Raw genomic sequence first — 70,393 nt, forward strand, 5'->3', positions numbered from 1 at the left:
TGACAAAATGTTTCTAATAGAATCAATGTCTTTTTTGGTTTAATTTTTTAGTTTAAGTTTTTGTATATTGATCTTTTTTTGGTAAAATGCTTGACTAAGTTGCATTTCTGTGTTTCGTTTGAACAGGATTTTATTAAGCTTGAAGGACCCGAGAAGTTTTTTCACAATAGTTTCTTTCAGACTTCACACTGGTTTGTTTCAAACATGGAATTTATTTTTACCTAAAAAAGTCATTGGTTCACATAGATGTTCCTTTTCTTTGCTTGCTTATGATTTTGGGTGTTTATACATCGGTTTGGTTATATTTTTTTTTTGTTTAACAACAAAAACCCTTTTCCTGTCAAAGTTTTTCTTTTTTTTCTTTTGTATGATGAAATGCACTAGCTTGTTGATTTGTTGTGTTTCATTTTTTTGTGTCTTTTTCTGTTCTTATTTTAGTTGATGTTTCATGAAACATTTAAATATTTCTTTTTTTAAGGTTTAACAAAATGTCATATGGTATTATAATGTTCAGTTTAGTGGCATAACAAAATGTCACATGATATTACAATGCTCAGTTTAGTGGCATATGATATACTTAATACTAAGTTTTGAGCTTTGTTTCTATTTCATCCTTTCCATTTATATTCTTATTCTTTTTCATTGTTTATAAGACTAGGAACCTGCATTTCAGAATTAAGATTGAACATATGTGAAAATAAACTAACTAATATACTTTTATTGTCCAGGATAATGGATAAAGAGAACAATTCCAAGAACAATGATGCAGCTCAAGCACAACTGAAAAAGAATATTATATTACGTGACAAACGTGTTTGTAAACCTTCAACTAGAGAAAAAAGTAAAAAGCTATGTGATGAGACACATTATAGAAGAAAGACACCACTAGGTGATATAATACCAAACATAATCAGCCAGCGGTCTAAAATTAATAATCATATTAATCAAGTGTGCACTCAACCAAGTCACACTTATAATTATTTTCAAAGTCATCGATGCACAACTATAATGCACTTGGCAGGGGTCAATTTAATGCCAAGGTTTGATTCTTCCAATGTGAATAACTCCACTACTAATTACACTGAGAAAACCTGCAATCTGGTGGAAGATTTGTCAAATTTGAACTATTCAACATCAACATTGCGATCTTCTGAATGAACAACAAATACCATTTTTTTTAGATGAAAACACTGGTCTTGATGCAGATAACAATGCAAAATATATCAGATCTTCTCCTCGGTTGGAACAAATACAAGGTACAAGATTATAAATAATTAAGAGTTTTGGTATGCTTTTTGTCACGTGATTAGTTTATCCATGTTACAAACAATTTTTTTTCTTCATAATGCAGAATTAATTTCTAAAAATAATTTTGATTCTAAGGAACATGACCTATTTACAATCCCACAATAGTTTTTGTTGATGACCTACTAGAAGGTGTTGTATATTGTATATTGGTTATCAATTTAACTTGAGTCCCAATATCTAATATCAATTTTATTCGTTGTAGGATATTTTGATATTAGGGATCCAATGTACACATTGCCAAGCATATATGTGGTATCAAGAAAGAACATGAAAACATAGACACACTACAATCCCCAAATTTTATCTTTGTTGTGGTGATGGCAAAGTTCAACTCCCTATTTTGAAAGGTCCACCTCTTATGCTCCAACATCTTCTATTTGATAACAATGCTAATGATAGCTAAAATTATCAACAACATATTATGATCTATAATATGATGTTTGTATTTACATCATCGGGGGCTAACCTTGATAGATCTATTAACAATGGTGTAGGACCACCAACCATAAGGATACAAGGTCAATCATGTCACGGAATAGGGAGTTTGTTACCTCTTCCTGGCTATGCGCCTAAGTTTGCACAACTTTACATTTATGATACAAAAAATGAGATACATAATCAGATTCAATCAATCGAGTATGTATAAACCTTTTGATAACAATAATTAAAATTTTAATGCAATTTATTCTATTATCTTAGTGTCAGATACTATACTAGCAATGTCTTAATCATACTTTAATTAATGTAGGAACCAAAAGAACATAGATACTGAAATTGTGTGTAAGTTATCAGTCATGCTAGATGAATACAATGTACATGCAAAGTCCTTTAGAATGGCGAAGGAAAGGTAAAAAACTGAACTTGTTCATGATATGAAACTGGTGTTAATTTCTAATAGAAATAAAGATGGTAGAATATATAACATACCATCTGTATTTGAAGTTGTTGTCCTAATTGTTGGGGATGTTGATACAGGTTCAAAGAGAGATATTATTATGGAGACATGAAGTGGAAAACTTCAATGAATTGATGAATTGCATACTAGCTATTTAAGTTTTCAATACCCTATATTGTTTCCTTATGGTGAAGATGGTTACAGACATGATGTTCTTCATCAATCAACACATACTTCTCAAAAAAGGATTCGACTTACAATTAGGGAGTGACTGTGTTTTAGAATCCAAACTTGAGCAAATGAGGCACAAACTCTATTTTGGTCTAGGAGACTTTTTGAGCAGTTCCTGGTAAATGGTTATGCAATACTAGAGGCATAGAGACTTAATTTCATTAGAAGGAAAGCAAAACTAAAAGTTGACAAATATTGTAACTTGATCGAATCACAGCAAGGTGTCCAAACTGAAGGTTCAAGCAGACGAAAAAGAGTGATTTTACCTTCATCATTTATAGGAGGTCGACGCTACATGGATTAACTTTATTTTGATGGAATGGCTATATGTTGCCATGTTGGATTTCCATATTTGTTTGTTACTTTTACATGTAATCCTTGCTGGCCAAAAATTGAAAGGTTGTTAAAGTCTATGGATTTGAAAGCACCTGACTGGCCTAATATAGTGTCAAGATTATTTAGAATCAAATTTAAAGAACTTTTGGCAGACTTGACAAAGAAACATATTTTGGGAAAAGTGGTTGCATGTATGTCACATTTTCTTTTTCAATACAAATTAAAAATTATTCATTGAACTTTTAACAATAGAATTATAAGTTATAAAAATATGTTTAATTTTGCTTTGTTTACCGATATATACACAATTGAATTCCAAAAAAGAGGGTTACCACATGCTCACTTGCTTATCTTCCTACATTCATAGAGCAAATACCCAACTGCTAAACCAAATCATTTTAGTTGAAATTCCAAGTGAACAAGATGAACCTAAGTTATACAATTTAGTGAAAGCTCACATGATTCGTGGTCCATGTGGTTCATCCAACAAATCATCACCATGCATGAAAGGTGGAAAGTGTTCTAGGTATTATCCTAAGAAGTTCCAGAATTCAACCATTGTTGATCAAGATGGTTATCCGGTCTACATGCAAAGAGACAATGGGCATACTATTTTGAAAAATGGTGTAATAGTTGACAATCGTACTATTGTCTCTTACAATGCCATGTTATTATTAAAGTTCCAAGCACATATTAACATGGAATGGTGTAACCAGAGTACCTCAATTAAGTACTTATTCAAGTACATCAACAAGGGTTATGATAGGATTACAGTAGCCACCATTCCAACTGAGCACCAAGTATCATGTTTTGGTGGGGTAGTAGATATACATCACCAGCATAAGCTTGCTGGAGAATTTTTTTTCCTATTTATAGCAAGAAACCAACTATTGAAAGGTTATTCTTTCACTTACCTGGTGAACAAGTAGTCTATTTTAAAGATAACAAATTGATTGATGATGTTCTTTTAAACCCAAGTGTTACCGAATCGATGTTCACCTCCTGGATGGATGCAAATAGAAAATATCCAGAGGCAAAGAATCTAACCTATACTCAGTTTGTGTCCAAGTTTGTCTATGTCAAAACTAGAAGAACTTGGAAACCACGCAAGTCAGGTTATACAATTGGAAGGTTGATGTGGGTTCCTCCAAGCACAGGCAAGTTATATTTTCTTAGATTAATGTTAATTGTTGCAAAAGGACCATGTAGTTATGAAGCAATTAAGACTGTGGGAAACATTGAATATCCAACTTTCAAGGAAGCATGTTTTGCTATGGGTTTCATTGGAGATGATGAGGAATACATTGAGGCAATTAGAGAAGCTTGCCATTGGGATTTGGTTCACTTTTTGAGGAAACTGTTTGTGACTATGTTGTTGTCAAATAGCATTAATAAACCCAGAGATGTTTGGATAAAAGTCTGACATTGGCTTTCAGATGGGATTTTGTTTCAGCAAAGAAAAATGTCAAATATTCAAGGTAAATACTGAATCAAGTATTGACAAATACGAGTCATGTTTTACTATTTGTGTTTGATTACTTATTATAATGAGTTATATGTATAGATTTGCAATTTACTGATCAAGAGTTACAAAATTTAACTTTGATTCAGATTGAGAAATTATTGGAAAAATAGAAAAATCCTAAAGGACTTTCCATCGACACCTTATCCACAACATTTTGTCACAACACATTTGGGAAATAAGTTGATTTATGCAAAGTTGGATTATGATGTTACTGGATTGAAATCTTAATTCGATAATTACTTTAAATCTCTTATAGGTAAAAGAAAACTTTTAAATGTACAAATAAAGGATGTATTGATTAAATTTTTCATTTCAAGTACTATTTTTTCTTCTCTAATATAATTTATTTTATTTAACTACTTCTATAGATGAGTAAAGAAATATATTTGACAGAATTATGACAGTTGTGGATAGACAGGAAGGTAGGATATTTTTTTATATGGCAATGGTGGTACAGGAAAAACCTTTATATGAAAAACATTAACTTCGGCATTAAGAAGTTAGCGGCAGATTGTTTTAACAATGGCTTCAAGTGGAATAACATCATTGTTGTTACCTAGAGGGCGAACTGCACACTCTAAATTCAAGATTCTTGTTCCTACTTTTGATGACTCAATTTTCAATATTCACCAAGGTAGTGAATTAGCTGAGCTTTTGAAAGTGACAAAGTTGATTATATGGGATGAAGCACCTATGGCCCATAAATTTTTCTTTGAAACATTGGATAAAAGCCTAAGAGACATCATGGGACTTGGTAATGAATCATCTACAATATTTGGAGGAAATGCCATTGTTTTTAGTGGAGATTTTCGTCAAATCTTATCGGTCGTGCCAAGAGGAAGTTGATTTGATATTGTTCATTCAATGATTAATGCATCATATATATGGGATCATTGTGAGGGTGTTGATTTTGATAAAAGAAAAACATGTGTTTGCAATCTAGTATGGACAATTTATCTGCAAGTGAATTTAACAGCTTTTCCTAATGGATACTTGATATTAGAGATGGAAAAATTTCTGAACCAAATGATGGTTATGCTATAATAGAGATCCCGCAAGAGCTTCTCATCTCAGATTTTAATGACCCTATACATGGCATTGTCAGCAGCACCTACCCCAAGTCTAATGGACCAATACAATAATGAGGAGTACTTGCAATGTAATGCTATTTTGGCTTCTACAATTGATATTGTTGATGAGATAAATGATTTTGTTCTATCATTAGTGCCAGGTAGTAACTTATTTATTATATTTTATGCATAATTCAATTAGAAATAAGTGTTGTAAACATAAAATATTTTGCATTAATCTGTCCATTTTAAAAATAAATGTAGGAGGTGAAAAAGAATATTTAAGTTTAGATATGGTAGACAAATCAGATGCAACAAACAGTCAAGCATGGGAAGCACTTACTTACTCCTGAATTTCTAAACTCTCTTAGGACATTTGGACATCCTAACCATAAAATTAAACTTAAAGTAGGAAGTCTGATCATGCTTTTAAGAAATATAGATCAATCTGAAGGTTTGTGTAATGGCACAAGACTGATTGTGACAAGATTAGCAAACCATGCCATCCAAGCAAAAATCATTGATGGAAACAAAAATGGAAATCTGATATATATTCCTAGAATGTGTATGTCTCCATCATAGTCACCATGGCCTTTTAAACTGATTAGGAAGCAATTTCCTATCATGCTATCATATGCCATGACAATAGACAAATATCAGGATTAGTCACTGGAATGTGTTGGACTTTACTTCCCTAGACCAGTTTTTAGCCATGGTCAACTATATGTGACAGTCTCAAGAGTTAAGAGTAAACACAGATTAAAGATCTTGAGATAAGGAAGGAAGACCATTGAATACTATGACAAATGTAGTCTTCAAAGAAGTGTCCCATAATCTTTAATTGGTAAAATTCTTATTATATCACACATGAAAAGCAATTTATGTTATGACTTCCAACTTTTAGTAGTTCAAACTAATATTGAGGTGTACATTCTACTTTGACTTAAGTCTTATTTCAATTCTCAAGTTCTACTTTCGGGAATGTGATCAATGATTTTCGAGATGTTTTGTCCAATTCATTAGTTTCACACTCTTCTAGAAATGTTAGTTGTTCTAAACATCTACTACAACTTCTAGTTCTACTTCATTTAATTTTAGTTTTCATCTTGAACTATCACTAAACGAATTACTCATAAGATTTTATGAATCTGATCAATACAATGATTTACTCAATTAGGTAACCGAATTTACAGGTTAGGAAATCAAAACATAAGACTACCAATGATTAATTTTTTGGGTTACTTTTTCATAATAGAACAACTATTGAGTTTGAATTTCTTATTTTGTTGTATATCTTTTCACTCATTGTTCCTAATTACTGTTTTAAAAAATGAACGACTTCAACCTCAAGAGGGTGGAGAATGTGATCAATTTCCCAAAACCTCAGTCACCTGAAGCAACCAACTAAGAAGAGATCTTATTTGAAGCAACCTTGACCAAGTACAAAGCAATAGGAAGCCAATTCATATGGTTAAATTTTTTGTCTTTCACTTATTTTATTTTCACTTTTAATTTGGAATACAATTATTTCAATTCTTTGCATACCCAAAATTTTTTGTGGTTATTATATTTCATTTTTGCTAGAACTTACCCTTCCATGTTGCAAATTTCTTAATGCAAGCTAAATCTGATTCAGTCATTCTTGAGTTCTTGGGTGAAGTTATTACTGAATGCAAAGATTTGATCCATCAACTTCACAAGAACACAATGAAGATTGGAAAAGGTTGGAAGCGTTACCGCAAATATAACAAACTATAGAAAGGAGACAAAATTCTCTTTACCTTTGATGTTACAATAGGAAAGATGGTTGGAGTGACAAAAGTTAACTAAGAGTTATTGGGCTTAATGTTTTGTTTTACAACAATAGTTTCACTTATTATAACATTTTGTGTTTATTATCGTTGTATCTCTTTTGGTTTGCCATTGCTAAAATGGTTTTTCTAAAATGCCAGCATGTCCGACTAACAATGACATACATATAATGATTATAAGTTATATAAATTATGGTATAATGTCTTCGATTTGGATGAATGATCATCAACCCTCTTATTCTTATCGTGAACTTCCTTAGTATATAATATATTTTTTCTAAATAAAAAATATAATTCCACATCTAACTTAAAAGACAATTGAATTGAGTTAAAGGCACTACACATATTATTATCAATTAATTCAATTAAATTCCTAAAATTATTACATGTATGATAATAGAAAATGTGCACATGTATAAATATAAAGGACGTCCGTTCGGATGCACGGGTAGAATACTAGTTCTAATTAAAAGGATTAAAATATTATTATTATCATTAAAAAGATAATTATTATAGTAATAATATAACATTGTATATCTAGTTTGCATAAGATATTGGTTATATTTTGATTTGATCCTTGAGAATGACTTAAATTTTATCATGTTTTATCTTAATATATCTTGAAAGAAAATAATATATTATATGTTAATGATTAGATGAATCTAGATAATAGAGTAAAAAAAGATTTTGATTAGTCAAATCTATTGAGAATATATCTCATGTGACCTAATCTTAAATCATAATACTAAAGATAAATAATTCTCTTCTCCTAGAATTTTATAGACAGCCTCTCTCAAAAAATTGAAAATTACTATATCATATAGGATTGAGAAGAAAGAAGAAACAAAGAGAATCTTATTGACCCATTAAATGGAGAAGGGGAATAAGTGAAGAACGCAAATTACTATATTTCAAGAGGTGAGTAAAACAACTTTTTTTTCTAAACTTCCATGGTATAGATTTTTTGGAAACATGATTTCTTTAGTTTACCGGTCATAAATTGGTAAATTAATACATTGATCCTTGCATGAATTAATCCCTATGATGATCGTAAAATTTAGGTTTCGTGGTATTCTTGTGTGAAATTATTTAAGTGACCGATGTAATCATACAACCATGTAACTTTATTATGTGTGGGATTTAATTTAATTTTATAAAAAGGGATCTTGCAATGTACAAAATCTTCACTAACTGCATATTGAATCTTGGAATTTATTTGAAAATTCATGAATAAACTTGCTTGAGTTTTGTGTTTAACAATCATATATATAAACTAAAATATATTTTGATACATTCTCATGTGTTTTATTTCATAGTTAATTATTAATTGACTTATATGATGAGATAATTTGGGGTATGACTTGGTGAGTTATTAGTGTGTATAGAGTTAGAGTATTTATTTGGTAGTTATCTGAAATGATGTTTTGTAATTATGTGTGAATTGATCATCATCTTTTGAGAAGAGGTGACAATGTAAATTTTATTTTGAGAATTGAATATGCATGAAATACCTTCATCTGAGATGAAAAAGAGATATGAGATACCTTTATTTATAATGAGAATGAGATAACATATACCTTCATCTAGGATGGGAAAGAGATTTCCGATACCTCCACCTATGATGGAAAAGGTAGTGGGACACCATTGCGCAGATATGAGTTCATAGACCCTTTGAAGAATATGAAATCCACACTAGTTTTGGGAACCAAATAGTTAAGTCTAGCGATTATGAAAATCACTGAGTTGTGTCTATGATTTTGTTGGTTCAAGAATTGAATGCAGTAAAGTGTTAGTGTTTATTTATTAGAGTGTCCTTTGGTTGTGTGAATAATTTGTAGTTGTTTTATAAGTCTGTATATATTATTTTTAATTTAAGTTTGCGGATACTATGCTTGGATTTTTTCGATTACCGCATCGGCTAAGAAAAAAACTATTTGTAAACTCTTTTAGAACTAGTTTTATTCACTGAGATTATCATCTCATTAAAAATGTTGTTTCTAGATTTGGAGGAAGAAGTTTTTGAGATGAAGGAGAATTGAAGACTTAGTTCATTATTAGTTAAACTTTGTAGATGTCCATATTTGAGATTAAAGTTGCTTACTTTTGTAAGGGCTTATTTATTTACAATATTTAAATTATTTCAAACTATTGTAATTTCTAAATTATTATTTTATGAACATTTTAAAATATATTTTTATTACGGGTTGTTATTGTAATAAAGGGTGTTACAGGAATGTTATGGCAAAGTTGGGTCAGGTTCAAATCCAATCTAATGAGTTTAACAAAAAATTTTTTGGTAATCATTTTCGTTGTAAGTGTCATTTGTATTCAAGGAGTGCATTGTCAGTTGGATATCTCCTTGTCTTCTAATTGTGATTTTTTTGGAGAAGTAGCTTTAGCAGCAGTATAGTCAGGTGCTAGCTTAGGAGAAGAATTTAAGGTTCCGAAGATCTAGGGAGAGTTAGATCAAGTTTGACAACATGAATACAAAATTTTTTCATGCTCAAGCAGTGATCAGATAAAGGAGAAATAGAGTTACTAATCTTAAGATTGATGAGACTTAGGTGACTGATGAAGAGGTCTTGAAGAAGGACGCTAATTTTTTTTTCAACAAACTTTTCCAAACTACTATATCTTGTATCCTCCAGTTATTAATCAAGAGGTTAGTAACTATCTTATTCAAGTTGTGACTATGGATGAGGTGAAGTATCCCTGCTTGTTGTCTATTTTTGCCCCCCTTTCAAAGTAGTTCCACACTACATAGATGTACTGTTGATAATGCTCTTATAGCCCAAGGGGTTGTTCATTTTATGCATAAGAAGAAGGGTCAACATGGGTGTCTTATGTTCAAGATTGATTTTGAGAAGGCTTATGATAAAGTTGATTGGGACTTCCTTAGACTCACTTTAATAGAATTTGGATTTCCAAATTTGATAGTGGATCTCATTATGAATTGTACTATGGCAACTTCTTTATCTCTCTCTCTCAAATAGAACAATGAGTGTTTGAATAGTTTTCAGTCCAAGAGAGGTTTGACACATGGGGATCTTCTTTCTCCTTTCCATTGAAAAGTTGGTTCTAATGATTCAAGAAAAAGTGATAACACTAGCAAATTTTATTTAACTAAAAAAGTTATGATAAAATGTGCGAAGATCCAAAAATATTATGGAAAAATATGCAACAAAAAAACATTATGGTAATGTGTGCAACAAAATAGATCTAAACCATACATTTAAAAAGTGATATATATAATGGTGAAAAAGTAGTTTTCCATGGTGAGAGGCATGTTGTAACACCCCTAATCTCAGACATGTTGTAACAAATATGACTATCTGAACCTAGATACACTCAACTCTAAAACGGATATATCTAAAAGAAAACCTAGGTCTCAGGGCAGACATCTACCTGACCTAAGATATCAAACTGTATCTAAGACGAAGGATCCTCGAAAGGATCATCCGCATCCTCCTATGAAGGTTCCAATTGCCACAACAACTATTTGTACTCCTCTATCTCTGCAGGCATGAGATCATCATGGTCTCCTCTGGCAATGGTACCTGAAAGTTGTTGATTGTAGGGGCGAGTCATCTACTCCTCAAACGTCATAAACAACACACAAAGCTACAATTTTCATAACCATGGCGTATGGTTTTTCAGGCAAACAACACTCTTGATACCCTAGAGTGCATAACTATCACACTTGACATAAATTACTATAGTACTTAACACCATCGACTATCACTCTTGACACAACGAAATGCTACACTTGACATCATTGATAATCACACTAGACACAATTGATTGTCACACTCAACACATAACAGGGTCTAGCAATGCCACCAAGGCTTACAGGTATTGGTGGTCTTACACAACCACATAGATGACAGTTGGGAGTGATCACCATATATGGGTACAACTTATACCAATCCCCAAGCTCTCAACTCCAAAAAATATAGTCTTTGAGCTTGTGAGGAGCAACAAAGAGAGGCATTTGAGTTTCCCGCACCAAATGTCAAGTAGTCATCACTCGTTAATTCCCATAGGTTCATCAAACCTATCCATCCATTATGCCCTAGTGTACCCTATAAATTATTCATTTCTCAACATAAACCTCACCATCTCACAAATGAAACACAACCACATACCTCACAATCTCACAAATGGACCATAACCACCATCTTATAGACAAAATCTAACTATAACCACACCATCTCACAGATGAATCCTAATAACAAAACATGTCATCTCACAAATGGGACAGAGCTAACGGTTCCTTAATCTTCCTTCAATCTCCTTGCATCTTTCTATTGCATTGCATGCATAACCTTCATGTCACATACATCACAAAAAAACATGCATACACACACACACACACACAGAGAGAGAGAGAGAGAGAGATGAGGCTCAAGCTTGCGTACTACTTTCAAGGAACCATTTTAGGCCCCTCAAGTGATAGAAATAACTTTTCACACAAATCTACTGAAAATTTGACAACATAACAACTATACTTATTGTCATACCCTAATTTCGTCCGGGGAGTATTACTTGATGACATGCAACCTTTGGTTGGCCGCTTTGAGATACTTGGCATCCTTTGTTGCACAATATATGAAGTCCCGAGACGTGTCAGAAATCAAAAGGAAGCAGGCTTATGCGATCCGTGAAATTCCGTAATGTGGCGGAAATAAAAAAGAGGTGTTTTTGTGCAATCCGTGAGTTTCCGTAACTTCTTCGAAAGCTAAAAAAGAGTAAATACATAATCCGTAAGGATTCGTAACCTTGCGGAAGAAAAATAAGTATCGTTACGAAATTCGTAAATTTTCGTAACATTACGGAAAAAGAATTACCAAAAAAGGTAAAGGGGGTGCATTTAGTAAAAAAAGGGGGTACAAATAGCAATCATGCCCACTTGGGCCTTCCAGTTTCTTCCTCCAGAAGGCGTTCAGAAGCAACCATGCTCGCCTGGGCAAGCTGAGCTCGCCTGGGCGAGCTGGGTGGCAAGCTCCTCCCCTATTTTGCTATAAATAGTGGAAGGAGTGAAGAGGAAAGGGGTTCAGCCTTCTTGCACTTCTTATTCTCTCGAAATTGCTGAGGAAAATTGTTTCCGTGAAGAAAATCCAAGCCGAGGCACTTCCGTAACGTTTCCGTGAGTAATTACGCGAAGATTTTCAACCGTTCTTCGACATTCATCGTTCGTTCTTCGTTTTCTTCAGTTTTCAACTGGTAAGTACCTCCAACCGAGCTTTTCAATTCATTCTATGTACCCGTGGTGGTCCACATTTTGTTTCATGTATTTTTATTCTCGTTTTCATTTACTTTTCGTACCCCCTTTTGACGTGCTTTAGTCATTTATTTAAGTCATTTATCGCCTAATCAAAAAATAAAATAAATTTCCACCGATCATTTGATTTGTAATATCCGTTAATTTCTGTTAAAATGAATTCCGACCGTTCGGTCGTGCCGTAACCACGTTGGAAATCAAAAAAGACGTAAAATAATAATATAATAATCAAAAAATACCTTTTAGTAAAATAAAGCGAAAAATCAATCGGCCGTTTTCTCTTTGGGATTTCTCATTCTTAATCGAATTGACTAATAACTAAAGTGAAACTAAGGCTAAAATCAATTCGCCTAGTCAAGCTCGTCCACAAAAAAGTCACTAAAAAGGGTTTGAAAGTTTATCATTTCAGTTTTCCTTATCAAGTAAATGGATCATTTTTAAGGTCCAACGCCTTAAAATGATCACCTTTCAAGTAAAAAGAATCGCTTGATTCACTCTTAAGAAAGAACTACGTAGGTCTGATTTCCTCTTCGATGGAGGGTATGTAGGAGCAAAAGCCCCGCTTTTATCGACCTCAAAAAATAAAAAGAAATAAAAGTTAAGGTAATACAATTTCCACAATTCTAAAAAATAGGTTGTTGTCCTTTGAGACAAACGTGAGAGGTGCTAATACCTTCCTCAAACGTAAATACAACTCCCGAACTTAGAATTTTCATTTTGACCAGTTTCCTTCGGTTTTTCCGACGTTTTCCACAAATAAACGTTGGTGGCGACTCCGCGCATCTTTCCTCCTTTGGAAAGCGCACCCGTGAGCCTCGTCTCGCTCGTCCGCAAAAGGGCATGTTGCGACACTTATAACACCCTAAAATTTATAACAAGCAATTTGTCAAGGGTCAAACACCCTTGAACTCAGACCAAAGTGCATATTGGTGAATATCAATATATTACAGAAATATAAATAATACGCCACAGATACAAATGTCAGAGTTCACACTCTCTCGGTCTTAGAAATTCATAAGCAATAATAAAAAGTTATTGTTCATTCATATCTTAGCAGTCACACTAGCAGACAATATATTAACTTAAAGCATAACAATAGTCATCAGACATGCATACAATTAATCTCAACATTGAACAGGAAATTCACCTTATATCTCAACAATCACATTAATAGTATCATAACATTTTAAGGCATAATAGTAACCATAAGAGAACAATTGCAATTAATTTCAATATTGATCATACAATCCACAAATATTACATACAACATCAAATTACAAAATTAGAGAATTGATACAAGTTGGTCCTCATGGGTTTAGTAATTTTGTTTGTCTTAGTTTACAAGTTCGCAGTGGATCCTAGTGGTTTTAAGGGCTTTGTGACAATTTCCCTTGGGGATTCTTCATTTTAAATCCATTTTTAGTCTTAGAATTACCAAATTAAGTCATCTAATGTCTAGTATCAAGTTGTTGTCTTGTTTCACAAAGATTCACTCTTAAACTTGTCTTCAAATTTCTAAGTGTTCCGAAAATCGATTTTTCATAAATTTTACATGCTTCCCTATATTTTCACGCATAAAAAACTCATTTCTGAAGTCAAATCTTTAAGAAAAATAGTTCATACAGCCATAACCACTATATTAATTTTATGACATATTTAATCCTACAAAATATCCTTAAACTGATTTTGTTCATAACTTTTGTTAGAAAACTCTGATTTAAGTGAAATTTAAGGTTAATCCTAAGTTTTAACTGTTAACTCATTGGCAAGTGTACCAAATTTGTCACAAATAGTAAAGTACTCGAAAGTTCGAGTGTCGAATCCACAGGGACTTTGTTTGTACTTAGATTAATGCAAATCAAATTTAAAAGCAATAGATAAAGAATTTAAAATAAAGATAAGAAAATATAGTAAATAAGATAAAGATTTAAAAGAAAAGATAAAAGATAAAAATAGAAGATAGTTAGATAAAATATTTAAAGTAAGATATGATAAAGATAAGAGAAAATAGAAGATAAAAGAAATAAAATCAGAATATGATAAGGTTGGGACTTAGCCTGCCTGGTTTGCCTAGGATGTATGAGTTTATGATTTTTCTTTATCAATTTAAGTGACTCTGTTCTACCCACATCTGTTCAATTACGCTTGATTCCTCACGATGACAAACCTATTTTATTTATCTATCTTCCAAATTCCTGCAAAGACTCAAGAAATAAAATGCATGAAGTATGAATTTTAGATGTTTGCAAGAATGCGTGGGCATAAAATTATCATTCTATTCCTAGCAATGATTTTCTTATGAAATTTTTTCTTTTTGTTCTATTAGAAGTTACCCTCTTCCGAGTGTCTAACCCCTAAAACGAATGCATGCATACCTTCTTTAAATCTTATTTAGAAGTTACCCTCTCCCGAGCGTCTAACCCCTAACAGAATATAAAGATGAATAATGCAAGATAAAAGCAAAAAAGATAATAGAATAGAAAACACTTTTGCATTGATAAATAGTGAGTACATCATACATCGTTTGACTTCTAGGCCTGCCAGACCCTAACTAGAAGTTTAGTCACTCATGACCATTGAAGGTTTTACAATGGATGAAGTACAAGAACTGGGGGAATAAGAGGGATGAAAGAAAGTAAATGAAACCCCTAGGAAAGGGGGTTCTGTGGTGTTTTTATGCTTGGCTTGCCTCCCTTTTTACAATTGTTGTAGTGACTTGTGCCTAATGCTAAAAATCTTCCTTTTTGATATTTTTGATATCTTTTGGATTTGTTTTGCTTGTAATCATATCTTCTTCCTGAGACTTCCTGATATTTTGGATATTTTCTTAATCTTTTTCTCCTTTAATCTCTCCTTTTCATATCTGCAAGGCATAAATAAGAAAAATATCAAATCTTAATATTTAAATCAAAGATAACTGCTAAATAAATATTTTTAAGAATATTTTCAATATATTTTTATTATCAAAATAACTCATATTTAGCAGTTATCATTAACACTCAAAGAACTTATTTTTAACCTTAAAACTTCAAAAAAAAAACAACTTATCATCCAGTTCTAGTCATCACATCAAATATGAAATTTTAAACATCACAACAACATGTAATGAAGCTTAGCTGCCAAAGACAACAAGGTTAGGGTTGAGGAAGTGAAAAGACTCCCCATACCTTAAGTGAAACTTACATGAAATGGTCAAGGGACAAAAGCTCAGATCTTGAAGTCTCAAGCTTCAAGGGATGAAAGAAATTTTTTTGGAACCAAACATAAGGGCTTTGCACATAAATGATGAAGAAATGAGTAGAAATAAAGAGATTTAAGAGCTTCTTACCAAAGCTTTTAGAGAAGGAGTCTCAAGACACTACTATGGAGCTTGGAAGAAGATGAAAATAATGGTCTCTTCCTTGTTGAAGGTCTTGTGCAAGAAGAAGAAAATGAAGGTTCAAGTTTTGGTCTTTGAAGAGGAAATAGTGAGAAATGATGAAAAGTGATGCAAAGTTATGCCTAATGCTATTGATAAGCTCACTTGACAAGTTAGAATGACCATTGGATGGCCATGTTCAACGTGTCAAAGGGTGCCATAAGTAGGTAGTTTTGCTTTTGAATTTTTAGCCAGAAATGGATAAAAACTGGTAAAAACTGTTTTAGCCAAAACTGATAAATCCTATCTTAAACATCCAGATTAATGTGCTAACTTCTTAGATTAGTGTGCTAACCTCCCTTGAGATATGTGTACTCAAAGTGAACCTTGCACATAAGCCATGTAATGCCCTTCATCACAATAATAACTCATAATAAAAATATACTTTAAAATGTTCATTAAATAAGAATTTAGAAGTTTCAATGGTTCGAAATACTTTAAATATTATAAATAAATGAGTCCTTACATGAATAAACAATTTTATTCTCAAATATAGGCATATTTGAAAACAACACTTTTAATGAGATAATAATCTCAGTACATAAAACAAGTTTTAAAAAAGTTCACAAATAATGTTGTTCTCAATTGATGGAGTAAATGGGAAATCCAACCATGGTATCCGCAAAATTAAATTAAATACACACGCATACTTATAAAACAACCACAAATTTATTCACACAACAAAAGAACATTCCAGTAAATAAACACCAACACCTTACTGCATTCAATTCTTGAGCAAACAATCATCACAAACATAACTTAGTGATTCCCATAATTACTAGACTGAACTCTTTGGTTTCCAAAATTGATGTGAATCTTAGATTCTTCAAAAGGTTTATGAGCTCAAATTCATGTAATAACGTCTCACTGTCTTCCTCGTCATAGATGGGATATCAAGGGTTTCTTTCTCATCCTAGATGGAGGTAGCTATTATCTTTTTCTCATCCCAAATAGAGGTATCTCATGCATATCCAATTCTCAAAATAAAATATACACTGCCACCACTTCCCAAAAGATGATGACCAATTCACACATAATTATAAAATCATTCCACATAACAACCAAATAAAAACTCCAATCCCATATACACTAATAACTCACAAAGTCATACCACAAATTATAGCATTATAAGTCAGTTAAAAATTAACTATGAAATAAAACACACACGTATTAAAATATATTTTAGTTGATATATATGATAGCTAAACACAAAATTCAAGCAAGTTGATTCATATATATTCAAATAAATTCCAAGATTTAAAATATATTTTGTACATTGCAACACCCTTTTTTGTACAATTAAATTAAACACATGAATAGTAAAAATTGTATGATGGTATGATTATATCAAACACTTAAATAATTTCACACAAGAACACTACGGAACCTAAATTTTGCAATCTTCACATGGATTAATTCATGCAAGGATTAATGTATCAATTTAATGATTTATGATTAGTGAACACAAAAAGACGCATTTCTAAAAATCTATACTATGTAAGTTTAGTAATTCATGCGTTCTTTGTTTATTATTCCTCTTGTCAACATGATTTTCAATGTTTCTTCTTTCTTCTTAAACTTATATAATTAGTTTTTTTTTCCGTAAATATACATTCTCTCTCCTACTTTTTTCCAATCTACACTACTTTGCAATTTAATTTCCAATATACACTACTTGGGACTTTCTCTCTATTTTTTATTTTTTTAATTTAAAATATTATAAAATATAAATATTATATTATATAATTTTTTTAATTGGTTTTAAAATTAGTTATTTATTAAATTAAATTTTATAATTGTGTTTTTAAATTTTTTAAAGAAAATGATATTATTAAATATAATTATTTTTGTTTTATTATTTAATTTACTTAACATATTTCTTAGGTGAAATTTTTATTTAAAATCTGATTTTTTTAATATAATTATTTTTAATATAATTATATTACTAAATATAATTAGTTTGTTTATATCATTAGATTTAATTAAAATGAAAAGATTTTTTGTTTAACAACTTATTTATAGAAGAACATTATATTATATTATCAATAACATACTTAAACAATATGTTAAGATAATTATTTCTGTTATGATCATGATGTCAGTCAATTCCACATTTTTTTTCTACTTTTCAGTTCATTTTCTTCTTCGTCCATCTCGGTAGGAATGCGAGTTGAAATAGAACGACCTTTTGCCGTCCTCCTTCTCCTTGGACCAGGACCCCACTTATTTAGTTCATATTCTTGCCATATTGATTCGGGTGGCAGCAAAAAATAATTATTGCTAATTAAATATCTTTAAATATATTTTCAATATATTTTTATTATAAAAAATAGCTCATATTTAGCCGTTATTAGTATCTTTTGAATATTTTAATCTTTTTTTCATATCTGCAAGCCATAAATAATAAAAATATTAATTCTTATCACTTAAGCAAAAAATAATTGCTAAATAAATATTTTTAAAGATATTTTTAATATATTTTTATTTAAATATATTTTTAAAGATATTTTCAATATAGCAGTTATTACTCTTTGAAATTTTAAGTCTATTGTATAAGATAGATGTATCAATTATTTTTTTACTGTATTTTTTAGTTTATTTTAATACTACTAACTAATTTTCTTATTTTTTTAATTAACGAACATAACAAAAAAATATCAACAACACATAAATTTAACTACAATAGTATATACAAAGTAACTAAAAAATTGTACTATATTTTATCCAATCTTTTTATTTTTCTTTATCTGTATATTTTTTCTTTAAAAAAATAAAAAACAAAATTATAAAATTTAATTTAATAATTAAGTAATTTTAAAACCAAATAACAAAATTATATAATATAATATTTATATTTTATAATATTTTAAATTATAAAAAACAAAAAGGAGAGAAAAAGTCCCAAGTAGTGTATATTGAGAATTAAATTGTAAAAAGAGTGTAGATTGAAAAAAAAAGTAGAGAGAAAAAGTGTATTTACGAAAAAAACTATATAATCTACTAATTTTTTATTACTGAGAGAGATCATCTATAGTTTCAGGAGAAGAGAATTGTTTATCCTTATTTAATAAAAGAATATATGATTTAAGATTGGATTACATGAGATATATTCTCAATAGATTTGACTAATCAAATATTTCTTTATCTTTTTTTAAAATATTGTCTAGATTTATCTAATTATTAATATTACCTGATATTTTATTTTCTTTCAAGATATATATTAAGATACAATATGATAAAATTTAAATCATTCTAAATTATCACAAATTCAAATATAAAAAATATTTTATCCAAACTAGATATACAATGTTATATTATTAATATAATAATTATCTTTACAATAATAATAATCTTTTAATCCTTTTAAATAGGATATGAATCTGTTACACTTTCTTTTATCAGTATAAAATAATTTCAATAATCTTACATTAACCACCTAATCTTTTTATTGATAAAATAATTATATAACTCGATCAATTTTAAATAAAGTAATTAAAACAAACATCATTTTGTTAGTCAGTTAATTGAACTATATTTAATATATCATAAGTTTACATCTAGGTCATTAATGAGTTGACCATTTTCTATTATTTTAATAGTCTAATTACCGATGCCACGGTCTCCCACCCTAGCTAGATCCAACTCACAAAAGATTAGTTTCATGTTAAAAAAAGATTTTTTAACACCTAGAGAGAGTGAAAAAAGAGAAAAAAAATATAAATATACTATGTGATAGAAAAAGAGATAAAAATAAATAAGAACTATTGATAAAATATTTCAATAAATGGTGTATTAAGAAGGATGTTCATTGGGTCAAAAAAAGAATTGAAAGGTCCATCACTCAATGCGTTGGACCAAAAGGGAGCAAAGTGTTTATTCAACCCGACCCGGCCCATGGTTCCTTTGTGTCGTTGAAATCAGCAACAACAACTAGAAAAGGAAGAACCCTTCTAAAAACCTGCGGCATAAAGGACCAACCATGTCGCCTAGTTTCGTCTTCGACCCGCCTAGCGACGAAGAAATCGAACACTCTGAACACGAAGAAGAAGAAGAATCCGAAGAAGAACCAGAGTCAGGATCAGGAACAGGATCAGAATCAGAGTCAGAAGGAGAAGGAGAAGAAGAAGAAGGGCACGAAGAAGCGCGGGTTCCGAAGAAGAAGAAGAAGAAAACGCAGTCTCCATGGGACTTTGCTAAATACACGGAATCAGTGGCGGAGGAACACGCTCGCAGGAGCACAACCTCGGTCGACGAGAAAATCTCCAAAGCACTCAAACAACGTTCCACGCCGCTCGTTGCTGAGCTTGACCACAGCTCCGAGTCCGAACCTGATGAACAAGTAGTTGTTGGGTTTTCGTTTTCTTTTTTCGTGCATTCGTATACCCTTTTGGGTTTTTACTCATACACGATAGGAAAAAAATGTTTTTTTTAATTATTTATTTTTTGGGATTGTTGGGAAGGGTTATAGAAGAAGTTCTTCTTTTTATTTAGGATAGAGAAAGTGTTCATTTGATTCAAAATGTTGTTTTTGTTAGTTCTATGTTGTTGGGTTTGTTTTGGGAGATCAGAGAAGGGGGCTGTTGGGTTTGTTCCAGAGGTTGTTTTTTTAGTTAAATATAAAAATAGTCTTTTTTAAATATTTTAAAAATTGCTTATGTATTTATTGGGTATGTTTAGGAAGATTATAAGGAGTGCTAGTAACACACTTATTCATGTCCTGTTTTTGGTTATTATATCACGAGTGGGGGGGTTATTAACGGAGTGAGACCTATTTAATTTTGTGTTTTCCAATAAATTTCAGCTTATAATTGTGTGTTTAAAAGAGTGTATTAGAGAGTGTTTTGCTAATATTTCTCTTGTTTCTAGATTTGCTTTATGATTCATGATAGGAAATAGTGTTTATTTGATTCAAAAATTGATTTTTTTTTAATTTTTGTTGAATTTGTTGGGTTTGTTTAGGAAGATTATAGACCAGAGGAAGAAGATGAAGAAGAGGGTAATGATGGTGATAGCAAATCCTTTTTTGCTCCTTCTGATGGAACCTCTTTCCATGCCGATTCCTTCTTGCAGCTCAATCTGTCTCGCCCTTTGCTCCGGGCTTGTGAGGCCTTGGGGTATTCTAAACCAACGCCAATTCAGGTTTTTATTTTCAGCTTTGTTTATTTTTTATTTTAATTTTAATTCTCAGCATTATTGATTGTGTAGTTCAATGCTATTTAGGACACATTAGCTCAATAATTGACTTGGCTTTATCTTTTGAGTCTTAGCATTACTAGAGTTGCTTATGTTATTTCATGTGTACTGTCCTGACAATTTAACTTTTTTTTTTTGGGATTTTGAATTTTGATAATAGGCAGCTTGTATTCCATTGGCATTGAGTGGTCGTGATATATGTGGTAGTGCCATTACTGGGTCAGGGAAGGTAATCTCTTTGTTACTTTTCTTTGGGAGTTTGTAAATTTGTGATGCCTTGTGTCTGTGGTTTGGTGCCTGAGTTTTTGTGTGATGGTGTTTCTTTTAATGCCCCTTGTTCATATCTTGCTATTGTGTTTCTTTTAATGCCCTTTGTTCATATCTTGCTATTGTGTTTCTTTTAATGCCCTTTGTTCATATCTTGCTATTGTGTTTCTTTTAATGCCCTTTGTTCATATCTTGCTATTGTGTTTCTTTTAATGCCCTTTGTTCATATCTTGCTATTGTGTTTCTTTTAATGCCCTTTGTTCATATCTTGCTATTGTGTTTCTTTTAATGCCCTTTGTTCATATCTTGCTATTGTGTTTCCATGCAGACAGCTGCATTTGCACTACCTACTTTAGAGAGGTTGTTGTTCCGTCCAAAGCGCATGCGTGCAATAAGGGTCCTCATTCTTACTCCAACCAGAGAGTTGGCAGTCCAGTAAGTATTTTTTATAATTGTTCTCATTTTTTCGTCTGGATCATTTTTTTTGTAAAAATATTCAAAATATTTAGTTGTGCTAGGAGGGCAAGTGGTCCATAGATACTGAAATGTACCATGAATGCTCTCTTCTTTTATTCAGCTGAGTATGTTGTGTGTTGTGCCTACTAGCATATATGGCTTTGCATCATTGCAATGATTCCATGCATGTTCTTCATTCCCACCTTTGCAAAAGCTTGAACTAATTCACTTCATTGAATATACATGGCTCAGTTCATGGTTGTGCATTGGATGCATCTAATTTTTGCATTACTCAATGCCTTTTTATTTATTTAAATTAATATATTTTTTTGTTGTAAATACAAGTACAAACTTGTCGATGCTCTAATTCAATTATGCTTCATTTAAATCTGTGCTATATGTATGTATATATAATTGTATTCATGTATATACATTACTTCTAGTGAAAAAGGTTGTAGATGTAAAATTTTGAAAGCACTCTTTTCATGATTCATGTAAATTGCTTTCCAAATACTTATTTCAAATTATTTTTGACAGAGTTCACAGTATGATAGAGAAGCTTGCTCAGTTTACTGATATAAGGTGTTGCCTGGTTGTTGGGGGTCTGTCAACAAAGGTTTGATCACTGTTTCAGTTTTGTGATGACTTATAATCATAAGACATGTTGATGGTTCAGAATAGAGTTATGTGCTTCTTGTGATGCTTTCAGTATGCAGTCAGCTGTTTGGGTTTTTTTTGTCCATTGGAAATATCCTCTTCCAGATTCCGTCTTTTATACAATTCCATCTATAATTCTGATAAATGTTGGGTTCTGTTACAATACATTTCCTGTCTGTTTGACACACAATAATCTCTCATTTCCTCTCTAGTTTTAATTTAAATTTGACATATTTGAGCACTGTATATGATCTGATCTCTTTTTGTTGATGATATGTATTGCTGTAACATAGCTTTTTGTAACAATGACCTTTCCTCATGGCTTACTAGATAATGAGCCTTTTGAAGAAATATTTCAAAGTTCCAACTAATCAGATGGGAAAATACAAAGGATTGTATTTGATAAACAAAAGTTAATTGGTGATTTCATAATATGTGGTTTCTCATTTTGACCACATGGTTAGGTGGGATGAGAGCATGCAATGTGGCTTTTACAGCTTTAAAAATTCCCACTATTATCTAGTTGATTGCACCCTTTGCTATTTATTTATTCTTTAAAAAAGGTGTTTTCTCATCCTAGGTGCAAGAGGCTGCTTTGAGAACAATGCCAGACATTGTTGTGGCTACTCCAGGACGCATGATAGACCATTTACGCAATGCTATGTCCGTGGATTTGGATGATCTTGCTGTTCTAATCCTTGATGAGGCTGATCGTCTTTTGGAGCTTGGATTTAGTGCTGAAATTCAAGAACTTGTAAGTTTTAGTGCAAGAGTCATTACAGTTAAATATTTTGTTTTATAATTTATCCTGATTTTAGTTTTTGATAAAAGGAAGTATTAAATCAAGTTTTATTGTTTGACAGGTTCGCTTGTGTCCCAAAAAAAGGCAGACTATGTTGTTTTCAGCAACAATGACTGAGGAGGTTGACGAACTTATTAAACTTTCCCTGTCAAAGCCCTTGCGTCTTTCTGCTGACCCATCTACAAAACGGCCAGCAACCTTGACTGAGGAGTAATTTCTTTACTATTTCTGTTTCCCTATAAATTTTCTGATTTCATCACTCATTTCCATTGGTATTAGCTGTATGTCATACGATAGTGATAAAATCACAAGTTGGTCTGAAAGAAAATTAAATATCTAATACTTTTTCAATGTTCCCCCTTATATGCTAAGCATTTGATGGAATGAACATAGAGACTAGAGAGGCTTTTTGAACTCTAAAAACAGATGAAGAGTGTGTTTCATGCTTGTTTTGGGTATTTTATGCTTAAAAGATAATTATGTAAAACTATCATGTTAAAACTTTTGAAGTTTGCCAGGTTTTAGCATCTAGTAAGATCCTTTGAGTTTTGTTAACTATTGCTTTTCTATTTCAGAGTTGTTAGAATACGAAGAATGCGTGAAGTAAATCAGGAAGCAGTTCTTCTTGCAATGTGCTCCAAAACTTTTACTTCCAAAGTCATCATCTTCAGGTTTTCATTTCATTGTTTACTATGCTTGTTATGTATATAGTATGTGATAGTGTTTTATGAATTGTTAAAAAATTCTCTTTATGTAGCTATTTGATGAAACTAATTGGCAACAAGTAGGAGGTTGATTTTACTATGACTCCAGTGTTCATACTAATAGGCCTCTTATTCTAGCAGTTGGTTGGTTCTAGCTAGCTAGTTGCAAGGAACCTTTTTATGATCCCAATAAACTGAAAATCTTAAGTCTTTTATTTCAGATTTTAAGTCTGATCCTTCATTTGCACTGCTTTATGATTATTATTTCCCTTCTGCCACTCTGCTACCTCTAACTAATTGTTTAATCTATCATTTTGATGTGCAGTGGAACAAAGCAAGCTGCGCATAGATTGAAGATTATATTTGGATTAGCTGGCTCAAAAGCTGCTGAGCTTCATGGAAATCTTACTCAAGCCCAGCGCCTTGAGGTATGTTGCTAATATTGATATGTGTATTTCTGTATTTTGGCTCTTTTGTTGGCTTTGTAGTTATGTTACTATCTCATTTTTTGGGATACTAAAATGATGTTCATTTGGACCATTTGTATGTTTTTTATTTTCTTGTTGAAAGGATTTGTTGTATTGATTGTGGTTGTGACAAGATTTTCTCACTTCTGATTATCTATTTAGGCTTTGGAACAGTTCAGGAAGCAGCAAGTGGATTTTTTGGTTGCAACAGATGTGGCTGCCCGTGTAAGAGTCAACTTGATGTTTATTTCTTCTTTACTCACTTTGAATTTGAATATTGTATTATTATCTCAACACCCCCTTTTGATCCAGTATTGGTAGCTCAAGGCGAACATACAATTATTAAATCTGTTCCTTTTGGCTATTGGAATTTGGATATAGATCTGACACTGTTGCATGTGACTTTATTTATAGGGCCTTGACATTATTGGTGTTCAAACAGTTATCAACTTTGCATGTCCACGCGATCTTACTAGGTACAATCTATGATCCATATTGGTAGTAACTCTGCTTGAAATGTTGCGTGTTATTGACTTCCTGCATTTTTTGTCACTTTCCTTCATTGCTACATAAGTTACAATTTATCATACACGATTACATGTTGATCTCGCCTTAAACATGATCTCTTTCTCTCTATGGATTCCTGATAACTTTATCTTTTTTTATTATGAAGCTATGTTCATCGAGTTGGTCGTACTGCAAGAGCTGGAAGAGAAGGATATGCAGTCACTTTTGTGACTGACAATGACCGATCACTTTTAAAAGCCATTGTGAGTATCATTTGAAGAATCACTGCATTTGTTTTCAGCGTTGTTTCATATTTCCTTGCAGTTTTCCTTATAAGATAAAAAAGTTGTGCATGCTGATCTGGATGTTGGGTCCCATTGACGTAGATTCTGTCAACAAGTGTTAATTTTTCTCTATTAGTTATTCAAGTTTGACATTTCATTAGATTTTCTACATCAAACATTCACATAGCATCCTTTACAGAGAAATATCCCATTTGTTATTATCTACTAATTTTAGTTTTCGTTGGTCTGATTACTGAGACCTTGCCTATTAATCACCTTTTCAAAATATACCTGAAGGAAATACAGATACTTTTATTGTTTTTACTTGTAGCTGTATGTTTAATTCTAATAGTAATTTGGATTTTCCTAGTTGAAAAGCTTATTGATTCTCTGTTCAGGTAGAGAACATGCAAACTGAAAAAAGAAAGTTGATTTTTTTAATGAGCTATTATATAATCTTTCTTATACATGTCGATTTTAAATTAATCAGGCAAAGAGGGCAGGTTCAAAGCTGAAAAGCCGCATTGTTGCCGAGCAATCTATACATAAGTGGTCTCATATAATTGAGCAAATGGAAGACCAAATTTCTGAAGTACTTCAAGAAGAGAGGTTTTGATTATATTTTATTGGGGCTTCATTCTTTTTCATTTTTCACTTTCTTTTTATTATTATATTTATTTATATTTTCAATTTATTTCAGAGAAGAAAGAGTTCTAAGAAAAGCCGAAATGGAGGCCACAAAGGTATTGATCAGTTATTTTGTTTTACTTGCCTTTAATCCTGGTATGCCTTGGATTACACAAATGTAATTAATTATGTCCAGTTTTCATGTGTTCTCATCTTGTCTTGCAAAATAGCATTTCCAACGTAGCATCACTTAGAAAATTTTATTGTATGACCAGGCTTTGGAACCCCATATTGATTGTTTTCATTTTCTAATCCTTAACATTTTCCCTTCAATGAAATCATGCACTTATTGGCAGGCTGAAAACATGATTGCACATAGGGAAGAGATCTTTTCCCGCCCCAAAAGAACCTGGTTTGTCACAGAGAAGGAGAAAAAGCTTGCTTCAAAAGCATCCAAGGTACAATATTGTTTCATCTTGCTAAAATGATTTCTCAAATTACTGGCATTTATTTTCCTATTTTACAATGGAGCATTATACTTGAGAAATCTAAGAATATTTTGACTAGGGATCAATTGTGTCTTGACAGTCCACACAAGGTCTCTATATTACTGTATTGCTTTTCCAAATTAGCTTATTTTGAAGAAATAATCTCTCATTTGCAGGTTTTTAAGAAAGTTTTGGGAAAATGATGATTATTTCTTTGAATAAAAGCTAAATCAAACATGCAACTAATGTTAGTATTGATTAATAATTACAATGATTCAATCCTAATTACACAACTTAAAATGGGAACAGTGATTGACTGGTGAAGGCACTTACTCATGTAGTTGGTTATGATTGACGTTTTTAATTAAACAATCAATATGGGGTTCCAAAGCCTGGGAACCCCATAGGTATAAAATGTAATTATCTTAAATCTAGTGAAGGCTTTGGAACCCCATAGGTATCCTATATGCTCCTACTTGGTTATGATTGACGTTTTTAAAATGGGAACAGTGATTGACTGGTGAAGGCACTTACTCATGTAGTTGAACTGGTAGTAGTTAAAATATTATATAATACTAAAATATAAAATGATAAAATAATATAAAATTATGATCTACATAACAAGTAAGAAAATTACAAACTTCTAAATGCATTTCAACTCATATTTTAAATTAATATAAATGACTAAATTATGTTTTAAAAGATAAAAATTAAGAAGCAGCTCTGGTGTAGTGAATTGTAACACTCCCATATAGGATACCTATGGTATTATACCAAAAATATGATAATTGACAGAATAATTTATACTGGTGTAAAAGCTTTAAATGTGTTTTTATTTATTTAAAGATGTTTAAGTTAAAAAATTAAAAATTAAAAATACCTGTTCAAACCAGTTTTGGACTGGTTTGACATTTTTTTTACTGGTTGTGAGATGCTCTGATTTTTTAGAGTTAATGGACTGGTCACCAATGACCAACCTGGTTCCCAATTGGACCAGTTGAACAGGCCGATCCGGTTATGATATGATGCATGTGAACAAGGGTTTGATGTTTGATGATTTCCCTTATCTTTTAAAGGTGAAGGTGAGATGCCAGTCAAACTAACAATTGAATGACAAGTTTTTTTAGTTCAAATCCTCTTTCTTGTGTGAAATGTCACTTGTGTTGACAATAAATGAAATGACTGTAAACAGGCATCCATGGATAATAGCAAGAGTTCTGGGAAAGATGTAATTAGTGCTGAACAAGCTGAAAACCTTAGAATGAAGGAGAAGAGGAAGCGAGAGCGTGAGGTAAAAGTTTTCCCCCAATTTTGTTATGCATATGATTTTGTTTGTTTTATTCATATAAAATTCAAATAGGCTTACATGTATGCATTGCTATGTATTTACTTGATGAATGTCTTTGGTGTAGAAACATTTGCCTAGAAAGCAGCGTAGAAAGTTGGAAGCAGCTAGAGAGATGCTGGAGGATGAGGAGGAGGATGGTAAACAAGTAGAGGTATGTACTCCTTAGTCCTTTCCCTTGCTATTAGCATTCTCTGTGCAGTGAAGGTTGAAATATACTCTTTGTTCCTTACCTTGTTACACTGAAAATGAAATGCATATAATTGCAGGCTAAGGGGGGGAATAAAAAAGACAAGGGTGGAATGTCACTTGTTGATCTTGCATACCGACGGGCAAAAGCAGTAAAGGCTGTCAAGAAGGCATTAGATTCTGGCAAGATTGTGGAGAAGAATAAAAAGAAATCTAATAATAATTCCCGGAAAACTCCTTCAAGGACAGAAGAGATGCGGGAGCTATTCCAGACTGACATGAAGGATAAAAAGCCAAAAAGAGGTGTTGGAGGAGGAAAGAAGTCAAAGAGTTCATTCAAAAGCAAGTCAAGGTATTAATTATAAATTGTCTCATTTCTGAAACTAGTTAGTTGTATGTTTCTGAGCTTTTAAGCATCCAACATATCATTGATCCCATCTTGATTGAGTCCAGAAATTCTTTTGCTTCTAAAGTTGGAATAATCATTTGATCTGGAGTGAGGCTTTGAGAAGCCTACTAAACAATAATGATATGGGCAATCAATTTTTTGCACTCATTTTCATTTTCTTTGGTTTATTGAATTTGTTATTTTTGTGGGGAATTAGATATTTGGATGCAATAAATTGATACTTATTTATTTATTTTCTGTTCAACACGGTGAAAATTCAGTTGTGTTGTCCCCTCCTTTTTATAGTAACTGCATTGATAACTTTATGCATCTCAACATTTATTTTACAACACTTGTTTGTGCAATGCTAATAAATAAAGTCTTGATTCAAATTCCCTTTTCAGGTACAAGCGCAAGTAGTCTGAGGCTAATAATCCTTGTCATAAATATGTGCATGGAAGGACCATAAATCTCCAAAATGCGTGTCCTTATACCATATGGAGGTGATTAAATGGAGCTCCACTGTGAATTTCAGCTAGTGATTGTGGGTCTTTTGGGTGGCCATGGTGATATGGGGTATGGTAGCAGTAACTACTACCTACCAATACCCTTTTTTTTGTTCATTGTATCTCGTGAGCTTGGTTCTTATCCCAAATGGATAGCATAATTTATAGCATTGAGTTTTAAATGTTACCAATAGAAAAAATATTTATTTTAGATTAACTCTTTAATATCATTGATTCTGCTGTATATCCGTTAATGCACCGTTATTTGTGAAAAGCTCCTAATTATTGAGTATTGACCCTATAATTTAAAGAAATGTATTACTCCTTGGGAAATTCATTGGCTATTTTTAGGAAATTCATTAACCGTTCTACAATTTAAAGAAATGTATTACTCCTTAGGTTCCGTAATAATCAGTTGCGTAAGAAAGAAAAATTTATTTTAAAATAATTATCATTTTAACGTTTTAATGTAGCTTTAATTATATTTTTTACATATATATTTTATAATATTAATGATACAAGTATTAAACACTTGAAATTAATTAATAATAAAATTAATTTTATAAAATTAATTTTTATCTATTTAGTAGGTTTTATTGGTTTGTGTGAAAAATTTGAGATAACAATTTTTATAGAAAATTATACCTTTTTATAGATAAAATTATAAATTGGCATAAAGATCACATTATGTCTCATAAAAAATCGTAATTAATATTAATAATCTATACATAGATTTTGAGTTTCCACTTATTTTAAATTGAACAGAATAAAAAAAAACATTCTTAAATTCAGTTCACTTTGGACAGATTTTTACTCAGTTTTGGCTGATTCTTGAATACTTTAATTAGTTCTTAATCAACATTTTGTTCCAGAGTTTTTGGACTGTTTAGAGTTGTAGCCTAATTCAGTTGTAGATTCAAAATCTTAAGTTAGTGGGTGCAAATTATAAAAATAAAATTAATATGTTCAATTATATAAATATAGATGAAATAAAATATAAAAATATAAAATTTTATTTATAAATTTAGTGAATTTTAAAAAATGAAGAGATACAAGTACACACTTTCACATGGTTGTAGGTCTACCAGTGGCCTAATCGATTCTTGGTCTCATATATCAATTTGATATTATAGCTATTTAATCTTCTATTTTTATTATCCAAATTTAATCTTCTATTTGTAAAAAATGTTGTTCTATTTGATATTAAGAAATAAAGTTCATTTTTATTTGATCGTTGGAAAATTAATTCATGTACTTTTGAATAATAAAAAAACACATGTTGCAGTGTACATTTATGATTGATATTATATACACTTTCCAATTATATTCAATAGTTCAATTAAAATCAATTCTACTCAACTTTGAAAATATACGGGTCTTAAATTAATTTACTATTTTAGTTGTAGAGTTAACTCAATATTAACTTTATATTATATTAGGGGAAGAGAGGCATTGCGTGCCTCTCTATATGTTTTAAATAAAAATAAAATAAAAGAAAGTAGAAAGGTTTAGAAGTTAGAAAAAGTACAAAAGGAGTAACTAACTAAAAGGTAATGTGTCAGTTGTTAAAAAAATAAAACTGATGGAAAGTAAAATTATCTAGAAAATGTGTATATCAAATAAGATATTTTTTATTATTAATAATTATATATGATTGAAAGATTAAATTGAAACTATTTTTATGATTCAGAAACTAACTATATTAATTATTTGTCCTCTTATATTTTTAAATCAGTTATTTTGCTTCTTCCTATTTTTAAATTAGATATTTAATTTTCATTTTTTTAAAATTATTCAGAATAAACAATTTTGGTATGTTAATTGTTAGTTAATCGTTCAAAGTGAAATGTTAAATTTTACATAATATATTAAAGTTGACATCACATTTATAAGTAGACGGTTGATGCAACACTTATATGACAAGAAATTAATTAAAGTAAAACATAAAAAATATTATCTGATTAAGATTTATAACATTTTATACAATGATAAGGAAATAAACCACAATCCAAATTACTTTGCTTACTTAATTTATAAACAATATTTTCTATGTATGATTACATCGTCAACAATTATTAGTTTTTTCAATTATAAAAATTTATAAATTAAAAAAAATTATTTAATATATAAAATCTTTTTACTTTTATTTTCTATCATTTTACATATTTTTATCTTGAATAATTTATATATTTTTATTTTAATTTTATTAATTTATATTGAATTCCATAAATTAATATGTAAATTATTTACATAAATTATTTTATATAATTTATACATGTTTTGTAAATGATTTTACTATATAATTTTTTTACTCTAATTACATAAATCAATATAATTCCATCCATTAATATGTAAATTATTTTATGTAATTCATACAAATTATGTAAAATAATTTTAATATTAAAATAATTTTTATTAAAATTATATAAATTAATAAATTTTTAATATTTATTTTAGAAAAATTACATGTTAATATTTTCATTTTAACTATAAAAATTTCTTTAATAAATATATTTTTTTATTCCAATTATCTAAATCAATAAAATTATATAAATTAATATATAAATTATTTATTTAATTTTTAAATATTATTTAAATTTATTTTAATATATAAATTATACAAAATTTGATTCTGATTACAAAAATTAATAAAATTTTAGTTTTAAATTTTTTAGATTATTTAAATATAGGGATCAAAAATACATTTTTGCTTTTATATTAATAATTTATGAAAATAATTTATATACTAATTTATGAAATTAAATTTTTAAATAGGTAAAATTTAAATCAAAATATGTAAATTAATCAAAATACTAAAATGACACATATAAAATACTGTTTATAAAAATAATCAAAGAAAGCAAGTCACAAAGTGATTTATTGCTTTGTTATTGTGTTAAATGTCATGGGATCAATTCCTACACATGGATAAAAAATACCGATTTTGAAAAAAAGAAAAAGAAAAATTATAATTTAGTCTAATTATTATAAAGATTAAATAAATGCTATTTTTAACAAAAAGAAACGTTGCTATTTTATAATAAAATAACTAAAATAATAAGTACTATTTTTTTTAAAAGATTAAAATAGTGACACTTCCCTAGAAATAAGGATTCACTCTAAAAAAAAAACTGTTTTTTTTTTAAAATTGAAATGGTAGAATTGCATAACTTGACCCTATCTTTTTAAAAGACGCACTATTTTTTTAAAAATAAAAATTGTATGCTAATAACAATTATAAAATAATTCACAAAATAATATTTTTTTTTAAAGTAATAACATTTAAACACTGGTTTAATTTTTTAATACTTAACATACAATTTATAATATTTAAAAATAGTAAGCATACCATTAATTCATTATCAAGACAGTGAGAATATATTTACTTATTTTGGTTACAAAACAGGGTGAGAATGTGAACATTTGGTTTGAAATTTAACCCCGCGGCGCCTATAATGATGATTGTCAAACAAACAACAGAGAATCCGACACACTGCGATGTAGAGACACAAAAAAGTTTGTCTTAAAGTTGGATTTAGATATGATTTTGTCTCTTTCTTTGTTTTTTATTAGGGAAAAAAAAAACTATTTTGGCTGTAAGCCATTTTGTCCTATTTTTGCATATAAACCAAACCTTCATTTTCCCAGATTCTAATCTGCAAAAAGATTATCTTTTTCTTTCCCCTTTCTCTTTTATGTGAGAAAAGCTTATCATCTGGGTCAGTTTCAAGTTTTCAAATTTGAAATGTGAGGAGCTGTGTTAAGGACTGCACTCTAATGCTTCTGAGTTCTGAGTAAGGTAGCTAACCTTATTTCCACTCCTTTTGAACTTACCTATGTTGTGATTTGCATTTACAATGTATGGTTAGGTAGTAGGATCAAACTAGTAGTTTTATTATTCTCAGACTAGGATTTTTTTTTTTTTTTTGTGTGTGTGTGTGTGTTTGATTTCCAAGTCTTTTGGTGAAGTTGATACCCTTTTCTGGATTCTGCTAACGTAGTCCCTTTAAAGATTGGATGATTTTTAGTAGATTTGATTCTGCATCATCCTAACCATTTTGGGTTGGTGGTCCTTTTGGGTTTATTTCTGTACCTCTTCATTCTTTTTTTATTTTTTATTGAAAAATATCATTATTTTTATTTCCTTTATCCCATGGTCATACATGCATGAAGATGATTCTAGCTGGCATTCGCAAACTGATTTGTGGTATGTGTCTTGTGGTTGAGAGGCTGCCACATGATGTATCATGGCAATGTGCATTTAAATTTGTGTTTGTTTCACCCAATAAAGCATGCATTGTTTGCTTGCCCTACTCAATTTTGCTGTTTATGGAAAATGGTTTCCTTATTTTGTGATTTGCATCTCAAAATATTTCTTGTAGTCAAGTGGGGGATAATATCATTTGAATTCTGTGGCTGATGTGATGCTTTTCTATTGTGAACCTGGTGAAACCTTACACCGATTCATATTTCTTGCCCCTCTTGCTTGCTGTATGATATGTTGCTCATCAGTTATTTGTTCATTATTGCCATTTACTTTCAATCATGAATTGTTAAATGGTAAACTAGAGCTACTTACTACTTGCTATAGTTTGCATATGCTATTTGCATGTATTGTAAACTCTGCTGGAAATTTTCATCTTTCAATCACGAATTGGTAAATAGAAGACTAGGAGTTACTGATTTTGATTTATTTGAATGCACTATTTACATGTATACCAGATTTTCTGGCAATATCCTTCTCAAAAGCTTTGAACACTTGGGTTTTTGATTGGAGCTAAGAGGAGCATGGAAGATACCAAGGGTGACAAAGGAGCTGTCACAGTAGGAACCACTGGAACAATCAGCTTGTTGATGACAAGGGAATTGGATCAGATGTCTTCTGTTCCACACCAGGAAGTATCTTCAACAAGTAAACCTCGAATTTCAGTTTCGAGTGGTAGTGCTACGCCAAAACGACCACAACCAAGAAAATCATTTGAAGCCAGCAGTAGTAGCAGCAGCAGAAGTAGTAGCATCTTAAACCATATAAGTCCTGGGATTGGCCCCAAAACAAAACTTAATGGCAAACATACCCATCAAATACCCATTCTTGGTTACCAGAACCTTCCACTGGAGACAAGTCCAGTTACGAAGAAAAAGGATAAGAAGAAAAAATCTAAAATTGTTGAAGTAGTGGACATCAAATGTGGCTATGTAGATAAAACTTGGGCTACCCCTATAACAAATTCTCTCAAGAAGTTGGGTTTCTCTAAGCTCTCTGAGAGCATTACCTAAGGGTGATGTTTTATGTCAGACTTCAGGTTCTTGTAGCTGAAAGCAGAGGTCCCCTTTGGCTTACTGTTGTCAGATACATCGACCACAGAACACATCTTTGGTAGGAGCTTGCTACTTTGCTTTTTCTTTGTACTTTCTACTCTGGATACAGTTGTTGGTCTGGAATTAGTACTAACTGAGGAACCCATGTTGATAGTTTGAGACTTGTTCTTCTGTGACCAGTCTTGGGAATTGAATTCCTGCCGGCTATAGTACTCAATTTCTTGCATTAGAAGGGATCCAACTGTGCCTCTGGTGCCTATTTCCACAGGTGGAAATCCAGCCATCTCTTTTGTGTTGCTTGTGGCAAGGATGGTGGGTTTATGCATGCTTTATTTTGTTGGTGTCAAGGAGAAAGCAAAATCTTATGATTTGAGAGGGGCGGTGTGTTGTATTATTTTGGTGATGAACTTTTCCACAAACTGTGGCATTTTTCTTAGGTTTGAAGAGACTTAGTTTCACAAGAACTCTCCACCTTATACTATTTATATGAAGTGCATGGCATCTATTATGTGTATAGTTTTGTAGAGTTAGTTAGTGACACGTCATTCCACTCATGTGCTAGCAGTAAAACACTTGAGCTCCTAACTACTGTACTATCCTTGTAACGTTAAGTTTCAGCAACATGTCTCGGTACTTGCTAATGAGGTAAATTATTTGAGACTATGGTCAATGTAATTTGGACCAGATGGAATTCATGTGAAAGAAAGAGATTGGACTTTCACTTTCATTGACTATTGAGAATGCTGGTGTTAGGTTTTGGTCTCTGAAATGACCGGAACAATAGAAGTCGAGGTGGTTTAGTAAAATGACTATTTATTAGAGTACTTTTCAGGTATTGGATAAGTGTGGATGATTTTATTTTGGCTGGCTGAGATGTATTATATAATTTGGTTTTGTTTTTGGGTTGTGCAGGTGAGTGGGAGAGATATTTAACATTATGCACTCTAGGATAATGCTTTATTTATTCTCAGACTAGGATTTTCAGTTTTCTGATTCCACATTTTATAATTAAAAGATTTAGGAAAATGAAGAGAGCATTGAAGATTTGTTGGCAGGAAAACCAAGTTGAGGGATTCATATTTTTTCCAACACTCAAATTTGCTCATGTTGCATCTTGCGACTGAAAACTGGGGTTTGTATTATTATCATTGTGCTTCTTAAATTAGGTTTTGATACATTTATCATGGAACACATTTCTTCCTTTGGTTCTTTCTATTTTCTATATGATTTTGTTGTCACCCCACTTTACTACCCAAAAAAAGACTGCAAGTTTGAGGAACTTGTGCAATCTGCCACAGTTGGTGGACCCTCTGTGCTACCTTTGTTTGTAGTGGAGTCACTCACGGGTATTCCATTTATTTGTATTGGGACATTTTGGACCTAGATTCCTTTTCACAAGATAGAAAACAAAGGTTCTCGCCAAAGCTAAGAAACTCTCTTTCATTCACTAAGGGGACCAGTTCCTTATCATTTGATTTATATTGTGCATTTTAAGATTACCACTACTCTTAAGCTTCTACTTCCATGGAGAAATTGTGTCATTGTCATGCAAAGGAATAGATCAACTTGGGACAAGTTAGTGATCCTAGTTGGCTAAATTGCTTAAAAGATAACCAATTTTGAGAGTGCTCTGATCACTTTTTAGCCATAGTAATGTAAAGTAGCTACAAGGACAATTCCGCTGTTATTTTCAATCATTTGTCACTGTGTTATTATTAAAGTATGATAGACTTTTCTGATTCTGTTTTGCATGTGACTGATATTTCATTGGTAATAGACATTTCACATGTGATTACGTTTTCAATGGCATTAGCATCATTTAAAACCCCACTGCCCACTGTCCACTTTACATTGTTATCCTTTTAATGCCGCTTCAAGACTTTTTGATAAATATTTCTTCCAAATAGTTAAGGCCTAATAAACTTCTACAAGTGTTTTTGAGCTCTTGGGGTTCATTTTATTTTTGCAAGTCTCAAAAATAGGTTTTTGAGCTTATGGTTGTTTATATTCTTAAATCGGAATCTTAATTCACTAAAATTCAAGGATGAATGATTGAATGAACATCTTATCTTTTTTCATCTTAAAAGTCAAAACAAATTCATTTTAGAAGATTATTTCTTATCTCAAAACACACTTATTGTTTTATCTTAGTTTTTGTAACGTGGGCATTTTCTAGTTGGCTACTTGTGGAACCATGTAATTTAGTGGGAAATTTTGACACAACGAAATCATGCTCCGGTAAGGTGAAGCTAAATATGGAAGAAATATGCCTGCCATAGAGTTTGCACACCTTGGAATTAGAGTGGTCAGTGTATGATAATATTTTGTATTGTTTTTTTTTTTTTGGAAATTTAAGACATTTTCTTAAAATAAATTGAATTTATATACCACCTAAGATAGATTTAAGATATTTGCATATCACACGGCTCATTATTGGGTGGATACCACCTAAGATTCAAATAGAGGTATGCACGGACATAAAGGTTTCGAGTATAGCCATAAAATAGATTGGGTGCCTGTTTGACATATTTTTTTGTTTTAATCCTCATTTATACAGTGACTAAAGATTGAATTCGGATACTATTCGAATGATTTTTTAATGTATGAACCACAAATCACCTACCGATTCTTTTCCTTATCATCTATACTACGAACATGGAATTATGAACCGCAAATAATTATGATAGAAACTGTAGCTACATCATGGGAAGTTAAATAATTTCATGTATACACGAATATATCATGTTAGAAAAACATCTATAATTTCATAAATACGCAAGAATATATTACCAATGATATAGTGCCAAGTGGTAGGTTCTCACCGAAATTCATAATTGCCAACCAGAATATATCCTGGCACAACAATTATGAAAAAAAGTCACATTAACTGTCTGTATACACAACAAACATAATGTTCAAATCCTAGAAATCATGGATAAACAAATCATGAACATGAAATAACCAAAATGCAAGAACAACATTAAAGAACTCTAACATAGATTAACATAGATTTGGAAGGGGCTGCGCGCAAACGCAAGCCCCCATGCCACAAATTATGATGTAGGCTCCCTCTTAGGGCCGTGCAAGATGTAAGGTAAATTAGGCATAAGTCTAAGGCCCCTAAAAAAAAAAATTTAGGTCCCTAAAATTTTTTTATTAGTAATTATTAATAAATTTTAACTGATCAAAATAAAATAATTTAGAATCTCTCTTTTTCCTAAAAATTAGTCAATCAATATTATCTTTTTAAAAATTAACCAATATCACAATTAATGTCATTTAAAGTATTTTATTTATCCCAAAAAAGTAAATCCCTATTAACTTTCCTTTAACCCATCCCAATTCCCTAACTAACGTACCTCACTCTCCAGACTCCATTCTTCACGTTTTTTCATCTCCTCATCTTCTGTTCATAAAAAAAATCTATTATTCTCCTTCCCTTGAATGAAACTTATTGTCTATTGATCAAACTTTGTTTCCGCGGCTCAACCTCTCTGGATTTGACATCGCTTGGATTCTGAACGCCTATAAACCGCATACATCTCGGCGTCCCGCGTACGGAGCCTTTCATCTCCATCCGGTGGATTGGTGGAACGATTCATTTCACGGGCATGACTCTGGGTACGCAGCAATACAACACGTATCACGTAGCACCCTTGCGCCTGACACAACATCTAAACAACAAAATCTGTCTGTTTCCAATTCCAGGTTCTATCATTCTGTTCATCGATCATCATTTTCTATATTTATTTTAGAATTTATTTTAGAGTTTACTTTGTTTAGATTTCTTTAATATTTAGTTAATTTTTTTATTTTGATTATTTACAAAAGAAAATGTCAAATAGAAAGTATGAATCTGGTTATGAAAAATTGAAGAAAAAAAATGAAAAGTTGAAAAGCTAATTGAATCTCAATGTGGTGCCCTTGATAAAAAAAGCTAATTGAATCTCAACGTGGTGCCCTTGCAGCTAAAAAAGCTAGAAGATTAATATAAAAATTAATATTTTATATAATATACTAAGTCTCTTTAAAATTTTTGTAAAAAAAGACCCCTTTAACATTTTTGTCTTAGACCCCAAAATATCTGTACACGGCCCTGCTTCCTCCTAAGTGCAGGTCACCGCCTTAAGCCATGGGCCTTATTGATTACCCATGAGAGCGGATGAATAAGATATTGACACTTGACTATTAGATATAAAAGAGAGGATGTTGTGTACCTTTTGCTAAAACTGGAAGAATATGACCGGTAGAGGTCCATGTAATAGATGGATATATATATATGAACTTAAATTCAGTCTTATATACAGAGTTTGATGTAGAATGTTAGGGAACTAGAACACAGTTCCTTGAGTGAAAAGCAGAAAAGCAAGCCAACAATTTCTGTATCAGTAAAAAGTAAAAAACCAAAACCAGAATGTAAAGAGAAGTGTAAGGGGCTGAATCGTGGCATGTGTAAGTTAAAATGATGGCTGAATAAATTTTTTATAGGATAAATAGTCATTTTTATTTGTGAATGAATAGTGTGATGATAAATTCATTTCCGAAAATGAAAAAAATGAGACAAATTTATCCATTTGTTAACTTCCGTGAGTTACTGTTAACGAAAAAACTTACGTGACACATTCACGGATAAATTTGTCCGCGCTTTACACATTTAAGGACGAAAATAACTATTTATCTAAAATATAATTTAATCTTTATCTTCCTTCCTTCTTTTTTAATCGTTTACAAGCTTAACATTAGCTTGAAAAAATAGGAAAGCGAGCATAAGTTAGAACAAAAATATTAATTAATAAGCATAATCTGTCTATTTCTCTGAAATTTTTAATATGACAATACTTTACCTAAAATATGAGACTCCAACAAAAATGCACAACTATTAAATTAATCTTTACAAAAAAATGAAATCCAACTTGATTTTGTTACTACCTAATGTTGTCACAATAGAAATTTCAGAGCAACAGACAACTTATGCTTTATTAATCAATATTATGTTTATTATGTTTGTTTTTTTATTTTTTAAGTGTTTATTGTAATGCAATGTTTGCAACGATTAAAAAAGAGAGAAATATGAAGATTAAATTATATTTTGGATAAATAACCATTTTCGTCTCTGGATGTGTAGAGTGATGACAAATTCGTTGCTGAATGTATCACGTAGACTCTTTCTTTAGCAGGAACGAACGAAATTTAACAGATGAATGAATTTGTCACACTTTTTTCACTTTTCAAGTCTAAAATTTGAATTTTCATCTTTCGAAGACAAATTTGTCAGCATTTTACATATTCAGTGATGAAAATGATGTCTATGGATATGCATTCTAAGGTCTGGAAAAAATTGTTATAAAGAAATAAATTTTTAGATTGTTGGGTCTTTGAAAAAGACCCTGTTACAAAAAATTGGCGTACGGTGCTTTAAGTGGCAAACACACGGTATTCTTTAGTAAAAGGCGGAAAGCTGATTGCAAGCCTTTCATTTTTTGCATATACAATTTACTTCCACTTAGAATATTACTCGGCGTGGGCTCGGTCATGAAACACCCATTCATACCCATAAAACCTACCTTTCATCTGTTATATGTTGTCCTAGTCCTTCCTTTTTCGTATGTTAGGACACCTTTAGTTTTTCAAAGCTTCTTATTTTTCTTTTGTTCTCATCCACTTTCTTTTTCTCTAACCCAAAGTTGTTTAAAATATTATTTTCATTTTATTCAGCTAGCCTTTTACCTTTTCATTCATTCCAAAATTTGAACATTTGCTCAATTCAATTTTAAAGCTGCATGCTCATTATTTCCATAAATTCTTTTGAATTTTGTTTTCTACTGGAATTCTTGAGTGTTTCTCTGTCTTGCTTATAGTCCTTCAATCTCTTCACGGATAGACAATTTTTTTTTCTTCAAAAATTTCTCTTTTATTTTAGTATTTGTAATTTAATAAAGTCAAGTCATATAACTTGTGTTCTTTGTGACTTGTAGGTTCTTGATTTCTCGCGATTGGGATAGGCTGAAAAGATGACTTGCGTGTATGTTGGTAACCTTGATTCACTAGTTACTGTTTTGTTCTAACAGTTACCGAGACAAACATTAAAGATGAATTCCTTGTTTTCAAAGTTATTCAGAGATAGCATAATAGAAGCATTTCCGGGCAATTTTGCATTTTTTTTTAAAAAGAAGTATTTACAAATTTAAAGAAAGAACGAGAATCTTGTACATGTTGGTGTTACAGTGTGTGCTAATAAAACTTGTAAACAAAGCACAACAATGAACAAAGTTCATTTACGTCATACAGTAAGTTCCTCAAAAGGAGACCGAAAAAGGTAAAGAGGAAAGTTAAATTTTGTTCGTTATTAGTGTATTTCTTACTGTAAGTTCCCCAAAGGAGACCAAAAAACAAAAAAAAATAGACCATCTTCACACCACTCTATGACTTGCTCCCCCTTGAACTCAACAACACCCCACTACCAATCTTGCATTATGTATCTCAATCCTTGAAGGCAAAGCGGTGACAAGGCATGATTTGCATGGCAAAAACAGCCTTCATGCATGAAAGCTAAGATATTGGTTCAAGAGGGAAGGAGTTAGATTAAGAAGTAGCCATGGATATTTGAGATAGTACAAGCCGCTATTTGGGAAAATGGACTGATTTTAATTTTGAAGCATGAATCTTGTTTCAACATAGATGAGGATGTAACTGAAGTTTTAATTGATGATTGCAGACACACCATTTGCATTTACCTAATATTGTTACAGAACAGAAAAAAAATTAAATTAAGATTGCAATTGCAAGGTCCTGTTTTGAACGCCCTTATACAATAATTGGTGTATGCCACTTTAAGGGTTCGTTTGATTTGTTAAAATGCATGACATTAGTGTAAACAGTTTAGTACCACATCATGTCCTTAATGTGGGCTTAATATATCAAAAACTTGTTTTTTTTTTTTCTTCCATGTACCATAAAAACAAAAGTATTAAGAAAACGAGTACACAATATAGCATAACATTTAGATTTCAAACATCGTAATAATATGTTTGAGTGTCGTGGTCGCTAGTAATCAATCTTCAGTGCATTTATTTGGTGAGTTTTCATTAATGATACCAAATAAAACTTACAAAAAGAAGCAGAAAACAAGAGTGATCAAAATATGTTTCTAATACATCAATAACAATCGTTAGTTATGGATTTAGAAATAGCAGTTCAACAAAAATGTTGTTATCAGCAGAAGTGATACATTTGCATAAATACCTTCCAAGTGACAAGTACTCGATATTCTTTAGTAAAAGGCGAAAGAATAGTTTGCTTTGTGATAATCAAACGTTATTAAAGCTAATTGCAGTCCTTTCTTTTTATATTGTAAACAATTTGCTTCCACTTAGTATATTACTGGATGTGGGATTTGGTCATGCAACAGACACCCTTACCCATTAGGTTTATGCATTAGTTCTTCACCTCATTATTCAGCTTAAGATTTATCTTCTGTTCTGATTCAGTTTTCTTTTCATTTCAATTATTTTCTTTGTGACAGTTAGGGTCTTGATTTGTTGTAATTTTAAATGGTTAAATGATGACTCATGTGATAACCTTGATGTTGTTAGACATGAAGTTGAATATATATTACACAGAGATAATATATATTCAACTTGATTTCTTACATTAACAAAAGAAATTAGAGCAGAGTCCAGAGTGTTGGTGCTATATCCCATGATTCATGAGTTTACCAAATGGGAGACAAAGTCTGAAGTAGGATTTTTAGGAGATAATGAAATCCGCACTCATAAGAGCAAAAGGGGGCAAAATTAACACTACATAAAATTATGCAGATTCCAACCGTGAAATCTTAGTAATCTTTGAGCATAAACCATGCTCAATGTGCTGAACCTGGTTGCAGAAACATTCAAAAAACTTGGTTGTTTTAGGGGATGATTCTTGGTTTGGCAACAAAAGTTCTTGACACATTTTTGCATCTTCTTGATCTTTAATGATACAAATTCCACAATGCTACCTACCTAGGTTTGAGTTACTGCATACCGGTTTGCTAGGTAACCACAATGTTAGCTAAAATCTATTAAATATAAAAAAAGATACATAAAAAGAATGTTTATCTAAAGTCCTTGAAAATGATCTAAGAGATGAAGCTTGGTAAAATTTATAGCATAGAAAGTTGTGTTATGAAATAAATGAATCTTATAGCATAAGTGTAAATAAGGAAAATTCTAGCCAATGATCATTTGATTCTGTTCAGAAAAGATAAAAAAGAAGTCTTAAACTGCTGTTATCTTTTCCTACGAATGTGGGACTTCAATCACTTAGTTCAACATTGGGCACTGAGTAACTTTTCTATCCATACTGATCGAAGAACCTCAGATGAGTGGTGCACAGATATCTTTTCATGCTTGCTGGTGCAAACAAGGGTGATTTTGATGAATGATTGAATTAAAAAGAAATCATTTTGAGTGGTTGTGAGACGGGATGTTCTTGTTCCGCGTGGAAGAGAGAAACATGCTGACCACGTATACCTTCCTGTTTCTTACTAAAATATTTTCAATCATGTCTCAGCATGGACTTTGGTGATTAAATAAAGTATCAGTGAAAGCTCAGTTACAATAATAATATAAAAAAGGTTTGTAATTGTATTCCTTTTCATTTGATACCCTTAACAGCATGTTCAATTCCCCATTCACATGACATAATGCATTGCATTATCAAAGGCAACTATCAAGCTTATAAACGCAGCATGGAGCTTTCTATATAATGTCCAGAAGTGGAAAATATCATGCATTCCACATATATCTGAGTTTTAATCCCCTTAATTAGTGTAGAGATAGAGTCTTTGAGAAGTGAGAATTGAGTTGTCTGAGATAGGAAGGAGCATAAGGTCCTCATCTAGAAGTCATGCCTCAAGCCGGAGCATTTCAAGCATCAATCCTATGCAACAAGAAGTTGATAATGACGAGGAGAAGCGTTACAATGGGCTGAAATCCAAAGGCTACCCACCTAACACCTTTGAGAGAATTACTTCAGCTTTGTTTGATGTTTATGAGAAAATTGAATTTTAGTGTCATAATATATGGTGGAATGGTGTCCACTAAACCTCTAAATACCCAGTAGAGTGATAATTTATCTTGTAAATTTGAAGATGGTTAATAAACTTTTATTTATTATTTTGCTCTATAGAGTTGGTATTAATTTGCCCACAGTGGAAGTGAGGTATCAAAATCTCTGTGTGGAAGCTGAGTGTAAGATAGTTACCATACCTATGCTGTGGAATACTCTAAAAGAATGGATCTCTGTAGGTAACTATCTTTTTTTCTTCTCCGAATTGTTGGTAACTTTTCTAAAAAAATCAATATTTTGAATACACCTCTTTTTCTGTTCAGAACATCCAATAAACTAGCCTATGGTCATTCTTTGCATTCATAATGAAATACTCTTTTTTTCTGTTCAGAACATCCAATAAACTAAACGTGAAGCATTTCAACAAACATATAGTCATTCCTTGCATTCATAATGTAATTACTCGAGGTTCACTTTGACTATATTGTTATTCATGATATTAATCCGATTTGCTATCATCAAAATCAAATTTACCATTGTTGTATTAATCACGGATGAAAGATGTTGCTTAACATTTCAAATAGGTATTCCCATGAGTGTGGTGAGAGATTAAATGGAAAATAAAGATTCCTAGGCCATGAACTGATCAACCATTGACTCCCTCCAGATAACTGTAATGCAAGGTCATACACATCTTAGTTTTATAGCCGATCCTTTCTTCTATTCTTTTCGATGTTGGACTTATTCGAGGGTACTTCCAAGTGTTGTGTGCTTCGTCTAAAGAAGAAGCAGTTAAGTGCATCGTAGGAAGGATTTGCCCTCCCAGAATCACACCAACTAATGAATTGGGTGTTCAAACTCCAAAGGAAACAAAAAAATATTGAAAAAGAAATCCTTTAGGAGTTTAGTTTTTTGTTCAAAAAATGAGGCTTAAAACTAATCCTATTCCATTCTGCAAAAAAATTGGTAGCCCAAAAACTGTCATCACAAAAATATAATAAGATCACCATTCCCTTATTAACTCTTTTTCCTCTTCTTTCTATTTTATGTCAATTTCATTGTATCTATACAAGATACTTTTGTTTGATTGTTACACTATTTCACTCTTTATACTTATACGACAATAATCTATATGCTAAGAAATTTCCTTTCATTCAGACTTTTTATTTCTTTACCATAATCCATTCTATCATTCCATTTCATCTTGCCAGAAAAAGTTCCACAACATCACTCTATTTTAGAACTTTAGAAGTTCAGCTTTAATATTTGGGTAGCATTGATTAACTTACATGCTCTATGTCATTGTCGTTAGGACTGTTAGGAGAAATTCATGTGCTAAATATCGAAGAAAAATGTTTCTGCACTTATCTAGTAAATAATACAAGTTATTCAAGACATGGTATGGCAATAAAAAATCATTCCCTGAACAAATGTAAATTTAGAGCTTGGACTTGATAGAAGGCATTGCTATTTGGTTGAAAAAGTACATATCAATATTGGCTTAATACGTACACGAGAAAATGCAACACAGAAAGATACTTACTTTCTCCACATATTATTTGTGGAGTGAGTTGATATAATTATATATATTAAGTATAAAAAGAGATGTGTAGCCCCGCATAATACCAAATTAGAGGGATTTTTTAGTGGCTACATTTCATGTTCAAATGTGAACAATGTGGGTTGCAATTTTGCCACTATCACTGAGATTGATACTTTACCTTTCCAATCTGTTGGATTTATTAGTTGAATTTGGCCTCATAGTCTCATACTTTGCAAGAGTTCTATACATTACACTCATCCTGCAGTTTGATGTTAGTTTTTATGTTTACACGTAGTTATTTGTATTAATTAGTATTAATGTATTATAACTTTTTTCGTTTATAACAAAAATCATAGTGGTATAGCAGAAGCATGGTGGGCCCATAACCCACAAGTTCTTGAATCGTTAGTCTTTTAAGTTTACACATGGCTCCTTATTAGAATATAGGTTAGTTACCTATTCGGTTAAGAGTTAGTTACAAAATGGTTTTATAAATAGGAGATCAATTCAATATGTTATCACATCAGTATCAATATGTTCTTTATCTCTTAACATCTTCATCTCTTAACATCTTCATCTCTTTAATCCATGGATTCTTAACACTGCTAGTATTAATTTATTATGAAATGATTAATTTATAAATAAAATCAGAGTGACTCAGTGAAAACCTAGGGAACCCACAACACACAGGTCCTTGAATCGTTAGTTTTTAAGTTTACACGAGGTTGCTAGTATGATACGATTTATGTACAAACAAAAATAAAAGTGATGCAGCGGAAGCGTGGTGACCCCATAACCCACCTGTCTTTGGTTCGTTTTTATGTTTACACATAGTGCTAGTTAATATATATATTATAATTTGATTAATGTATAAACAAACATAAGAGGGACGCAACGGAAGTGTTCTTTTTTACTAAAAATAATTTATTTGCTCTCATAAGACATATTTTTAAACTAATATAGTAAATTAAGAGATAAAAAATAGAATAAATTGAATTTTTCTTATAAAATTATGTATTTTATAAAAAAATTAAATATATTTTTCTATGAAAAAAATATAAATTATTTTTTGTTTTTACTAACAAATTTTTTTAGATCCGTCACTGCCCACAAGTCTTTGAATAGTTAGTTTTGAAGTTTAATTTACACATAACTGCTAGTATTAGTATATTATAATATGATTAATATATAAACAAAAATCAGAGTGACACAATGGAAGCGTGGTGACCCCATAAACCATAGGTTCTTGGTTCATTAGTTTTTAAGCTTACACATGGCTATTAGTATTAATGTATTTTAATGTGATTAATTTATAAATGAAGCGTACGTGGTGGTCCCATAATACATATGTACTTGGTTCGCATGCCTGCTAATATTAATGTATTTTAATATAAGAAGGTTTATTATCTTTTTAATTCTTAAACTTTTTAAATTATTTATTTATTTTTAGTTTTTAAAATTGTTTAGTCTTTACTTTTAGTTTATTAACTTTTTGTTTCTTCCTATTTTTAATCTCTTAAAAGAGTTAAAAATAAGAATAAAAAAAATTAAAAGACTAAAAGTAAGAAAAAAGTTAATGGACTTAAAACAAAAATATAAAATTCAAAAATTAAAAACATAAATTCAAAATTATTTACTAAAACGAGAGTTTACCTAATATGATTAATTCATAAACAAAAATCAGAGTATCACACTGGAAGGGTGGTGGGCCCACAGGTCTTTTGACCTTAGTTTTTAAGGGTGTGTTTGATTTGCATTTTCATTTTCTGTTTTCATTTCCTGTTTTCATTTTCTGAAAACTGTTTTCATTTTAAAAAAATTTGAATTCTGAAAACATGTTTGGTTTGATTTCTTATTTTCTGTTTTCATGAAATAAAAATACTGAAAATTTATGATATTATTGATTTATTGTATTTTTGTATTTTTAGATTTGCTTAAAACTACATTCATTGTCACCGCAATTTCATTTTAACCGAAATGAGATTTCTGTACTTAACTGAAAACACTGAAAACGAAAATTTATTGTTTTCATTTTCTAGTTGTTTCCTGTTTTCATTTTCACTGAAAATGTTTTTAGAAATCAAACCAAACACATCTTCATCACCGTTTTCTGTTTTCAGTAAAAATGAAAACAGAAAACAACCAAACCAAACACCCCCTAAGTTTCTTGTTTTCATATTTATTTTGTTTTCTTATTCTCTCTTAATTAAAACTGCGTTGCATTTCTTACCCTAGTAATTTCAAGGGCATTGGCAATCATTTGCATCACAGACAACCTAGCTGATTTTATACATGCAAAAAGGTTCTACATATCTATTACATTTTTTTTGGCATAGTGCTTGCTAGCTCTCCTTTTTACTAAATAATGAATTGACGAGCAGATTAATTACATAAACCTGGCAGAAAGAAAGGAGATCAAGGTTTCAAATTGTTAATGATGGAACAATAGTTCAGTTGAGAATTCAAATCTCAAAGGTTCCACTAAAGCTCCAACTTGCTGGAAAAGTGTGTTACTCCTAGAATTCAAATCTGTATGTGACTTGCATAAAAAATTGTACAACATCAAAAAATTAGAACAAGACTGGGTAGGTAAAAGGACACTTGTAGGCATAATTGTATAACATCAATGTCAACTAATACTAAACACCATTCAGGCTGCAACTAGCATACTTTGTCCAAGGACAACCATGATTCTAAATCTAAACTAGGAAAGATATGGTACGAAGATTCAGTGTTGAATTGTATAACCCAACAACCATGACTTTCAAAAACCAGGAATAGAGGAACTCTTGTATATATACACACATGTTGTATGATTCATATCTAGATTCATAAATTAAAAAATGTTTAAATATGTTTTTGATATATCCTTTTAAGTTCACATTTTATTAATTTTGGTCTTTATATTTATCTTTAGTCTTTGTAAGTTTGTCTCTTTTTAATTTTGATCCTTGTAAGAATTTTTATTCATTTTTAGTCTTTATAAGTACACGTTTTTTCAATTTTGGTCTCTATAATTAAACACAAACTTATAATAACTAAAAATGAAAAAAATTAGGATCTTAAATGGATTAAAATTGAAAAAGATGCAAACTTATAGGGACAAAAAATAAACAAAAAAATCTCACAGGAACCAAAACTAAAAAAATAAAAATTTATAGGGACTAATTAAAAATGAAAAAAAAAAAACACTTACAGGGACTTAAGACACATTTAAATCATTCTAAAACTCAACTTCCTTCTATTTAGTTGTTATTTTGGATAATTACTAAATCCAAAATTATACCTAAACATTTTGGAACTAGACACTTCCATTAGTAGCCAAATCGACACTTGCAATTTGTTGAATTGTTGTATCTTTATTCTTTTGTTGCTCCCTACAAATTCATGATTGGATAATTTTGGACCCTAGTGTTATGTCAACAAGTGTCAAATTGTCATGTTGTTTGCCTTGTTAACATGTTAGCAAATCAATATCATACATTACATTACTGACATGCTATGTTAATAATTTTTGTTAAAAATTGACAATAGACTAATGAGTAGATCAAATTGCACAATATAAAAAGTGAGAGTGCAAAAGTATATTTTGGGGCCAATTCTAGGGTAGACCACTTGATAAGTGGTCTATAATAAACCATAATTCTTAACCATTAGATCAATCTTGTTACTATACATTTGTTCACACCAAATCCCCCAAATCCTTGTCGTAACTCCCTTGACCACCTTCAATCGACGGTGGTGTTTTTTTTCTTTTTCCTTCCTTACCTCCATCTTGTCTCTCTTTTCTCCCACAATCTCTTCAACCTTTTTTTTCCTTTCCCATGCCATGAGGGTCGATGCATGGATAGATCCATACCGACACCAATGCCACATAAATCTTGCATTTGTATTCTCTTTTACAAGTTTAGGCATTTTCACCACAGGAGGATAATGGAGAGAAATTTGGAGCTTCCAATGTCACTGTGAGATTCATACCTAAATGGTTGAACCCGTCAGTGTAACAACTCGCTTTGCCGCTACGACATCACTCATTATAAAATGTGACATTTCAATTTTAAGTGAAAGCTCCATTAATTTGATTATGAAAACGATGATAAATTTTTCACTATATACACTAATCAAAGAACACACAAACACATGAATACATACATACATACATACAAATATATAATTCACATGTCAGAACACTAATTCAATTTTTACATATATATAAACTTGGGACTTACATGCCCAATCAAGGAGCCAACTAAGGAAGAGTTGATAACAAAATACAACTCTTTCCCAAAATAAATTTCAACGTTATCGCATTGGCTTGGCGGCTCCAACAAAAGACTTCCCTCCAAGTCACCTACTGCTGCTCATGTGCTCCTATGAATGAAAGTTCGAGATCATCATAGGCACCAACCACACGGTACAAAAATTACAAGGGTGAGTTTATTATAAAAGATCAACAAACATCAAATGACAATGATTAAAAAGAAAACAATAACAATAACCACAATCATTCTCAATAATCCATCAATATACTTAACGAACTAGTCATGACTTTTCCACAGTTCAAATCAATTATGCTCAAAATGATGCATGTACCTAACTTAACTTTAAAATGCAATGTGGTACCATTTATCAGGAAATAGCCTAAACGTGTCCATAGGACACTCTCACTTAGGACAACTAGACAACAAATATCGAGATCACCCTGTCGTGCACAAGTAACTTCCCCCACATGGTGATCAACCTAAGTCTCAAGGAAGTTTCAAACCGAGTGATATGCCCCAAGTACAAGTATTTTTCCTCATAAAAGGCTACGAGTACTTACTGACAAAGTTTATACTATTTCCATACAATATGAAGTATGAAACATGAGCATCATCAATGCACTAACCATGGATAATTAAAGATTCTAAGTCATTCCCTTCTTTCTCCTGGTATGCTTAAAACTCTTTAAACACTCTATTTCTCCCTCCAGGGATATCCAACATGGTCACTGCACCCCATGTGCATACACAACATACATCATCACAATGACATCATCAACATCATCTCAATATCATCATCAACATCAATATCATCTCAATATCATCATCAACATGACAAGCAATCGCATTCCGCATACATACTTAAAAATTCATGCCTGGGATTCACATTCCCCAGGTCTTCAAACAACACAAACCTCATACAACAACCATCCATAATATCACGAGACTAATATCTTAAGGAAAATTATAAATTAAAAAGGATAATTATGATATTCAAAACAAAACTCTTATGCTCATTTAAAATTTAATTAAAAAAAGTAAATAAAATAACAAATATAAAGAGTCTCCTCTGTAATTAAGACTTTTCCCAAAAATTTCAATCTTATAACGACAACATCATTGATAATTTCATTCATCAATAAAAAATATATCACACCCATTAGTTAAAAACACAATTTTTATTGAAAACTAACGTGCACATCAATAACAAATATATCACATCCATTAGTTAAAAACACATTTTTTCTTGAAAACCAACATGCATAGGGACAAACATACATCCCCATAATTGAGTTCCTTGACCCCAACTATGATATCAAAAGCTGTAAACAAACAATAAACTCCCCTCACCTATAAGGTTAATATCAACATTTGGGGTCAAATACCCATTCAATTTAAAAAAAGGGCTAAAGGGGTGTTTTGAGATCCACATCAAAGAGACGTCAATTTGAAATTCCGATTATGCCATTGTGATCAGGGTTTAGTGAAGGTTACAAAAACAAAGTCTATTTTATAAAAGACAACTTTTACAACGTCTCATTTTCAAGGGTCTTTCAAAGAAAGTGTAAAAACATCCAATAATGGTATCCAAGTTACAAGAGATGCAAAGATAAGCTCAGACTAACTAGGAGAATGCTTAGTAATCATGGTTACCTCCAAGAAACCGCACAGGGAGGATTGGAGGCTCCATTCTCTACCAAATCCTCGAGTTGAGTTTTGAAGATTTCACTTCGATTAAAGTGTTCATTTTCATGCAGTGGTCTTGCGGCAAGTAATGGCAGCTCGTGGCAGTCATCGGAGGTCGATGATGGTGGATGAGGAGGTTGGGGGTGTTGGGTGAGGGTTTAGGAGTGAAGAAGGAAGCAAAATGGGTTTTTTACGCTAGTGGACGTATTTGTAGCCTACAAGACTCGCCCAGGTGAAATTTTGCTCACCTAGGAGAGCTGATCCAACTCAGACTCGCCTGGGCGAGTTCTGGGCGAATTATGCTCCAACATATTTTACTGCTTTTATAATATATCATATCTCACACTTCAAATATTATTTTGAAAATCTCAATAGTAAAAACGTGCAGACTTGAGTTGCAAGCTTACAATCCAAATTTGAAGGTGATCCAACGGTTAACGAATCCAGGATCACAATTTTACCGGAACAAGTTTAGGTAAAACTTGAAATCTCATAATTTCAGCCTAAGTCAATAAAATTCCACATAACTCAACATCCACACCAAGAAAATTACACATGGCTTATTCACACAATACCTCAACTCATCCAAATTAATCGAGTAATCAAATAATACAAGAAATACATCAAACATCTATTTTTTTGTTATCGAAATTTTAGGGCATTACAATTAGAGCCTTTCTTAGGTCTATTTCCCATTTTGATGGTTGTTGCTCTTGTTCTTAACCCATGGCCCAAATTCATTCCTAGATCCATTTGCGAGTGATAGAGAGACGAACATCAAAGAGAAGCGGAGATGAATATACGACAACGAAATGGGAACATGTATTGTTGCTAGGTCGGGGTTGTACCTAGGAAGTCTTGTTGAGCCCATCTCTTTTTTCAACTGTAGAGAAATCAAGTAAAAAATTAAACATGAAATTAGGGTAGGGAAGGGAAGGGAGCAAAGGGGTGCTCCTTTGGGTTGGTAAATGACACTTTGTTAGCTGGCACGAATGTGAATGGGCTTGTGGGTACGATGACGATGTACGGGGGGTTGCTGGAGAATGGGAAGGGGAGGCGATAGTTGTTGTCGTCGATGAAGGAGTCTTCATGGAGAATAAAGGAGGTGGGAGGGGTCTAAGGTGTGGCTCATGGGTTTTGAAATGCCTTCGACAATGGAGAATGGTGATTGGAGAATTTTGTCGGGAAAAGGTTGAAAGATCTAGTATAAACTGATCAATGCCATGTAATCACTAACATGTTATGTTAACAATTTTTGTTAAAAATTTGACAATAAGCTGATGACTAGATCAAATTGCATAGTCAAAAAAGTTAGAGAATTAAAGTATATTTTGGTCCTTAGTGTTATGTCAACAAGTATCAAACTCTCATGCAGTTTGTATTGTTAGCATGTTAGCAAATTAATGTCATGTAATTACTAACATGTTCCGTTAACAATTTTTGTTAAATATTTGACAATAAACTAATGAACATATCAAATTGCACACTCAAAAAAATGAGAAAAAGAAAAGTATATTTTGGCACTTGTGTTATGTCAACAAGTTTCAAACTATCATGTTGTTTGTCTTGTTAGCAAATCAACGTTATGTAATTACTAACCTGCTATGTTAACATTACTATATCAAATTGCACAATAAAAAATATGAGAGAATAAAAATATATTTAAACATTTTTGTTTTACAAAATACTCTTCCTAAAAATTAATTTTAGATGTATGCTTTGAAATTAGTGATATATTATGAAAATTAATTTCCTTAAAGTAGTTCTTATGAAAACTAATTTGTATAAAATCTACAAAAAGCTAAAACAAAGGTGTTCACAAAAGATGCAAACACAGACATAAAATGAGAAAATTTGAAAGGAGAAATGTTAAACTTTCACATCATTTCAGAGGAAAAATATAAAAAGAAATAGAAAAAATAAAAAGAATGATAAAATATAATATATGATATGATGAAAAAGGTAGAGGCAAAGAACAAAAAAGTGAGTGAGTTGTATGTTTATTATTGCTCAATTGAAAAGGGTGGAAGTGAGTTTGGCATGTGAGAAACTTCTACATAGAAAAGTAAATAGGCAATTTAGTCCCTGTACCTTTTTTTGCATATTAATCCCTAACTTAATGTTAAATCCAAAATAATCCATATCTTTGTATAAGTGTTGCAAAATTGTCTTCGTCGTTAGATTCAAGTAATGCCGTTAGTGAAGTGCATTGTTGGCAATTTAGTGTCACGTAGACCATCCAACGTGGCACTCAACCCCTGTGCTTCTTCTTCATCATCCTTCATCTTCATCTTCTTCTTCTCCTTCTCCCTCTCCCTTTCTCCCCTTCCCAATGTCATCTCTCCACCTTCTTCCCGGTGCCACCACTGCCCCCAACTTTCCCCTCCAAAACCCTAACCCCCAAAAAACCCAAACCCCCTGCAGACACCACGGTTTTTCAGATTGGAAGCAACTATTGGATGACTTTAGAAACTCATATTTCTGCAACTGCAGAAACTGGTATTGAAAGCTTTAATATAGTTTTAACAGCTGGTGATTACTCACTTCATGCCAATAGCATGCAATGTATTGGACTGTTCACTTGATCACCCATCTTCCCCTCATGACCCACCTCACCTTAAAATAGTTTTTTGTATTTTTTACACTAGGGTCTCTTTTTTCTTTTTGAGAAAATAAAAAATAAATTTTTTCAACATATGTGTTCCTGGCTCATTTTGATATTGCTTTCAGGGGGGCATCTTCCATAAATCACACATGATGTCCATTTTTTGGGAAAAGCATCCTATGTATGATGGTAAAATCCCCACTCCACATCACTACAACAGGTCAGCTCCACAGGTTTTGTTTAACTTCCTCCTTTTGGCAACAGGGCTATTGTGTGAAGAATTAACACATGAACTAAACAACCATCATCAGCATTTATCATCTATTAAAAGTAATCAACTAAAAAATTATCACAGTGTAACAAAGTAAAACCCATGTATTTTTTTTAATCTTGTGATTGGACCCCATCCTACCTGCAAACATTGAGAGAAAAATAAAAAACATTTTCCAAACTAATGATAAACACGCCACAGCCATTAATTGCATTGTCCAAACTCTTCCTTTCTGCGATTGGAAGAAAAAACATTAGATCACAACCAGAGGAAAAAATAATCTGTTTTAAAAAAAAAAGAATAATCTTGTCTTCTCTTCAATCCTCGACTTACTGGTAAGTCATATGCACAAAGGAATCGGTCCAAGTAATTTATAGATAGATATCCACATAGAGGACCAAATCCAAAGTTAGATAATCTTTAGTTAGATCATGGTAAAAGACAATTAGATAAATACTAAATAATCCTCGGTTCAAGCTAAATCCAAAGTTCTGAGCCTAGTTTTGAACATCTTTAAACACATGAACAAAATATTTCCATTCAATCAGCTTCAGAACTTGCAATTTAAACCCCAAATGGTACCAAGGGAATCATCGATTCATCATCAAACACTGGAATTTGAAATTCAAATAAAACGCTCCCCAAAGATTTCAGATTTCATCTCAGACCAACAAAACAGTGAAAACAAAACAAAAAAAAAGATTAGAGCTTTGGAGTGATTAAAGAAAGAAGAAAAAGGAAAACTGTCAAACTCACCTTGAGAATCCGATCAACGACCTCCATTCTGGCACCGAAGTCCAAATCCCCAGTTTGAAGCTTATTCAAGCAACGCAAACCAGGCCAGTGTTGGCACTCTTTTTCCACCATCATCGCCAAGCTTTCATCACTCAGCAATGGCAACTCATCTGGCTCTTCATCAAAGTGGCGCTTCCTAGGACTCCACGCGTCCTCACACATCCCCATCATCGACATCATCGTACCCCCATTATTATGGCTCTCGTCGAAAACGGTGTTGTCCTCTGTGCAAAGGAGGCTAGAAGCAAAGTCAAAACTGGGTGCCATTGCAAGACCTCGAATTGAAACTCAACTACCCTCTTCCTCCAAATTCTTCACGCTAAAAAAAAAATAACGAAACTTTATTTTCAGATTATTGATAGGGTCTGTGTGACAGTGTGTGTAGGCGAGTGGAGTTTCTTTTATGAACTTGTTAAAAGGAAGAGATGACAATCTGTGGAAATAAGAATAATAAAACCGCTTCGGGAAATTGCCTTTACTTCATTTTTGAATGCTTTTTAACTTAATTTTTTTTTTAATTTTTTAATTCAGTCCTTATCACATGAATTGCTGAGGTGAATTTAAACTTGTCACATGAGATTATTTAAGTGGACTAGGTTTACTAAATAGACATTTAAAGGAAATTAGATTTTAACAACTGAAATTTATTTACATAATGAATATAAAAGATATGGATTATTTTGAATTTAAGGATTAATATACAAAAGATATATAATATCAGAGACTAAATTATCTATTTCCTCTTTCTCAGAATCAAAAGCTCTCTCCTTTGGGCATCATTCTACAAATTGCACCAGCCATCTCTATCATTGGAAGCTTCACAAAAGGTTGCAATTATTTGGCACCCCCCCCAATACCTGTGGTGGTCTGTTTAGAGACCATTTTGGGAAGGCTCTAGGCAGCTTTTGCAGTTATATTGGTATATCTACAACCTTTGTTGTTGAGCTTTGGGGTGCCATTTTGACAGTTAAAACAACTTGGCAGAAAGGCTGAACTTTTTTTGGCTTGAGACCGACTCAACCTTAGTCGTTCTGTCCTTTTACAAGCCTTCTCTTGTCCCCTGGAAACTCAGGAATCACTGGCTGAATTGTCTTTTTTTACTTCTCAAATTCATTTTCGCATTTCCCATATTTACCGTGAAGGTAGCTGTTGCGTTGACAATCTAGCTAATCATGGTCTTACTACTGTTAATAGTTTCTCTTGGTGAGATTCAATTTCCTCTTTTTGTATAGCTGATTATATGGACAATAGATTAGGCGATCCTAACTACAGGTTTTGTTGATTGATCCTTGTTCATGGGTTTTGGTATAGTCCCCTAATGTCTTGTTTTTGTTTTTTTTTTCTTTTTAATCAATATATTTATGGTGGAAGAGGGGGAACCAAAATGGAAAGGAAAGAAGAGACGGGATGGGATGAGTTTAGGAGCGCTAAAGTGTTGCGGAAGAGAAGAGAAGAATGTGGAAGTTACAAACTTAAAAGAAATTTCACCAGTTTGGCAAAGCCGAAATAGCTATCAAATATTTGGAAATTTCACCAGTTAGGCAAAGCCGAAATAGCTATCAAATATTTGAAAATTTCAGTAGGTCTCATTCACAGTACTTCCCCTCTCAGTTGGTGAGAAAAGAATGGATTTTTGCATTGTTGAATCTAATTACTATGCTATCCCTTCACTCTCGTGGGTTTCCTGTGCACACAAAAGGATATTCATGTATTTTTTATTGTAATTTCTTCTTTTTTTTAACATATCAAACCACTTTAATTTAAATATTTTTTTTTATTTTCATTTTATTTCTCTCCTACCAAATAATATATATTCCTCTTCATTTCTTACCTATTTCTCTTATTTTCTTTTTTTATTTACCTACTTTTTCTCCCCTATCAAACAAAATCATTTGGATATTTTTGGATATTTAAAATAAATAAAAATGTGAAGGGGGTGGATGTTGTTGCAAAAAAGACTGAGTGCGTGAAAAGCTCGATATCACTTCCCCATCTATCTTCAAGTTTCAGAAGACACGTGGGTGGATAGCAACTTAGAACACAAGTGAACTCAAAGTGGAACAACCCAAGCTTGTTTCACAGCTCAACAACAATGGCTTCTATCTCATGCATCACCCACCACCCCATCACTTCCAAGCTCAATAATGCCTTCTCTTCACCCCACGTCTCTGCCTCAAACTTGGCCTCACGGTTTCTGGGCACCAGAAAAAGAGTTGGGTTGCATAGCCTCACCTCTAGAATAATTGGACCCTCTAATGGCTCCAAAGCCACATGCTGGTTCAGGTTCGGCAAGAACGGTGTTGATGCCAAAGGTGCTGGCATCTATGGCAGCCAGGGCCGTGATGACTTTGATAGAGATGACGTGGAACAGGTAGGTTGGTGTCTGAAGTTGTGAAAGTGAAAGTTGTTATTGTTCACATTTATGCTTGTGATGTGGTTCTTGTGTAGAGATTCATTGTTGTTGTTTTTGTTTATATATGTTGGGAGATTATAGCAAATAAGGGTTAATAAGAATGACGATTATGTGTTTTTTGTTTGGAAAATTTGAAGTTTTGATGTTCACATTTATGTTGGTTGTGTGTATGGAATTATGTCATGCTTGTGCATGTGGTTCTGGTGTGGAGGTTCATTGTTGGTTTTTTTTTGTTTTGTTTTGTTTACGTTGGGAGATTATAGCAAGTAAGGGATAAGAATGACGTTTCTATCTATGTTTGTTTGGAAAATTTGAAGTTTTGAACTTGTGGAGATATGAGGGATTGTGCTGATGCATTGCTGTTATGTGATGTTGGAGTGGCTTTAAGATGTGAGAATAATTTTTGTTTTCATTTAGGATTAGGATTTTCCAATTTCATACAACTTGCTGAGGAGAAAAATGAGTGCATATTTTTAAAAGGGCTAGGAAGTTAGATAGAGGGGATCAATTAGATGGATAAAGGGACATGCACAGAATTAGAATGTGAAATGGGAAACTCTTTTTGTGAAGGGGAAACCCGTAGAGGAGCATTCTTACTCGCATTCTTGGTAGTTCAATAAAATTGTTCATGTCCTTTGTTTATTTTTATCAATTTCCCACTTCTCTTTCCTGGGTTCCTATAAAATTCATTCATGCATGATTCAATGCTATAGGTTAAGATCGGAATTTTGTAACAGTTGTTTTTACAATAAAAATGGAGAATGGGAAAAGGAGGCAGGAATATAATGAGGAAGAAAAGAGGCATTAATAAAGATAACGGCAATTTTGTATTTCTTACATCAAGATGGAAAATTGATTTTTGGGTTGGAATTGCGATAATTATGATATGTGGTTAAATTTGTCTGCTTATTGCCCAACTTCATTGAAGAGCTAGTAGGGTCAAGATCACAATTTTATTAACAGTGTATTTTTTAGATTAAGAAAATCTGGGAAGGGAAAGGGAAAAAGAAAAAGAAGAAATATTATTGTAGAAGGAAAGAGGCAGAAATGAAGATAGATAAGTAATTGTGTATTCCTTCCATAAAGATGGAAAGTTGAGATGGGATGGAAATGCTAAGATAAATAAGTGCTTAAATCTGCCTGCTTTTTACCCAACTTTAAGCTATAATGTATTCATTCTCCGTTCTTTTATTAGCAAAAGACCTTATATCAAGTCTCATTAAGAAGATTGTTATGGAATGAAATGATGTAAAAGGATCAGACCTCTGATCCAGGTATCGGTATCACAGTAGTCACGTAATACACAAAGAATGCCAAGGCACTTACCAAGCCATCTTGGAAATAGACAGAAGAACATTCACATTCCATTCATTCCTTATTAATCATTGTTATTTGTTGGTTTCTATTCTTAAATCATGTAAACTGTGAGAACTATCTCTAAGTGTAAAGTTAAATAAATAATGTGCAGATCCCACTAGTCCACTACCACAAATTACTACATAGGATATGCCGCTTAGACAGACCTTAGGCTAGTACTCCCTCTAAATGTAATGAAGGTAACTCCTAATCATGCATTGTTCCCATCTAGGAAGTATGTTACTCTAGATTGTCTTGTGGTTTGCTTGAATTCCCTTTCTCTGAATTTGGATATTGTAATTGAAGGATCGGCAATATTTTCTGAATACACTGTAGAAGCAGTATGGTGAGGATGTTGGATAACACTTCATTTGAGACATATTCAGTAGACGGAATATATATGTCTAGGTTAACTATGTTAGATAATGTTTTATACGAGTTCTGAAGTTACTTTAAATTAAGGAATGAACAATGCAATAAGTAATTTTGAAATTTAGTAACTAGATTATCAATTTCTGAACTTTAGTTCTCTCATCCGCTGCACATATCTGATATGGTATGATGAATTCATCATAAATTTGATATCTTGAGAACTCCAAAACATATATATGTTGTCATAAAAAAGTCAAGCAAACGCATTGCCTGATTTTTCTCTGCATTAGCATATATCCATTTTTTTATGACCTTCAGGTATTTCTAGTAAAAGATTTCGTGAGTTTCTCTCTAAATTTATTTGTGTATAATTCAGTTGAAACAGTGCAACTTTATTGAGTATGTACTGTACTCAATGCCTGATTACCTTTCCCTTTTCTTTTATTTACTTTCCTAGCTAATTGTAATTTGGAAATTCAGTTCTGGAAAAGAAGATACATGTGATTGGAAAGTGGTTTTGTGTTCTAGCAGTGTTAACAAATTTTATAATTACATCACAATCCTTTGCAGTACTTCATAATCACATCATAATTCATATTTCTTAATCTTTTGCAGTACTTCAACTATATGGGGATGCTCGCTGTAGAAGGAACATATGATAAAATGGAAGCTCTTCTAAGCCAAAACATCCACCCCGTGGACATCCTTCTCCTGTTAGCTGCCTCAGAAAGTGACAAGCCAAAAATTGAAGAACTCTTGAGAGCTGGAGCAAAATACGATGTAAAAGATGCAGATGGACGGACGGCGTTGGATAGGGCTACCGACGAAATTAAAGATTTCATTCTTAATTTTTCCGTGCAGAGGGCATGACTTGTTTGTTACCATTATAAGTGAGTTCAGCTATATAGTTGTTACATTTTGATAACTTTTGAACTATGTTAGCTTATATGCTTTGGATTGATCACGAGAATGAAGTTGATCTCAATAATATCTAAAACACATACTAATTAAGAACATAAAACACTATAACCCATAAAGTAGTTACTACAATCCATCTGGTATGGACAATATTAATGTAGTATTGGGTGGCCAATTTGCATAGGAAACTTCCCTCTGCATATGGACTGTGGATAGAACCAACTCTTAAAGTGCAAGCTTTGGTAGATGTGTCATGAAAATGCTTTCGAATGTGAACATGTCTCAGCTTAAAATGCCCATTTATTTCTGTCTAGGGTGCAAATGCTGTCTAGATAGATTAGTTTAACAGGAATGGAACAAAAGTTTCTCAGTTAATTTATTTTTGACATTGCGAGAAAACATATAATGTCAATTTTGCATGATTGTCACATAAAACTTCATTTCCCATGCTATTCATGTTGATAAGAGCAACACTGCCGACACTCATCATAACTTTCAGAACATGGTGGGTTTGTTTGGCCTGAATTTTTTGGGTTTGAAAGCTACTTTTAAGCTAGAGTAATAAAGGAGCTTTAATAGTTAAGTTAATTGATGATATAAAAGTTTAAAGCACCTTACATCATTTTAAAAAAATTTAACCAATTAGGATGAATTCATTATATCAATTTTTTATTTTTAGTTCTTAAAAGTTTATTTTTTTTCAATTTTTTTTTCTGTAAGTGAATACTTTTCATTTTTAGTTTGACGTTCACCACCGCTATAAAGATTATGCTAACATCATGTGTCATAGATGATATCATCACATGTCATGAATGTAGGTAATCATAAAGGGACTAAATGAAAAAAAAAATTATTGGAACTAAAAATAAAAAAAAAAGAACTTGGAGAGACTAAACATAAAAAAAAAGAATGTTTGTGTCTATGTCATTTAAAGTTGAGCATATTTCTATTTTTAAATATTTATGTGTTGCAAAACAATTAAAGAACAACAATTGTCATATTAAAAATAACTAATGCAAAAAATATGGAAAAAATTAGCACATTAAATCCTATGAGTCTTTTTTAGATGAAGTATTTTTTTTTATGATGTATTTTTTCATTTTTTGTCCAATAAATTCTTTTTCTGTCCTTATAAGTTTGTTTAATCATTTCTTGTCTCTGTAATTTATTTATTTTTCATTTTAAGTTTCTATAATTTTTCTTTTGTTTTTAATTCCATTAAGTTCTATTTTTTTAGTTTTTTGTAAAAAAAAATATTTTTAATTCCTCTAATGTCATTATTAATATGATGTTATTGTTGACGTATCAGTGGTTGATCAATGTCATACTGTCATATCATTCTGTCTGTAATGACAATTATTTTTTAATAGAAGTAAATGATATGTATCAAAATAAAAAAATACCAACTTATAGAAATTAAAATTAAAAACATGAATTTATAAGACTGAAAATAAAAAATGTGCTAATTTACATGAATCAATTTAATATTTAAGCCTTTTCATATTGAATCAAAATCGAGATACACCTTCTCATCTTTAAAAAAAATGGTATACGACATATTCATTAATTGAGCTTATTATTGCCGATGTAGAGTCAATATTGCTCCACCCATAAAGTAGTAACTGTCAAAGTAATCTATCAAATCAAGGTAGGAAGACTTCACTGCATCCTCAACTGGATTTCCTTATCAGCTTTACGGTCATTATAGTTGGCAAATTTACGACAGAAAGTTACTTTTGTAAATTATTTATCAATCAGGGTCTGGTTTCAAAGTATCTACAAAGGGAGTCTGTTTCTCCATGGATGCCGTTAGCTGCGTTGACGAGATAGCTCTGCCGCCATCTCCAATGACGAGAACATTGCTGACCTGGAAGGGTGCCACCGAGAGGAATGGCGAGACCAGTGATGCCACCATTCACAATGGCGAGAACCTTGTTGACCTGGAGTGTTACAGGCGTGTGTCGCCAGCACCAATTGCGGCAAGTACTCCACGTAGGCAAGCCGCCAACAGCAATGGCGGGACATGCTAACAAAAGCAATCCTACCATTGCTTCCTACGAGATAGGTTAGGGCACTGTTCATGATGCATGGTAAGGCTGAACCATTGTTCGTGATGCAGGCTAGGGCTGAAAGGCTAGAGTTGTAGATGTGTTCACATGCATTGCAGCTGTGCAAGGATCACATGCATACAGTGTGGCTTGCAGAGGATCACATGTATGGTTAAATGGCAGATGACTTCGGGGAAATTTTGCATGCTTTAATAATGGCCAGACTGTGTGTAATTTTTGTTTAAATAGGAGCATGATATAACTTCAAATTTCACAACATTTTGAAGCAAGAGAGAAAGAAAGAAACTGGTTTGAAGAAAGAAAGAAAAGGTTGAAACACACTTTGTTTGAAGTTTGTTTGAAGTTTGAAGTTTGTTCATTCCATCTTCAACTTCAAAGTTCTATTGAAAGTAAGGATTTTTTGTATTTATTTTAAGGAACAAAATTTTATTGAGTCAAAATTTTAGAAGCATTATTTCATGCTGTTTCAACTTAATTTTTTTAATAATTTGTATAATTTACAATTTATTTATTTTGAAGTAATAAATTTTGTGGTTTGAATCAAATTTGAAGCTGAAATTTAAGTGTAGTAATTTTTAGAATTAGATTTTGTATTTGAAAATTATTACCACTAATTATTTGAAATAGGTTTTTGTGTCTGAAATTTTTTTAAGTGTAACTCTTCCATGTATAAGCCTTTGTTGAAGGTATTTCAGCCTTAAGAATATTTATATGTGATAGTTGTTGATTTTGAAGTTGAGGAATTTTTCAAAAATTATTGAATTAGAGTAATAATTTTTTTTTAGAATAAAGTATGAATGTCCAGTTTAAGTTTAATAGAGCAAGCAAATAATTTTTTTTTATTTATATGAGTGACAAAATATTAGTTGAAGTAATAAATTTTTTTGTTAGACTAAAAATTGAAGGTAAAGTTTAAGTGTAATAATTTTTGGAATTAGAATTGTTATTTTAAAATTGTTATGAGTAATTATTTGTAAGCGTCTTTGTTCATGATTTTTGTGGCTTAAAAATTTGACGTGTGACCCTTCGGGTTATAAGCTTTTGTTGATGCTATTTCTGACTTAAAAATATTTAGAGGTGAGTCTTCCAGTTTTGGAAGTTAAGGAATTTTTTTAGAATTATTTAATTCGAGTAATAATTTTTTTGTTAGAATGAAGTATCAATGTCTAGTTTAAGTTTAATAGTGCAAGCAAATAGATTTATTTATTTTTATCATTCACAAAATATTTAATTGAAGTAATAATTGTTTTTTTTAGACAAAAAATTAATACGTGAAGTTTAAGCGTATTAATTTTTGTAATTAGGTTTTTTACTTTGAAGTTTTTTTAATTATGTTTAATTATTTACAAGCCTTACAAATATTTACCTGATTCCTTTCTAGTTTTTTGAAGTTAGAATGAAATTTGAATCTGTAGTTTAAGTTAAAGTTAGTAGATGAAGCAACCAAATACAGTTATTTATTTAAAAACTACTCTTGTTATGATTAATTATTTTTAATTTTGTTGATGTAGATATATCATGAATTCAATTATTACAGTGTGGTATTTCAACGGAAGAGTATATGAAGACAATGATGGTGTAATATTTGAAGGCAGTAAAAAGGCAATTTAGATTAAACGCGGAATTAGTTTCAATGCTTTGAAAAAAAATTGAAGATAAGGTAAAGTTAGAAAATAATGAAATCATTTCTACTATAAGTTGTAGATTTTTAGTTTCAGGAAAATATGTTGCCTTGCAAATTTGTGATGACGGAGATGTTGAAACTATGATCGAAAGTTTTCAACAACAACAAATGTCAGTTCTAGAATTGTACGTAGAAAAGGATGTTGTCGGTGGTTCCATGTTTCATTCTGCAAATTTTGTTACGTCATGTGGACATAATCTATCTCATCATGAGTCAGAACTGTCAAGAAATATAAACAATTTACATGATGATGAAAATGATGATGATGATTATCTTGCGTCTAACTCATATGTTGAAGAGTCTTTGGATGAAGATGATAGCGTTGAAGGAATATCTGATACAGACGATGATTGCACTGACATTATTGAACCAGTTTCAATTGTTCACCCAACAGAAGGTAAATTTTATGATGCTTTGCATTATAACAATATTAGGTTTGTTGTATCCGACATAGTAGTTTGTTGACCTGATTTTGTTTTGAAATTATTAGGTGTACCAGGAATTCAAAATCCATTTTGGAATGATGCTTTGAATTATAACAATATCAATTGGAGTCATCCGGATGAGGAAGACATTTGTGGTTTGGACATGCCAACGACTTTTAATGTTGGACAAGAATTATATGTTGGCATGAATTTTGACAGTAAAGATGCGGTAAAAAATGCACTAAAACAATATGTGATGAAGGTGCATCAAAGTTTTAAGGTTGTTGAAACCAAATCGCACAAATATATCGTTTGTTGCCCCAACAAAAGCGCAGAGTCTCGTTGCCCTTTTTATATGAGGGCAATTTTATCTAAAAAAACTGATGCATGGAAAGTGACACAATGGGGTGGACCGCACACATGACTAAATATGAGTATGACACAAGACCATGAGAAGCTTGATTCAGATTTAATTGCGACTTGTGTAGTAGGTACGTTTTTATGTTCATATTATCGTACTTTTGTGTTATTTGTTATTTTAATTTGTTATTTTAATATATTAGTTGAATTACAGGCATGATCAGAGAAGATCCATCAATAAAAATTTCTTTGATTCAAGAAAGGATAAATAGTGAATTTTCCTATAAGGTTTCATACAGAAAAGCATGGATGACGAAACAAAAAGCGATTGCAATTGAATGTGGCGATTGGGAAGAATCATATGTGAAACTTTCGTCATGGATAACACACATGCAAAATCATTCTCGTGGGTCTTATTTTCAAATACTACATGACGATTTTATTGTTGGTAATAGGGTGAGTCGTGAACATCGTCAGTTTCATAGAATATTTTGGACATTTGGTCAATGTAAAGAGGCTTTTAAGTACTGTAAGCCAATCATACAAGTTGACAACACACATTTATACGGGAAATACCGTGGGACCCTGTTAATGGCCACATCACAAGATGGAAATGGTGGTGTTCTTCCTCTAGCATTCATCGTGGTCGAAGGAATTTGGCCCACTTGCGTGAACATGTCACAGATAAGAATGGAATTTGTCTAATATCTGATCGTCACGCGAGTATAAAGTCTGTTGTCGCTAACGAAGCACTTGGTTGGCAACCTCCCCACGGTTATCATGTGTACTGCGTCCGACACATAGCGAGCAATTTCAATTGCAAATTCAACAACGCCAAACAAAAAGAGATGTTCAAGAAATTGGGTAAGGTTTATTTTATACATGAAGTTAATTTGAGTTTCATATCTACCTACAACTTTTGATGGTAACAAATTTTATGCGGCGTACACTCCTTGCAAGCATGTGTTTGATCAAAACTTAGAAAAATTTCGTTAGTTGAGTCCAGCCATAACAACATGGATTGATCGCATTTCAAAGGAAAAATGGAGCATGGCTCACGATACATCTAGACAAAGATATGGTCACATGACAGCCAACCTATCAGAATGTGTGAATAAGGTGTTGAAAGATTGTCGCAGCATTCCAATAACAGCGTTGGTCAAGTCAACATATAGTAGGTGCCGAAAGCACTTTGTTGATTGTGGTCGCCAAGCCCAAAGACAATTAAACGAAGGCCAAGTATATTGTTCTAAGCTTGTTAAAGAACTTAGGAAAAATCAAGAACAAGCTTGTTCGCACATCGTTCGCGTGTATGATATCCACTCGACAAGGTTTAAAGTAGAGGAGACCTTCAATCCTATAACGCAACGTGGCAGACAAAAGTGGGCAGTTAACTTGAATGGCCATTATTGTCAATGCGGAAGGTATTCTGCGCTTCACTATCCATGTTCACACATTATTGCAGCTTGTGGTTACATGAGCATGAACTACTACCAATATATAGATGTTGTTTACACAAATGAGCACATCTTAAAAGCATACTCCGCACAGTGGTGGCCTCTTGGGAATGAAGCGGCAATTCCTCCTTCTGATGATGCATGGACACTTATCCCTGACCCAACTACAATTCGTGCGAAAGGTCGGCCAAAATCAACAAGGATAAGGAATGAGATGGATTGGCTGGAACCATCTGACCACCGACAAAAATGTAGTAGATGTGGAGTAGAAGGGCACAATAGGCGCCGATGTCCAATGCAATCTGACCGTGGGAGTAATTCATTTAATTGATTTATGTATGTTAGATGAGAGACTTGTATTGATTGAGGTTTTGTTCAATGTATTTACTTTGTGGTGTTCAATGAAATCGCCAGTTACTTATTTTTGAATGTGTACTTTTGTCAAGAAATTTATACATTTCTTATTTTCAAAATTGTATCTAAAGGAGAACTATCTACAATGTTGTAGTTAATGGTTTAGGGTCTAAGCCTAGGGTTTAGGGTTTAGGGTCTAAGCCTTAGTGTTTAGGGTCTAAGCCTAGGGTTTAAGGTTTAAGCCTTAGTGTTTAGGGTCTAAGCCTTAGTGTTTGGAGTTTAAGCCTTAGGGTTTAGGGTCTAAGCCTTAGTGTTTAGGGTCTAAGCCTTAGGGTGTAGGGTTTAGGGTTGAAATAAAATACTCCAGACTCATATGCATCTAATGAAATAAAATTACATTTAGAAGTTGAAATAAATGGAGTGGATCAATCCAGGTTGAGTGACATTGGTGTTCATCGTTAGTTAGAAACATTAGTTATTTTCTTTTCTCTACCTTAGTTTTTTTTTAACTATCTACAATGACAAACTATGGACTTAGTCATTATAGACTATCTGGAACAAGGACTAAACCCAACTGAATAAACATTACAGAATAAACCCTAAGACTTAGTCATTATGGACTTAGTCATTACAGGGTTTAGGGTTTAATTCTTAGGGGTTAGGTTTTTGGATTTATGTGTAAGGGTTTAGGGTTTAAGATTTAGGGTTTAGGGTCTAAGTCGTAGGGTTAAGTGTTTAGGGTTTAGGGTTTAGGCCTTAGGGTTTAGGGTTAAGGGTTTAGGGTTTAGAATTTAGGGTTAAGGGTTTAGGGTTTAAGGTTTACGGTTAAGTGTCTAAGTCTTAATGTTTTGTGTTTAGGGTCTAAGCCTTATGGTTTAGGGTTAGGGTTTAGGGTTTATGGTTTAGAATTTAGGGTTAAGTTTTTAGGGTTTAAGGTTTAGGGTTTAGTGTCTAAGTCTTAGGGTTTATTGTGTAGGGTCTAAGCCTTAGGGTTTAGGGTTTAGTCTCTAAGTCTTAGGGTTTAGTGTTTGGGGTCCAAGCCTTAGGGTTTAGGGTTTAGAATTTAGGGTTAAGGGTTTAGGGTTTAAGGTTTAGGGTTTAGTGTCTAAGTCTTAGGGTTTATTGTTTAGGGTCCAAGCCTTTGAGTTTAGGGTTTAGAATTTAGGGTTAAGGGTTTAGGGTTTAGTGTCTAAGTCTTAGGGTTTATTGTTTAGGGTCTAAGCCTTAGGGTTTAGGGTTTAGGGTTGAAATGAAATTACTCCAGACTTATATGCATCTAATGAAATAAAATTACATTTAAAAGTTGAAATAAATGGAGTGGATCAAGCGAGGTTGAGTGACATTAGTTATTTTCTTTTGTCTACCTTAGTGCACATAAGACATTGGTGTTCATCGTTAGTTAGAAACATTAGTTATTTCCTTTTCTCTACCTTAGTTATTTTTTAACTTCATTTATTATTATAGTTTGATATGCGACATAAACTGTATCAATTAGTAAGCCTTAATAAACTGAATACCATACATTACGTGTGAAATTCAAATGAGAAATATACAACAACATATTTAAACGGAGACATGCAAATCATTCATTTTGGTGTCCGTGATGCCGTGACGATTTGCCACATGGTCGATCCCATCTTCGTGCTTGGCAATCAAGATTTCTTCTGCCCCGATGCCTCCCCGCTTCTTCTTCGTCAGCCTCAGCAGATAATTCGTGACGCAAATCAACACCTAATAAGTCACTCATATTAGGTATTGGTCCCGTTACATTCCATTGTGTTCCTAATGGGGCATTAGGTGTTGGAATTAGACCATGATATTGCTATGAAGGGGTCATAGTGGGCCATGAAAAATGAGGTTGTGTTTCCGCAACACCATCGAACGAATGCTGACTTGCAGAAGTATCAGTGTGATGACCCTGAAAAGGATACCGATGCATCTGTGTCGGATACTGAGCAAATGTTTGTGGCGTGTAATACATTCCATGGCCATGCTCCGCCATTTGTTGGGAATATTCTTCCGCTTCAACAGCCTCCCTTCGTCTGCCTATGCCCTGAGTTTCAACACTTGACTAAAGAATGTGAAACTCTTGCGCTGGAAATTGACGCTTTGATGCTGGACCATGTGACACAGGCTCAGTGACTCTTTCTTGCTCTTCGGATAAAATTGTAATTTTCTCCACATAAGGCACGAGATCGTCAACTGTCCATGTATTCCTCCCTTGAGGAGACACCATGTATTGTAATGTCTCCGCAACTTCACCCTGCAATTATCAAGGTCAGAAAATTAATGGGCATCATTAAAGAAAAATTTAAAGTGAAATATTAAAAAAACTAAAAAAATACCAATGTAGTTGTGTTTGCATTTTGTGGGTCAACAAACATCTTTATCTTTCGCCTATACCAGACCATGTAGTCAGAGTTAAAGCTCAATAGGCCCTCTTGTCGGTGATAAGCGTCGACCCTAAAAGCATGGCGATTGTTCCACTGATCAATCATTGGGGCAAACAATTGCCTCCAATTTTTGTCATGTTTCCCTTTCAGTGTTATGCCGTGAATGTTCAAGGGTTGCGAAGGAGACTCTGGAATTGGTTGCTGCATTCCAAATTGTCTCAATACTCTATCCGGTTGGTATCACTCAATAACTTGGAAACAAATTAGTGGCACCACCGCGCACCACGCGACACTTCCTATTACACAAATGGGAGGCAACAATGATATAAGAGTTGTTGTGTAAGGCTCCCACACAAACTTCATATAACAACATAGTTGTCAGCATTTTAGTAAAATAACACATATCATTTTTTATTTTACAAATACAATACCATGTTCTTACCTCATGACGTTTCATAATATCCAACTTGCGACGAAAAACTCTCACATCATCATTGTTGATATGTTGGTTTCCACGTCGCAGCCACCTACAAAGATTAAAATTTAATATACCCTAAAACCATTTATTCTTTTGAAATAAAAGACGTTTTTAAAAATGACTAACCTGTGCCCCAGTGGTTTATTTTCTACTTGGGAAGGAGTCCTCTTTGGAGCCAAGGTTGGACATCGTTCCCATGCCCACATTTGTAGTAAGATGCATATACCTCCGATTGATTTAGTTTTATAATCGGTGGCACTGCACATCTCTCTGTATAGAAAAGCAAGTACGACAGGTCCCCATGCATATGTGCTACAGTCTTCAAAGTCACGTAAAAATTGAATGTACCTTAGCGAAACTTTGTTACTGCTTTTGTCAACGAACAAGACACCTCCAATGAATCTCAGTATCCATGCACGGGTAAACCTTCGTACTTGTTCTTCGTCATCGTGGTTATTTATTTGTGCAAAATGGTGAGCCAGCCAACTTAATTTAACTACACTACCTTTAATTTCACCTTCTTGTGGTTTGACTCCCAATAATTCCTCGCATAAATTAGCCCAATTAAGATTTGTTGGACCGATTAATGGTAAACCATCCATATGTAGACCTAACAATACAGAGACGTCTTGAAGAGTAATAGTACACTCTTCGCATCTCATGTGAAACGTATGTGTTTCCGACCTCCATCTTTCTATCAAACCACTAATTAATGAGGCATTTATTTTTAAGTATCACATCTTCATAATCCAGTAAAAACCAAATTGTCGAAGGAAAGGAAAAATTTGCTCTGGAATTTCTTCTCCTTGATACGTGGGGACAGCTCGTCTGATATATGTAATTTCCGATCTTCTTTCCCATTCCAAACATGTTCTGAAACATGCTTAGGTTGCATCCATAATACATCACTATCGATCGGGCCAGACTTAATTTTAATATGTGATGGACATGACGATGAAGATGCCATTGATACTGCAAAATAAAATATAATACAATAAATTCACAAAACAATTTATACATTATTTGTAGATAATATAAATAAAATTACGCACATTTATAAAAACGTTATTAAATTTGTAATAAATAAAATTGGGCAATTTTGAATATATTCTATAGATAAATTAAAATACATGTGAAGATAAATTTGAATAAATAACAAAATATATTATACAAATAATAAAATTTAAATATATTCTACAAATACTTTCAAATACATACATATAGACAAATTTAAATAAACAACATAATATATTCTACAATTAACAAATAAATAATTAAATAAAATATGGACTACCAAATAAATTAAAATACAAACAAATATTGAAATGCAAAAAATTATTTAAACAACGTGTAATACAAAAATAATAATAATGTACAATGTATCATATATTTAATCACGTAAATTTTCTAAAACAAATAATATTAACCTACAAACTAAAACTAACAAATAATATATATAATATTCTAACTAAAAATAATTAACTCAAATAATATTAACTTATCAACTCATTTATTTAAAATTGTACTATCTATATATAACATACAAAATTATAATACTAAAAAGATAAATTTACGTGTGTGAAGTGTCTAATATTACAATTATTTATTTACGTGTGAAGTATTTAATATTACAAAAACTAAAGATTTACGTGTGTCTAAAATTTACAAATATATACCTAAAGCTAATATTAACTTGTGCCTAATACTATAAAAACTAATATTACGTGTGCCTTGGCTAAAGTATCATGTGTGTATATATATTTATTTGGCTAAAGTATCATGCGTGTAAATATATACCTAATACTACAAAAACTAATATCACATATA

General features: G+C 32.0%; 3 protein-coding genes, 1 long non-coding RNA gene and 1 pseudogene across 7 annotated transcripts; 3 read left to right on the forward strand and 2 right to left on the reverse strand.

Annotated features, from left to right (window-relative positions):
- The first annotated feature begins 19,813 nt into the window (after positions 1-19,813).
- LOC100776684 (DEAD-box ATP-dependent RNA helicase 28) lies at positions 19,814-28,966 on the forward strand. Of its 2 annotated transcripts, none has more exons than XM_014770998.3 (19): positions 19,814-20,217; positions 20,835-21,014; positions 21,229-21,297; positions 21,664-21,770; positions 22,329-22,407; positions 23,029-23,202; positions 23,312-23,460; positions 23,826-23,921; positions 24,280-24,382; positions 24,584-24,646; positions 24,836-24,897; positions 25,095-25,191; positions 25,703-25,821; positions 25,913-25,955; positions 26,196-26,297; positions 27,520-27,618; positions 27,740-27,826; positions 27,942-28,213; positions 28,654-28,966. In XM_014770998.3, exons 1-19 carry the CDS (start codon positions 19,855-19,857, stop codon positions 28,667-28,669), a joined length of 2,280 nt encoding a protein of 759 aa, XP_014626484.1. In that variant the 5' UTR covers positions 19,814-19,854; the 3' UTR covers positions 28,670-28,966. The 2 variants fall into 2 exon arrangements, with proteins under 2 accessions (XP_014626484.1, XP_006602223.1); XM_006602160.4 differs by having other exon boundaries at positions 19,816-20,214.
- A 3,267-nt stretch (positions 28,967-32,233) lies between these two features.
- Positions 32,234-34,909, forward strand: LOC121174073 (uncharacterized). The gene is made up of 2 exons (XR_005889814.1): positions 32,234-32,554; positions 33,478-34,909. It is a non-coding gene; the product is annotated as an uncharacterized lncRNA (long non-coding RNA).
- Positions 34,910-41,267: 6,358 nt separating this feature from the next.
- LOC113000295 (uncharacterized) lies at positions 41,268-41,392 on the reverse strand (annotated as a pseudogene).
- A 7,409-nt stretch (positions 41,393-48,801) lies between these two features.
- Positions 48,802-54,796, reverse strand: LOC100799683 (cyclin-D4-1). Of its 3 annotated transcripts, none has more exons than XM_014771123.3 (2): positions 54,249-54,796; positions 48,802-49,039 (listed from the first exon to the last, which is right to left on the reverse strand). In XM_014771123.3, exons 1-2 carry the CDS (start codon positions 54,552-54,554, stop codon positions 49,016-49,018), a joined length of 330 nt encoding a protein of 109 aa, XP_014626609.1. In that variant the 5' UTR covers positions 54,555-54,796; the 3' UTR covers positions 48,802-49,015. The 3 variants fall into 3 exon arrangements, with proteins under 3 accessions (XP_014626609.1, XP_014626608.1, XP_006602226.1); XM_014771122.3 differs by lacking the exon at positions 48,802-49,039 and adding an exon at positions 53,269-53,633; XM_006602163.4 differs by lacking the exon at positions 48,802-49,039 and adding an exon at positions 53,269-53,724.
- A 1,521-nt stretch (positions 54,797-56,317) lies between these two features.
- On the forward strand, positions 56,318-59,391 carry LOC100499940 (uncharacterized). The gene is made up of 2 exons (NM_001251389.2): positions 56,318-56,658; positions 59,044-59,391. Exons 1-2 carry the CDS (start codon positions 56,380-56,382, stop codon positions 59,296-59,298), a joined length of 534 nt encoding a protein of 177 aa, NP_001238318.1. The 5' UTR covers positions 56,318-56,379; the 3' UTR covers positions 59,299-59,391.
- Positions 59,392-70,393: the final 11,002 nt, after the last annotated feature.

The sequence above is a fragment of the Glycine max genome, chromosome 18, assembly GCF_000004515.6.
Source record: "Glycine max cultivar Williams 82 chromosome 18, Glycine_max_v4.0, whole genome shotgun sequence".
Lineage (NCBI taxonomy): Eukaryota > Viridiplantae > Streptophyta > Magnoliopsida > Fabales > Fabaceae > Glycine > Glycine max.

What these genes read in the sequence shown, in the direction of transcription:
- LOC100776684 (XM_014770998.3), top strand. Translation starts at nt 19,855, where the DNA reads ATGTCGCCTAGTTTCGTCTTCGACCCGCCTAGCGACGAAGAAATCGAA. An exon ending in GAAGTACTTCAAGAAGAGAG is followed by an intron (nt 25,822 to 25,912) that starts GTTTTGATTATA and finishes AATTTATTTCAG; the next exon opens with AGAAGAAAGAGTTCTAAGAA. An exon ending in TTGCTTCAAAAGCATCCAAG is followed by an intron (nt 26,298 to 27,519) that starts GTACAATATTGT and finishes GACTGTAAACAG; the next exon opens with GCATCCATGGATAATAGCAA.
- LOC100799683 (XM_006602163.4), bottom strand. Translation starts at nt 54,554, where the DNA reads ATGGCACCCAGTTTTGACTTTGCTTCTAGCCTCCTTTGCACAGAGGAC. An exon ending in TCGTTGATCGGATTCTCAAG is followed by an intron (nt 53,725 to 54,248) that starts GTGAGTTTGACA and finishes TTCCAATCGCAG; the next exon opens with AAAGGAAGAGTTTGGACAAT.
- LOC100499940 (NM_001251389.2), top strand. Translation starts at nt 56,380, where the DNA reads ATGGCTTCTATCTCATGCATCACCCACCACCCCATCACTTCCAAGCTC. An exon ending in ATAGAGATGACGTGGAACAG is followed by an intron (nt 56,659 to 59,043) that starts GTAGGTTGGTGT and finishes AATCTTTTGCAG; the next exon opens with TACTTCAACTATATGGGGAT.